This window comes from Vespa crabro, chromosome 16 (genome assembly GCF_910589235.1).
Source record: "Vespa crabro chromosome 16, iyVesCrab1.2, whole genome shotgun sequence".
In the NCBI taxonomy this organism is placed as follows: domain Eukaryota; kingdom Metazoa; phylum Arthropoda; class Insecta; order Hymenoptera; family Vespidae; genus Vespa; species Vespa crabro.
The window spans coordinates 1,938,427-2,010,515 of NC_060970.1; the positions used below are offsets into that span (position 1 = coordinate 1,938,427).

The 72,089-nt window shown below is 32.3% G+C and overlaps 1 protein-coding gene, 2 long non-coding RNA genes and 2 pseudogenes across 14 annotated transcripts; 2 read left to right on the forward strand and 3 right to left on the reverse strand.

The window, feature by feature from the left end:
* The first annotated feature begins 4,916 nt into the window (after positions 1-4,916).
* Positions 4,917-5,734, forward strand: LOC124429788 (annotated as a pseudogene).
* Positions 5,735-5,798: 64 nt separating this feature from the next.
* Positions 5,799-6,567, forward strand: LOC124429916 (annotated as a pseudogene).
* An 11,380-nt stretch (positions 6,568-17,947) lies between these two features.
* On the reverse strand, positions 17,948-21,676 carry LOC124429917. 12 transcript variants are annotated; one of them, XR_006943595.1, is made up of 7 exons: positions 21,326-21,538; positions 20,125-21,221; positions 19,816-19,994; positions 19,650-19,742; positions 19,342-19,543; positions 19,062-19,173; positions 17,948-18,975 (listed from the first exon to the last, which is right to left on the reverse strand). It is a non-coding gene; the product is annotated as an uncharacterized LOC124429917 (long non-coding RNA). The 12 variants fall into 12 exon arrangements; XR_006943596.1 differs by lacking the exon at positions 19,062-19,173 and adding an exon at positions 21,573-21,676 and having other exon boundaries at positions 17,949-18,975; positions 21,326-21,486; XR_006943603.1 differs by lacking the exon at positions 19,062-19,173 and having other exon boundaries at positions 17,949-18,975; positions 20,125-20,578; positions 20,918-21,221.
* A 4,428-nt stretch (positions 21,677-26,104) lies between these two features.
* LOC124429922 lies at positions 26,105-26,534 on the reverse strand. The gene is made up of 2 exons (XR_006943609.1): positions 26,284-26,534; positions 26,105-26,175 (listed from the first exon to the last, which is right to left on the reverse strand). It is a non-coding gene; the product is annotated as an uncharacterized LOC124429922 (long non-coding RNA).
* Positions 26,535-70,596: 44,062 nt separating this feature from the next.
* On the reverse strand, positions 70,597-71,436 carry LOC124429789 (piggyBac transposable element-derived protein 5-like). The gene is made up of 2 exons (XM_046975445.1): positions 70,993-71,436; positions 70,597-70,914 (listed from the first exon to the last, which is right to left on the reverse strand). The coding sequence occupies exons 1-2, from the start codon at positions 71,434-71,436 to the stop codon at positions 70,597-70,599; spliced, it is 762 nt and encodes a 253-aa protein (XP_046831401.1).
* Between the last annotated feature and the right edge of the window lie 653 nt (positions 71,437-72,089).

The window sequence follows — 72,089 nt, forward strand, 5'->3', positions numbered from 1 at the left end:
CAGCAGCCAAAGAATTGTTCAATTTCATTCACTGAAACAGCAATGGGTTTTGCTGGATCACATTGCAGTGCATACATGTTGGTATAGTCAACTATATTGTTTATAATTTCCTTGTCAAATAGTTGTCGAAAATAGATCATAGGAGCATGAGGTGCTTCAGGGACGTTAGGGGAATTTCCTTTCCAAAGGCGATAACAACTATTATTATTCGTCTGGGTTGCCAAACAATTTTTTGTGATCCTGCATCTTCCTCATCTGACGAGAATTGAGTACTAAATTCTTCATCACTATTAATAACATTTATTCGTCGTCGGGGAAATACTATTACATCCTCATCGGACTCGGAATCTAATAAGGAATCATCGGACCTATTACCGCTACTGCGTCTAATTATAAATCCTCTGTTATTTCTATGTGATTTTGTATTCATATTTTGGCTGTATAATGTATAAATCTGAAAACAGGATAAAGCACAAGCTTTATTCTAAATGTACCGAAATCTGCCATAATAGCCCACTGTGACCTCAAAGTTATAAAACTGTATCATAAAGAAACAGTAACAAATTGAAAATTGAAATGCAAACAAATAGGTTGTTATTGATATACGAACCCAGAGCTATTATGTGCACTAATTTTAGTTTCGTAATCACTGACTGAAGCACAAATAATATCAATTCGATCAAATGGTTTCGCTTATATTTACTGCGGACCGTTTGCACAGCATTTACTTTGTTATTTCAGGTTGATGAGCTTAGCAACGGTCATAAATATTATATTGGTTGTCATGAAAACGTTATAGAATTAAGATTTATGCGCCATCTCATGAAAAATGCTATAATTATTTGGTAAAATCTTGATAAATTAAAATGTGACTTGAAAGATACACGGGTTCTTAGAGGGTTAATTTGTTAAATTTTATCTCGTGTTCTTGATGTGATTTGCATACAATATTATATCGTCTAGATAAACGAACATTTCCTCACCTTGGAGTCCTGTCAAAACGAGTTCTATAAGACGCTAAAATGTGTCCGGAACATTCTTGAAGCCGAGTGACATTCGTGCAAATTCGAAGTGGCCATGCAACTTCGAGAATGCTGTCTTGTGCCAGATACATTTCGATTTAATGAAAACCCGATTTTAAGTCGAAAATTGAAAAATATTTTGCGTAGCCTAGCTATACGGAGTGCATTGGCCACGAGTATTTAGCACTTAAAGGATTAATTCTATAGCGATTGAACTTGATTCGATATTTTTCGGACCCATTTGTTTTGCTTTATGACGATTTTCGCGTACGCGGTTGTGCATCAAAATATGAAAAGTTGAAATCTTGTCCTATTCTACCGAAACCAAATTCTATAAATGAGATTTATCGATAGTAACAGAATATAACATTCTTATGAAAATATTTTTTGAATTACAACGGAAAGTTGGAGTCATTTTGGAAATATGTGCGATTTTTAATTCAGCAATTAAGAATCGAAAAAACTTTAACAGAAATTGTGTCACAGTTCTGAAAATGTTACCAATCGTTTCAGCGGAGTGAATTACAGAAGAAACAAGTTTTGTTCGAAACGGATATAAGATTTCGAAGAAAACGGGACTGTCTGCCAAAACATCCAAAGTTTAAAACGTACTCTTCGACACATTATCCATTCGGATCCTTTTAATGAAACAGCCAATTTCCTTCTAAAGTCGTTTCTTATAATTTTTAAATTCAATAAAAATATCTGAACATTTCTTAAGCATAACGGCTTGCGTATATCTGATGTAATTGTCAATGAACGTCGCAAAATATTTTGCACCACTAATAAATCTGACATTAAATGGACCGCATATGTCAGAATGCACTAATTCGGCCCCGGCGTGAAAGTGTTAAACAATTGATAGTACAGCTAAAGTATTAAGCGGGTGGGACATCCACGCCACGACGGTGTTAGGTGGTGGTAGGGCAGGCTACTAGCCATCGTCAACCAGCAACTGCCAGGAGCTCGGGGTAGGCAATCTGATAATGCGGATAAGCTCCGGATAATGCGTCAGGAAGGGCACCACAGATAAGCGACCTGGCCTGCGGTGTATCTAATGCGCCAGGAAGGTTAGGAAGAGAAGAAAGCCACTTGGAGGAGTGGCAAAGGGCTGCCAGAGCCGTGGAGAGGATGCAGCGCTCCGGCTGGAAGTCTCCAATTTTGGTGAGAACACTCAAACGTGCGAGGCCCCATATTTACTCGTCAGAGGAAGAGGAGTTAGGAGTAGACATGGCCAGGTGGAACAAGGAAGTACCGGCAGAGACCCCTTTATCCCAGATGGAGACTTGTAGGTTACTGGAACTCGCCACGAAGCATACCCTAATATGCGGTAATGAGAGGAGAAAATGCACCAACATTAAGAGCTCTGTTTCGGGGAAGATGAAATGCTCCCATAATTATGCGATAGAAATACATAAAACCTTAATGAAGAGGTTTTAAGCAAGAGCAGGGGATCCTCCCTCAACCAAAGAGGCCATGGTGCAGTTAAAGACAGAGCTCAGGGCCTTGGAACTGCGCAATAGTGAGTTGACGGATGAAGTTGCCCGATCTTAAAAAAGATCAGAAGAAAAGATCGGTAAACCCCTTGGCTGAGAGGAGCCAACAACGACTCCGAAAATGCAGCAGTTAATCGATTCGATCAGGTTGATGAGCAGCAGCAGCTACAGCAGTTGCAATTTCCCTATCCTGTACCGAGGAGACGACGTACAGAGACGCACTCCTCCGGGTCAGTGAGAGGGTCAATCTCAAAGACCTGGGAATCGGCAGCATGTCATGTAGAAGAGGCCTCACGGGTACTTATATAGCTGGTATGAGGCAAAGGGGCAAACAAGAAGGCCGACCGGGTGGTGGAGGCCTTAAGGAGTGCCGTCCCAGGAGCGAAAGTTACTCGTCCCCTGCACACGAGCACTATAAGGTTGGTAGAACTGGATGCGTTCGCTAACGGGACCGTTATAAGGAACGCGCTTCTGGAGGTGCAATCTGGAACAGACCCCAACCTCATTAAGGTAGGAGAGATAAGGATTGTCAAGTGTAAATTAGGCGAGGCCACTGTCTTGGCTCCGGTGTCCGTCATCCGAGCGACCCTGGAGAGGGGAAAAATAAACGTGGTGTGGACATCAGTGAGGGTGCATGGACTCAGGCAGCTGCCCCTCAGATGCAACCGGTGCCTTGCGCGAGGACATGTCGCGGCAATGTGCCTGGCTACAAAGCCTAGGAAAGACCTATGCTACGTCTGTGGAAAACTGGGTCACTTGGTCAAAACATGTACGGATATAACAGCGTGTCCGGATTGTATAGATGCCGGCCGGAATCTCACTAACCACCGTGCCGGTGCTTGAGAGTGCCCGGTAGTGCCTCCCAGAAAATGGGTAGACAAGGTATTCGGGAGAGCACCAAATGTTTGCCCAGAAACAATCCAGAAACAATCCAAATCCGCATAAGGTCGCGAAAAAAATTACTCGCGGGACAGCGGAAGTGACCGAGAAGGAAAGGGTGCATGAAGACATGGAGGTGGAACACAGTGAACCGGGTACCTCAATAGGTGTAGAAGCAGCAGAGGAACTATAGACAATGTCCTATGCTGTTCTACAAATAAATATAAACCACGCGCGCCGTTCACAGGACTTGCTGGCACAGCGCATGCGCGAGGATAGAGTGGAGCTTGCGGTCATTGCAGAACCATGGTGGGGTTCCTCCGGGGGATGAGAGGTGGTTTTCATCCCTAGGAGGGAACTCATTATCCGCGGTGCTTGTGGGCAAGAGTAGAAGACCCTGTAGCCCGGTGCGTCGGGATCTTTTTTATGTAGCCGTCAAATGGGGGGACTCGCTGGTAGTTTCAGTCTACTTTCCTCCCAGCGAGAACATTAACATGTTTAGTAGACTACTTGATGAGCTCGAAGAGCTTTTAGGAACATTCCCCGCTCTCCCAGCATTGGTGGCTGGCGATTTTAATGCCCGGTTCAGCAGATGGGACCCGGAAGGCAGGAGTAACCGAAGGGGTGAGTTGCTCTGCGTCTGGGCCAATAGAATGAACCTAGGTTCGCTGAACCAGGTTGGCTGTCCCACGTGCGTTCGACCACAGGAATCGAGCATTATCGATCTAACGTGGAGCACGCTGGCAGCTGGCGTCCGCCTCTCGGACTGGAGGGTGGATGAGGCTGAGTCTCTGTCGGATCACCTGTATGTTAGTTATAGCTATAGGCACAAGGCTGCAGGGGTCCGAAATTCTCGGCCACAAGATAAAAAGCCCCCTCGTTGGATGAGGACTACTTGGTTGCGGCCCTCATTTCAGGGAAGTGGACGGGTAGAACTATGTGCGGGGGGAGAGCGGCCGGTGCGGACTGTGTGGACAAGCTGGTCAAGTGGGCACAGTCTACACTGAAACAAGCGTGCGACATGGCCATGTCTCGGGTGAGGGGACAAACCCGCGGTAGAAAAAGTGCTTACTATTGGTAGGACGAATTAACGAACCTTAGGGCTCTTGCGACAGCCACAGTAAATGAATGTAGATGGGTGAATGAAAGCAAGGCGAATACCGGCCTGGCTTACCGAGGAGGCGTACTGGGCGAATTTGTAATACGTTTATGCGCGATATCGCCCACCCCCTCTCTCCTCAGCGAGTTAGTATTAACACGTTCACACCGGGGCCGATTTTTATGTTCTTCGCCGTGAGGCGGCGCTCGAATTTTTGCCGCGTTTCATCTGGCGGCACGCGATTATTACTTGTTCAGCCCTGTATACAAGTTGTACGTTTGTTAATAGTATAGTGGTAATTTTGCTAGTTGTGTTACTCGTGCGGTTTTTTCATCCTAACCTCAGATTTCTGTCAGTAAGTATAACTCGAAAGGCAGTTAGAATGTTTTTTAATTTTGGCTCTTATAAATAATAGATAACATGGATATGGAAATAAGTGATTCGTCTGATGAATCTATCAATAGAAGAAGCAGGAGAAATGCATCAAGATTATGGAAACTTTCTTTCTCTTCAGATGAGGATTTTGTTAATATAAACAGAGAAGTGGACGAATGTTCTACAGAGGAAGAAGATTTGATTTCTAAATCAGAGAACGATAATCATGGTGAAGAATGGCAGGAAGTAAAAGAAAGAAATTCAGCAATAAATGAGTATTCGGAAAAAGAGGAATTTTTATATGAAAACACTGACTGTAATGATCCTTTTACTTTATACAAACTATTCTTCACAGATTGCATACTATAGAAGATAGTTGAAGAAATAAATAAATATGCTACGCAATGCATAAATAATTCTTCATCTAGCAATAGAATGCACCAACAGGCCTGGGAATCTGTTACAAGAGATGAAGTGAATACTTTTATTGGCATATTGCTTATTATGAGTGTAGTGCAATTACCAGAAATTAGATTATATTGGTCTAACAATGACATGTATGCGAACTCACGCATAAAAAATGCAATGAAACGTGACCGTTTTTTATCCATTCTTAAATTTTTACATTTTTCGGACAATATTACAGTCAGAACTGGAGATCGGTTGCACAAAATTCGAAACATTGTTGAAGCAATTATGGATACCTTTAAGAGTTCTATCAAACCTGGCAAAAATATCGTTATCGATGAAAGTATGGTCCCATGGAGAGGACATCTAGGGTTTCGTCAATATATCCTAGGCAAGCGACATAAGTATAGCGTAAAATTATACAAATTGTGTTTGCCTGAAGGTTACACTTATAATATTGAAATTTATACCGGGAAAAATGAAATGATCATTGAAAAATCACATTCTCATGATGTAGTAATGAGATTACTAAATGGCTTATTATTTGAGGGCCGCATACTATTTATTGATAATTATTATACAAGTGTCCCTTTGGGTGAAGAGTTTTTAGAGAACAATACATTTATTTGTGGTATTGTAAAAGTGAACAAAAAATTTCTACCACCGCAGGTAAAACAAAAACAAAAACGTGGTGGAATGATAAGTTTCGAAAATCGTAGCGATGTAAAATTTCTGAAATGGATTGACAAAAGACCAGTTTGTATGTTAACTATCTCAAAGAATCATCGATGTAAATTTGTGCAAGGAACAAATGGTAAAGTAAAGCCTGATGCTGTTTTTGATTATAATATTGCAAAAAAAAGACGTTGATTTATCAGATCAACTATTGGGGTATTATAGTTGTTTACGAAAAACTATTAAATGGTACCGAAAAATAATAATACAATTAATATGTCGAACCTCTCTTGTGAATGCCTGGTATATTCATAAAAAATGGGGCACTAGAAATATCAATTTGTTACAATTTAGGGAAGTTATTATTGATCACCTTTTGGCCAATGAACAAATATACCGTCATATAACATCACGTAAACATGTTCTTCAATCATATGAGGGATCTACAAGAGAATTCCGTAAACGCTGCAAGGAATGCTATAAAAATTTGTCCAAGAAAAAAGCCAGAAATTATGCCACTAACAAATCTACAAGAGTTAAAACGTATTGTGGTCATTGCAAGGGTCACCCAGCACTTTGCTTGAAATGTTTTAATAGATTACACAAAAAATAATAAATAATGATGATATAAATAAAGCAATGTTGAATTATTATGTTAATTTTGTAGAATTTGAGTTACATTTACAATCTGAACCATTATGTTTATGTTATTGAACAAAAGTTATGTTATTAAGTTATTAAGTATAATTGTAATTAAAAAAGAGTTTATAATAAATAAACGTTAATTTTTCAGCGTTTAATAACACAATCGAATGCGGGCCACCGGTGATACGCGCCGCCCGTTGAGACAGACTAGTGCGGGCCACCGGTGGCCCGCGCTGGCGTGAGCGTGTTAAAGAATTCTTATTATAGAGAGGCGAGCTCCCCAAAGAAAAGGAAAGGAACGGAAGGAAGCTAGAGAGAAAGAAAGAATAGTAAATGATATGTCAGAAGAACAAAGAAAAGAATAGCCACACACGACATTCACACACCATTCACACAATCCCTTTTAGTCGCCTCTTACGACAAGCAGGGAGTACTGTGGGAGTATTCTACTACCCCCTACCCACAGGAGGGACCCTTTTTTTTTGTTTCGTCAAGAGGAAAAACCTTCCTAGGTCCCCCGAGTCCGGTACTCAGGGTAGTGTCGGATTCAACCCGCCTGAGAATACTCCCAAGTTCGGATCGCCTACCGACTAAAAAACCTCCTGATCCTTATTACTAACACGCTGAGGAGAGAGGGGGTGGGCGGGATCACGTATATGGGTATTACAAATTCACCCAGTACCCCTCCTCGGTGAGCCAGGACGGTATTCGCCTTGCTCTCATTCATTCATCCATATTCATCCATATCACTACGGCGCACTCGACAGGGACGCACGAGCCCCCGGAGACGAAATTACTCACTCACTATATACATATTGGCCTGATCTCCACCCCATGGTGCTCTGACCAGGTCCATTCACGTTCGTATATGCACACTCACATCTAGAGAGAAGCGACGCTTGAGCTAGGCGCCGCCAAGTGCTGTGCAGAGCATGAGGTTTTCCAGCTTGAAGTCACCAATCCACGTAAGAAAGAATAAACGTTCGAGGCCCGTGATCTACTCCTCAGAGGAGGAGTCGGGGGTAGACTGGCTCGTTCTAGGTGATGGAGGACCGGCGTAGACCCCCGCCTTGTCTCAGGTGGAGACTGGTAGGGTACTCGATACCTTGAGGGAAGTTTCCATAGCGGCCGAAAGCGCTAGATTGAGTTGCCGCAATCTTAACCCAGTAACCATAAAGTAACTAAGGAAGGACTTAATAAGACTCTAAGGATGAGACCCAAATCTGAGCTGATGATCCTCCGTCAGCCAAGGAAACCATTGAGCAGCTGAAAGCGGAACTCAGGGTCATAGATCTGCGCAATAGGGAGAAGATGGAGGAGATAATTTGCCTCAAGAGGGTAATTAGAAGATGGAAAAAATTCTGGAAAACGCCTTGGCTGAGAAAAGCCAAGCAAGGACTCCGGATATAAACCACTCAGACGAGTCGGTAAGGGTACTGGTGGAGGCTGTCCGCAGGATCCAGCAACAGCTGCAGCAAGTACAGCAGCGGCAGCAAGTACAGCAGCGGCAGCAGCAGCTGCAGAGGCAGCAACAGCAGCAGCAACAGCGACAGCAGACATCGAGTGGAGCAGCGACTGGAGCTGGTGGGCCACACAAAGGCCCCACGCTCCGTGCTGAGTCCACTCGACCCCCTGCGAAACAGGTACGCCGTAGGATGATTTTGTACAAGTGCTTGGCTGAAAGAGGAGACGGGTCCAGAGGAGAGAAACAAATGCACTCTCTCTACTTACATCAAAGGATAAAGTCAGCGACTCTCAACCCTTGCGGGGACAGGCGGCCCCTAGGAAAAGAAGGAAGAGGACGAGTGGCGCGCAGCGAAGAAGGAAGGGGAGGCAAAGGGAAAGAGGAGACGACGTACAGAGACGCACTCGTTCGGGCCACAGAGGGGGTCAATCTCAAAGACCTGGGGATCGACGGTATGTCCTATAGGAGAGGCCTCACGGGTGCCTTTGTACGAGGCAAAGGGGCAAACGAGAAGGCCGACCGGGTGGCAGAGGTCTTAAATAGTGTCGTCCCAAGAGCGAAGATAACTCGCCCCTTGCGCACGAGCACCATAAGGTTGGTAGGACTGGATGCGTTCGCTAACGGGACCGTCATAAGGAACGCACTTCTGGAGGTGCAATCCGGAACAGACCTCAACCTCATTAAGGTAGAAGAGATCAGGATTGGCAGGGGTAGATTAGACGAGGCCATTGTCTCGGCGCCGGTTCCTGTCATCCGGGCGGCCCTGGAGAGGGGCAAACGACAGTGAAAGTGCACGAACTTAGACAGCGCCCCCTCAGATGCCAGCGGTGCCTTGCGCGCGGACATGTAGCGGCAATGTGCCCGGCTGCAAAGCCTAGGACAGACCCTTGCTACGTCTGTGGAAAACCGGGCCACTTGGCCAAAACGTGTACGGATAAGACAGCGTGTCCGGACTGTACAGATGCCGGCCGGAAGCCGACCAACCACCGTGCCGGTTCTTGGGAGTGCCCGGTAATGCCTCCCAGAAAATGGTGGACAAAGTGTTTGGGAGGGCACCAAATGTTTGCCCGGGACCCTGACGCAACCCTGATAGTTCCTGACTTAATTAATATGCTCTATTTTGGTGTTAAAAATAGACTGGCGTTCTGTTGATAGACCGGGAGTTCCTTATAGCACTCTTTTGATGGTCTTATCTTTACTGGTACCAGAATGCACCTGACGATATAAATCACTTTTCCCGTTGCCACGGCCATGTAACCGGCTCATTTCATTACATACGCGAACTCATCCAGGCACAATGTAGCCAGTGCCAAAGCGTTGTTTTTCCAATTTGCACTTTTGTTTTATGACATCATTTTATAATGCGGTCATCTGGTTCTTCATTGTCTATTCTAGGAAAACAAATTTTGAGTTCATGTAAACAAAAGATCAAGTTCCTCTACTAAAAGTTTTCTTTTTGATGCAAATCTTCAGCCTTTACGTGTTTCCAGTATAAACAATTTTGGATGTTCACTTTTTAATAATTTGTAACCGCATAAATAATTTCTAGTGCGAGCGTGACGTCATGCGTAGTCAACATATAGAATTCTTCTGCCTTTCTTAAAACTGTCAATTTTGTCGCTAAGCCCTTATATAGCACATTGTAATGCTCGAAGTTGCAGGCTGAATCAGTTGTCCAGAATGCATTACCCTCCTCGTCTGTGATACAAGTGCCTTCTGCGAAAGCGCATTTAGTTCCCTGTCGGAGAAATATGTCATTATCCTTGATTTTTACCGTACAAAGTATTCTTCTAGGTTGATCTTCACCGATTCTTGCACTACTATGTCGTTCCAAGTGCTATATGGGACGGCGTATTGAGTTCCAGTGCAAATAAATCCAGCCAACCGTGAATATAAATTCGGTCAACGTAACATTTCGATGTTCTGTAGTGTGGACTTTTAACCCAGATATTTGAAGTGTGGGAGTTATGCCTAAGATTGCTGTGTTGTACGCGGCTTTACACGATTCCGAGGACGTGTCCAACATATATACTTTTTTCCCGTTGTGGACTACGGACACGTGTGATGCCATTCTGAAACGTTATATCGTACGGTCCGCTTCCACATGACATTGATGCACATGCGTACGTTCGTTAGTCGGAATAGTTGTATATAAACCTACGTAGAATTCGGCATTTCGGTAGGGGCGTCACAATCCTTAGTGTCCAACAATGATAATGTTATAATATTGGTGATCGCTCCACCGCAGTCTCACCCCAGGAAGGCGGTTCAGATTTTTACCATAAGTAGCATCGATACCGCTACTGCTAATATTTTTCCCACGTCTCTGAAACAGTTTAAATTCCAATATTTGTTTGACTTAGTTTCGATTTCCTTAATTTGTTACAATTAAATATCTTTGTTTTTCCATTAATTTGTAATTTAATATTCTTGTGGAGAAGCATTTCTAGAATTTTGTGAGAGTCAATGTTCTGATTTCCAAATTTTAAGATGGATTCCTTTAAAAGAAATACTTCGTCTTCCATCTGTAATACTTGAGGATTTATTTTTTGTTCGTAATACCTTTTTGATCGTTTCTTGGCCTTCACAAGATTATGTCATGCTACCTATTGTGTATGATTAATTTTGTTTATTAATTTAGTGTAGTATTGAAAATACGTCTATTCCAAATTCTCATCTAATGGTTGGTCTAACGCTGGTATTTTAGCTGACTTTTCGAGAACTAGTTCATAAGGTACGAAACGAGTTCCCTCATGAGTACTGGTGTTATACGAGAACATCGTAAAACCTAATCATTTGTCCCAATCCTTTCCCTTCTTGACAAACGTTTTTATATATTCCATCAGTACATGGTGAGACCTTCCTATCAACTTGTTAGACTGCGGATAAGACGCTTTATTCTTATATTATTTTATTTTGAATTTTCGCGCAATTGCTTTTGTAAAAGAACTTAGAAAATTCGTACCTTTATCTGTAAAGATAGCGCGCGGTGCTCCGAATTTACAAATTAAGTCATTGATCATTATATTTGCTATGTCAATGGACGTGGTGATACAGAGGGTTGCTGCGATGGAGAACCTTTTAAGTTGATCTTGGATGATCAGTATAAATCTATTTCCCTTTGGAGTTTGAAGGAGAGGACCGACAATACTCATTGCTACTATATCGAATGTAGCACCTGGTTTGTCTGTTATTATCATCGGGTATTTATTATTTATTCTAACCAATTTTTGATAGTTGGCATTCTAAAGAATTTTGAATAAAAAGTTGTATTTGTTCCTTCATATTTTTCCAATAATAATGTTGTCTTATTCTGTTGTAAGTTTTTGTTACCTCTTTATGTATACTCCTAATGCGTGATATTTTCGTATTAGATCCTCCTTCTTATGTTTCTCAGGTGTTTTTGTCAAATTTTTACAAATGCAAATCGTACAAGATTCTCCATTAAACATGTCTCCTAGTCCTTTTTTGATGTATTGCCATGGTACATTATCAACTTTGATTGTCTTTGAAATAGATATCGTACAAAGATCCAGCTCTCGTGGTACCAATAATAGCGATACGAGTGCGGAATCTTGTATTTCATCACTTAACATTATCTTGTCCGTTTCCTTAAGGAGTAGAGATATTAATTTGTTCTTTCAGAAATTTGTTACTCTTGCAGGTCCCAGCATTAGATTTTTATATTGAAGAAGCTTTCCGAGTTTGGCCAATTGTTTAGCTCCTTCATCATAAAGAATTCAGCGCATAGTTGATGAAGATCGCTAAAGTGTCTTTTTTGATCGAAATTTGATCGTGTGATTCTACCATATTCCACGAATCCCTATATGTTTCCTCTGAATGAGGCGATATAATGTACGGACACGAGGCAGGATCAAACATACCTTCTGAGCTAGTATACGAATCGTCGTCTCTTTGATTGGGGCGGAGAGAGATATTGGAACAACCACCTGACGCCTCATGCAACACTTATCTTATTTCTGATTTATCACCATTTACCTGGTTTATACAGATGTTTAATGGCGTCGAAATTCCTACTGGTGGTTCTTCTTTCAATTTTAATGTTTGTTCATTTATCTTTGGTCTGATTGAATACAAAGATTTGTCATATGATGCTTCGTTTGATGGACGAATAGTTAAGATCTACATAGTTTCTGGAGGATTCCGAGATAGAGCATTCGCGTTTGTCTTAACAGTTCCCGATTACTAGATGATATTGAAATTATATTCAGCTAATTTAAGAGCCCATTTAGTTAGTCGAGAAGTTGGATCTTTAATTAACTTTAGCCCTACTAATCTCTCTCTCTCTCTCTCTCTCTCTCACTCTCTCTCTCCCTCTCTGCCTCCCTCGTTTTTGACGATCAAATGATTCCGTTATAAGTAATTCTTTCTGTTCTAACCTCGATGATTTCGATTGTTACTAATCATTTTACACAACTATCACACCAAGTATCCATATAAGACTAGTTTAGTTCCTCCTGTTTCCAAATGTTCTTTTTAGAAAATAATAAAATTTCCAAGCTAACCCAAAACTATGATAGAAGTAAACCAGTAAGGAACCAACTAACTATACAACAAAGTATCCATACAACTAAGCAAACGAATAACCAAAAGCACAAACAAACAAGCAAGCAAACAAGTGAGCGAACAAGCAAGCAGCAGAAAGCAGTCGCGAGATCGAACCGATAATATATCTCCATTGTTCCAGCGTAGTAGCGGTAGTGATAATAAACCCAACTTACGAGTGACCATGCTAAGATGAACGAGGAAACACAGTGTACGTGAGTCTAAAGAAAAAGAAAGAAAGAAAGAAAATGAGAAAGAGAGAGACAGAGAATGAAATTGGAGTTAAAGAGCTGCAAGGATTGTTTTGGCTGGTGCACAACGACAGAGACAAAAAAACAGAGCCAGAGAGGATGCGGGAGATAATGCATGCCGCTAGTAGAAACTTAGACATAACTTGTTTTCGAATGATTGTACGTCGGCGCCGCATGCATAGAAAGAAAAGAAATAATGAAAATAGTAAAAATAAGAATTGCAAAAAAAATTGCACCAAAGAATAGGAGGGCAATATTTTTATTTCAAACAAGGAACAATCTCACTCAGTAAATAACTACGTAAGATTTCATCAAAATTATAGATCAGGAAGAAGAAAAAGAAGAAGAGAAAGGGAAGTGGTAATTGACAGTGACAATGACGATGGCGGTAGCAATGGTGGTGGCTTTGCTCGAAAAAATAGAATAATTCTGTTAGAAAAAGAAGTTATGCTATTGGAGATTAACAATGCCACGTTTTGTAAACGTATGTAACCGTAACAATGGCATCTTTCGCATTACTCACATTGCGACCCATTCTACCGGCAAACAGTTGTTTCTCGTCCCATTGCGTGCACCGTAGCCAGGACAGTAGATAAGGGTGGAAAGGGTCGATGAGTCGCAGGAGGAGAGAGAGATAGATAGATAAATACCAGTAATACAAAGATTTTAGGCTTAAATACATTCTTCCAATATTTGTTTACGCAGTGCGTTTATTAACTTATTCTGTGAAATTACCCACTACTTCTAGAGACTACAGCAGTATAAATATCTATATGGAAAAATGTTATCATTTTCGTTTTATTTGTTCTGAATTTTTTTTATCAAAGTATAGGATAAAACGATAAGGAGATAATAATTAAATCGTTAAGGGTAAATCTTAATCAAAATTAAAAAAAAAATCAGTCGAGTTATCGATATATATATATAATATATATATATTTTTTTTTATATCCGATCATCAACGGAGAACGTAAGGGTACAAGAGTCCCTTCTCTGCACGAAATTGCGAGTACGCACCAATTAAAGCCTTAACCATGCCGAGCCTCGAGTTGAGCGCCGCGCTTTTACTCGTACGATTGCACAAAGTAGTGCAAAAGGCGTTGCCAATCATGCACATTGCAAAAAGTATCTTCTGGACGGACTCGATTATCTGTCTGTCCTGGATTGACACTTCTCCTCATGTGCTTAAAACCTTTGTGACAAACAGATTTGCAGAAATTAGATGCATAGAAGTGGCGCTAAGTGGGTCTATATAGCGCAGACAACAAGGACGAGACGAGGGATATTTTTCCGTGCAAATCGACTGCCATCGCCGGTCCGGTGCGAAACGTGCATCTAAAATCGGTTTCGTAGTAGCGCCCATACGACGCAATACAAAACAAATAGTATTATTTCGTTGTCTGGACATTATAAGGAATGATAAGATAAAAAAAGAATTACCGCTTTCTATCAGGAAGAATAGAAGACAGCTTACGATTTTTTATTACGAGTACCTTCTGCCTGAAATCGTTTATTCCTGTAAAGCTTGTATTCTTCCAACGAGTATTTTAAAAATACAATGTACTTATAAAAGTTTATCATAGATATCCAAATAGTAACATGTCACCATTGATTTTTTTATTAAAAAGTAGAATGTATATATTATACATAATATTCAAATATGTTTTTATTACTATTATTATGTTACATTGTCATTTGATGTAATAATAATAGTAATACTTGTAGTACAGAATGGATTAGTCCTATCGGGGTAAACCATTTAAAAAAAGCGCTAAGAGTTTTACCTCATAATAATATTTTGATTTCTGTAATAATATTTAATATTTAAATATTCACTAATTATTATTTTTTACAAAATGTTAGATAAAATCTTGTTTTTGTATCGTATATTTATATACTACTTATTATAAGTATTATTCTAAATATATTTATTATTATTTATGTATTTATCGTAAAATTTATGTGAGTCGTTTCTAGTACAACCCTATCAAAGAAGGATATTTATATATATCAAACCAATCGTCGAAATACTTCGAATGAAAGATAAGGAACAGCTTTAAAAAAATTCTCTCCCTGTGTGTTTGCAAAAATTTACACTATGAATTCTTAAGACCTCATTCAAAAGATAAAGTTTTTTTAGATGAGATTTTCATGTACGATTTTGGAAAAATTTCATCTTCTGTGCAAAAATCATCTAGAAAAAAATAATTTGCAAAAGTAATTTTCACGCATATAGAAACTTGTTTCGAAAATCGGAACCGAGAATATCGTGTAGAAAATCTTCATTTTTCGAATGAGTTGTTAATCATTACAATCAAACATAAATTGCGATCAGGAGAATTTATGGTGTAAACCATTGCAACATGGAGCATAGATTTCATGCAGATATGCTTGTTTCGACATCCTATATCGAGAAAATAAGGTATATGAATCACATCTAATTTTAACTCATCACGTTACTTCGAAAAATCAAGCAATAGAGTTTTAAAAAATTATATTTTTTAAACAAATATATAATATCACTAATTAATTACAATCAATGAAAATTATTATTTTATATAATGAAATGTTTATATAAAGATTACGTTTCTGTAGTCCTCTCGCGTGTTGCTTCTTTTAGACCATTTTGGGTACAGTCTGCTATTTTTGATTTGACCATACATATTCTGTTGTTATTCCAAAATATTTTATTTAAGTATATATATATATATATATATATATATATATATATATATATATATATATTTATTATATATATATATATATATATATATATATATATATATATATACACAATAAGTATTTAATTATAATATATATTTAGAAATTCATTATTATTTCTATCGAATCCGCATAATGATATTTACAATAAATAATATTATCACCAATTTATTATTATAACGCATTGTTTTAAACAGCAAGAACAATATGGAAAAATCAACGAAAGAAGAAGATTTACAATCCTTTTTGAAATATAATGTAAATATATCTAGTATATTTAGTATCTCTTCTAAATAATATAATCTAAATAATAATATCACCAATTTATTATTATAATGAATTGTTTCAGGCACATGCAAAAAAAGCTGCACGTAACCTTTGTTAAAGATGAAAAGAGTCCGAACGTCTATTTACAACGTCTATCGCACGTTTCGTTTCTTTTACGAAATACGTATTCCGTAATCTTTTATACTAGTTGTTCTGTAAAAATTATGAAACATACATTGATGTTTCATTATCAGTTTTGCGCGCCGTACTTATTACACAAACGTACATAACGATTCGATGATTCGGGAGAAATGTCAATTTTCTTAATGTGCATTTTATTCTTTTTTTCGCATTATCACTGAAGTCATACATCTTGAACGATATTGGACAAACAACTTTGTGTTCAATCATTTCTTGCCATTATCTGGTAATTTTGAAGAATAATTTTCACGCCACTACATGAAAGTCTGTTCTCTTTATTTCGTGATACAGTATGTGAATTGTTTGCAAATGCTTTTGAGAAGTAAGAAGAATTGCTTGTACCAAATAGATCACAATGACATATAGGGCTCATAAGATGTGGTACTATATCGTGGAAAGATTGTGAAGAAATATTGTTAACGCACCGTATCATGTTTATGGCAATCATGCCACTTGCGTGATTAGAGATTATTTTTGCAATGGAAATTAATTTACATTACGTGACTCATTAGTATTATAAATTCGAAAGGAACACATAACTTATCAAATAAAGATCTGAACATATATTAACACATAACGTACGAATATTTGTAAATATCTTTTTATAAGTAAATTTTTAAACATCTGTTTATATATCTTGCAATAATATTGTTAATATTTTTGTATTTATTGTATATAATTAAACTAACGTAGGTTGTACATCTACATAGATTTGATTCTATAGTCTTAAAACTAACAGATAATTCGTCGTTTCGGCAGGAAAACTCATATTTTCCAATATATATTAAATACAGCTATTAATTTCTTCAAAATAATGTAGTGCAATAACTAATTTTAAATTTTTCAGCCAGTAAGTCTTGATGATTGACGATGGATGAGAGGCCAATATCACTCGTGTCATTTATGAAATTTAATCCTATTTGTACGAGAATGTAATCGAAAGTTAGACGAAGAGAATGCACGTGATCATATAAAGCTAAGGTGGTCACTTGCCGTTATTATTTTTCATCCATAATGGTATCAGTTGAATTTATTTTAAAATGAAGTAAAAAATATTACAATATCACAAATATAATTTGCTTTATTATAATTTAACCCTTATCACTCCAAATGTATTTTTCAGGTATTACATTGACTATTTTATTCCTTATTAAGTTTACTTTTCGATCGCTCAATTGTATCTCTAAATTCCGTATACTCCTTATTCACATCTTAGTTAATCTTTTTTTTTTATTTTATTCTAAACGCATCCATTTCACTTTAATGACAAAAAAGAAAAAAATTATTTGCTGCTAATTTGGGAAGATAAGCGAATTATAATCATAGAAAAAGTTTCAAAATCGAATATGATAATTGATTATTATCGAAATTATATATTTCTTGAAAATGTATAAAGATTGTTCTAAAATGATTTGAAGATTATTACTTGCATGTTATGGTCGCATTTAAAGTAAGATATTCCAAACCTAATAAGCAAGCATATATTAAAGATAGTTGCCGATCATTAGTTGTACTAAATAATCCCAGTGATAATAGTTAAAGTTTGTTGTAAGTTCTTAATGGAAAATACTATTTTAAATTACTACCTTTCTAATAGCCTCTGAATACTTTGCATAAAATAATGCTATCTTTAATTAAATTCCCTATTTTATAATATAAATATATATATTGTAAAATTTCGTAATATTTGCAGTATAATATATTGTAAAACCTCTGTATTACGACTTTTAAATATAAGTTATTGGAAGTGATAATACAGGACTTTCAATATAAAGATTTTAAATATAAATTATAGAAAATTGTTTATTATTAATAAAATATAAACTGTATTTACACAAAAAAAAAAACTATCAAAGCATAATTTTATACCTTTTACACTTTATAAATAAGTCAAGATAAATATAAAATTCTCCACAATACTTATATTGCCTATTTACACAATATAAATATAATAATAATACAAAAGATATAAATTATTTTTAATTGTCCGATTCTAATTGTTAATTTTCATTTTGAGCAGTTTCATTAGAAATTTTTTGCTTTATCCACGCTTTCGCTAATGCCAAGAAGTTAAGATTTGCTCTTGGATATTCCTCTTCTGAGAATATGAAGTCGAATTCTTTTTCTCGAAGCCAAATATCTTCTATTTAATACAGATTAGTTTTAATATAAATTAAGAATACTTCTTTTCAATTTAAATTCGTCCAAAACTATTTAATGTTATTCTACTATTTAACATTATCAACATCATCTTCCGATGGAGAATTAACTAATTCAAATTTAGCATAAGCTATCCAAACGCGTGTATTATAATGTAAGAAGATTTATAAATTAAGTTTTATATATATATATATAATCATACCATGAAATCACGCTTACTTTGACATGAACATTTCGTTCTAATAATCTCTCAAATAGTTGTCTGGTATTTCCTATTTCATCCTGTATATTTCAAAATCTATATATGACTTCCATAAAAGTTCAGGCATATTCAAACTAATAATACAAATAATAAAAATATTAAACATGTTTTTGATAAAAAATAAAAATAAATGTAAAAGACAGGTTTAATTACATTTAGTAGTAATTTATAAAAATATAACTTAATTCGCCTAAGACACAGCTAATTCATAAATAGCACTAGTACGGTCAAAGTCTCCTAATAAAGTTTCTAATTATTTTAGAAACTTTATAGACATTATAACAATTAAATAAATATAAATACAATAAAACATAAGATAAATGTAACTATAGTTTTCTTTCATTTACATTGTGCAGTTTTGAAGTGCAAATTCAAATAATTTTTCATACAGAATCCTGCATCTGTCAAATTTTCTACATTGTACCTCTAAATCATTGTAACCACGGAACAATTTGTCTTTGGGATACACATCCAATACCATACCTTGAAATAAATGAAATTAAATAGTTAAAAATACAATAATTCAATACTTATAAATAATAAAAAAAATTATTATAATAATAGCATACTAATGTTTTTCTCGCTACAATAAAATTTTTTTGTTGTATTTCGAAATATGCATAACATAGCCATATCTTAGAAAATGTGAAATCTTTATGTAGAATAAGATCTAAACTGATTCTAAAAAATAAAAAAATATTATAAAATTTTATCTTTATGTAATATCTTATTTTTATACTAACTCTAGTAACTTTAATTTGGGTGAAGTGATACGAAAATATGTTTCTTTGTGAACAAAGAAATGAATCTTTATTTATTAATCGCTACTTAACTGCTAATTAATCTTACCTGTGAACAAAGAAACGACAATTCACGTTTATTGTTCACTCTGTTAAATTTTATTTACTAATTATTACTCTCGTCTACGATCTATTTCTTACTGTTCGTTTCTCTCCCCAAATCTTAACGGCTTGATTTGTAGGTAACAAAAGAATTTATAGATAACGAAAGACAAAGGAAGGGCGGGCCATGAGACGCGCGGCAAATCTACCTGAAGAAAGTATACTTTCTTTACATTTATATGCAACAATAAAGTATTATAAAGCTCTATAAAACTCTTTATATATAACAATAATTTTATATAAGATAAACTGTACCTGAAACTTGACGACATTTACCTATAACTTCCAGGTCAATTTCTTCATACAAAGCATAATTTATGTACAGATAGATATATCGTTTCCATGCTCCTATAAAAAATTTATTTAATGGAAAGGAACTTCAATTTGACTTCAGAATTGTTAAAATGTAAATATTCATTACCTTAGTAGAAGGGCAATTTGCTATAGCTCGTTCATACGCTCTTAATACATTATGATTTTCTTTAGATTTTACTAATCTCAGATAGTCAAACCAAGCATCATAGTTGGAAGAATTTTCAAGAACCTTGACTTCTGGTTCATATTGATATTTTCTTTTACTAATTATTACATCTTCAATACCTATTTAAAAATGTTATGAAATTTGTGTTATTTTTTTATAAATTTATACAAATTAATATTAATACTTATAACTTTTTAATTCATATTTCGTATTAAATAAATATTAATCTTTATAGTATGAATTACTTACAAAATCACCATATTTCTTTTCATGTATGACATATGCATTAAATATTTTTTTTGTTCTTATTTTTGAAATATTGTCTAAAGCATACTTAGAGATTATTTTTGCTCTATCATGCTATCAAAGAAATATTAAAATTATACTTAATATAACAGAGATACTAAATATATTGTTATTTTAAAATAATACTTCTTTCTGTCCTTCTTCAAATCTTGCAAATGCTATAAATAGCTTTTCATCTAAGTTCTCATCTCCGAAAAAGTTTATAACACCTTCATAAACTTTGCGTTCTAAATTTTTTACAGAACTATATATCTCTCTATACAAATATATATCTCTACCTAGCTTATTGTATTTCTTTATATAGTAATTCATATTTAATATATGTTTACTATGCCTGTTAGTCAGGTCCCCATTCCATCCATCGCTCAAAAACTTGACGTGCTTCTATAATAAATCTCTATAAAATCAAGTTACATAATAAAAAATAATCCCTAATTTTATATCAAACCTTACCAGTAATATTTTCTAACATTTCTTCCATATATGTATATTTGTATCAAAATTGATTTGTTGTATGTAAAACTATGACTGCACGATCTAATAAATTTCTAGCATAATATATTTACTTATTGTGCATTTCTGTTTCAATATAATATAGCCATAATTTAATGTTTCTATGATCAACATCTAGCGCACGTTCATATACAGATTTAAAATAAATTGGACATATAAAACCTTGAAATATTTCTAATACAACAAAGACTATAAAATGTACTATTTTTTGTATTTAAAGTACCTTTCTCTCTGCATTGTTTCTGACTTTCTTCCCATCGGGCATATTTCATCCGATTCGTTATAACCATATGATTCTTACACATATTGTCGTCATAGATATTTCATTTTCCATGTTGATAATCAGCCAATTTATGGGGATCTTATATTTTCTGCTTAGGCGGCTAAAAGGGAATACTTACAAGTGAATTGTTCTCTACGTAAAATTATAGATAGGTTTAACATTATTGCATAAAGATTTTTTTCTTTGCTTCTCTTAATAGCTGTTTTGCTATTATTTAAATTTTCTCGAGTGCTTTGTTTTTCTCCTAAAAAAAATTTTAATTGTGAATAAATATTACAATTATAAGTTGTGTATGCTATAATTTATAATTACAAAATAAAATATACTAATGTATAATAATCATTTTACCTTAGCCACTTTGGGCATTTTTTGTGATTTTTCCGTTACAATGGTTAATCGTTATTCTAACCAAATAAACACAACTTTGTCTACGCTCACGTGAAAACAGTCTGGCAACTGATTTGTTCTACGTCGTACATATCGCATATGATCTTTTAACCTTTTAGTTACTAAATGCCATCGTGAAGAAATAATATGGAAACAAATACATAACGACCATAAGGTAATAAGACAATGATAGCGGATGAAAACCTACTTTTCATGATATGTTGTTTTCTTTTCCACTGCGTTGTCGTCGCTGCAGCGGCAACTTTAAACAACTTTGTATTTTTATACATATAGGGAGATATTTCGATATCTGCTTATTCTAATCGATCTGGTGAAATACTCCTGAAGTAGCTGGTAGCTTATTGTAAAAACAACTTAGAATTGCTAAAAGCTCTTATTAAAAATTGCTTAGAGTGCAAAGGATTAGTCTTATCTATCGTTGGGTAGTAGTCATGGGTTGAAATTATCAAGGACAGGATTTGTTGAGAGTTTGCGCATAAAATCATCACATAAAATGACGCTTTTTACTCTTTTTGTTACCATAAATCACCGTCAACATATGTATCATGATGTATATAATATAAGTATATTTTTCCATTTTTTCTTATTACTATTCTTATTATTATATTATTATATTACATATTATTATTACAGTAATAGTAATAGTAATAGTAATAATATGAAGTGAAGTCCTACAGAGGGAACCATAACAAAATAGCACTGGGAGAAAAATCTCGTAATGTGGAAATGAACTCGTGTTTTGATCTTTTTTAAAAATAATATATAATATATATGTTTACTATAATATATATTCTTCATACGCATGTCATCGAACAAAATTATACTGCTGTGTGCTATTCGACAGAGATCACCATCAGAAATTCAACCATCATTGGAGAAAATATAAGAGATTGAACAGCAACACCGTACTAAATTATAAAATTATCAATCTAGATGCTTGTCAATGTGCGATACATTGCTCATAGAATCTCTATCTTTTTAATCTATAAAATTTATAAGGAATTATAAATTTTTCCAAAATTTAACAATATTTTAGAAATTCGAATACTACTTCGAAAGCTTATTAAAATAACCGATTGCATTACCGTAGCTTCTCTGTGAAACGCATTTCTTTGCGTTTAAAAATATTTAGAAAATTTGACCATCGGCTATTTATGTACACAGACGAACTATTTCACAGATAAAAACATACTATAATCGATCGTGTATATAATGATCAGTAGAGAGGATACAAGCTTCTCTTCCGTCGCAAATGTCTAGTATTAAACTTTTTCATCGCGAATAATGTCGAAAACATCATTTACTTCAGCAACGAGAACAGGAGTAATTTTTTACCAATTTTAATGAAGGAGGTCTTATTTTAAACATGAATCTACTGAAAGCTTTTTTAAAAATTCGGAAAAATTAAGTCCTAGATTAATCCTTCGTCTTTAAAATGCGACCTTATTCATCGGTCAAGAATTACGCCTATTCTCATGGATTACGTAGGTCATTATAAAACCATGTTTAATGAACATCCTTAAAAAAAATGTATATCTATTTTATTAAAAATGCTTTTTTATCAAAAGAAAAATATTTTTATACAAAATATCTATTAATAATTGTAAAAATTTGTAAGTTATATTCAAGTACATATCAATAGTAAATGTAGATCATGTTTATGTATTTGGCAAACGAAAATAGGCATTGCTACTTATAGCATATGTAAAATCACATTAGGATAGATTAACTTGCAATTGAAATGTTCTCTCTCAATCTAGTCCTTTTCTAGTCAAAAGCAATATGTATATTTATTTGTTAAATAGTACTGTTGAAACAAAATAAAGAGTTGCAAATTGTATATTATTATATGTTTTATATTATTGGTTACATTTGTTGTAAATGATGGTCATACCGTAATAAACAATAAACGCAGATTTATGAGTGCTTTAAATGAAACTGAAAAATTTGAATACAAATATCAGTAATTCTGAAGACAATAAAAGTATTACATACATTTCATTACAAAAAACAAAATATTACTTCTCTTTGTTTTTATATCACTATCATCATATATTATCATAAACAAAGTTGTTAAGTTAAGCTGTTATGGAAAATCTCAGTTGCATGAAAGTCATAAATAATTGGTTTTTATTGATCATCTACAAAGTAGAGTTTTATCTGAGCTAGAAAGATTAGGTTTTGAACCTCAAAGTTTACATATCATATGTTCCGTTTCATATGTGTGTTCTATGATTGTAGATCATTATTATCATTACTATAATTTTTATTTATTATAAATAAAAACATGATAAAATGTAAATACAATACATAAGTTACAAATTTCTGTTCATTATCATGAAAAAACGTAAGTTTTCTCAATAGACGAATGTGTCTTTGGACCAGATACCCTTTGATTCTAATGTAAATATGTAAATATTTAAAACATATTCCATTGCATAGGGTAATCTAATTAATACATTTATATAAATAATTAATATTGTTTTGAAATATCATCATGAATTTCACTTGAAAATAAATTAGATTTTTTTATTTTGCGACTTATGCTATTGCTGTCTGTATAGTTTCAAATTGTCTATAAGGAAATGTTAAAAGATATGAAATTGCAAGGCCAATACTTTGGCCCTTATATAAAAACTAGAAAAGTCGTTTCATTGATAAGAAAAGAAAAACAATTTTTTTCATAGCCACATATTTTCTTATTAATCTAAATCCTTCCTTTTTTAAATACAACATTTTAAATTTTAAACAATTTAAATTTTAAAACAATTTTAAATACAATTTTTCCATTTTTAATTTAATGCCACGTTCAGAATCATTAATTTTTCCATATTAATGATAAATATTTTATAAAATTATACATCAATTTCATACATTAATGCGTTGCGAATTCTTATACAGTCGTATATCTATACTTTGAAAATTACCTTTTTGAAGATGTTTTGACAATATATAATCATAGGATAACTTTTTAACAATTTGTTACATAAAATGACAAATTAACTTTGTGTTCTTTAACATAAAAATATATATAAGTAAATAATCTTGTAAAAATGCAGAATGTTTGAAGATGTATGTATATAGAGTGATTGATGAGTAAAAACTTCATAATTTGACAATAATAATATCTCATCTATGAAATCATATAAGGAAACTATAAAATAAGAATGATTGAAATAACACCAAATGTAATTATAAAATATTAAAATGTTTTTGGTGTGTCAATTGTTAAGACAATATGGACAAATGACAAAATATCTCTCATTTTCTATGTATTAATCAAGAGTGGAATTACGAGTTAATAGACTAGTAATAAGATTTAATAGTTAAAAATTCTACCCGATTAATCGTAATTTTTTAAATTTATGTAGGATATTTCAAATGCGTGATACTGAAAATAAAATAAGATATAAAATTTTTCCTTAAGAAGTTTCAAATATTGCTATATGTACAGATCACTTACATTAGCAAAAGTAGTGAAATGCGCTATATTTGCAAGCCATTTGGAGTTTCGTTTATTTATTAAATATCATACTTTAAAAAGATTTTAGTATGCACAATTTATATTAAAAACGCATGTAATTTTAAAATATTTGTTGAAAACAAATATTGATATAACGATGTTAGAGATTTAAAAATATTTTATGCGAAAAAAACGGTTAGTAATAAGATGTCTGGTCCGTAATATGTTAAAATAGTTTAATATTATGACATATTGTGTTTTCAATTTCTGATAAACAGATTATAGTATAAAGTATAATTGAAAATTTTAAACATTTTATTGTTAAAAATATTTCTATAATATCATTTCGAATAGAATATAATAGTTAACTAGTGTATAATATTAATTCTTTACTCATTCATATAATTAATGTTTTATAGTATTAGATAGCATTACGTAAAACTTATATGAGAATATGTATCTTATTTTCTCCTTCGATTGCTGATAAATGATGCTTTACCGATTTTTTTCTCCTTTAGGTTTATCTTTCACCTTCACCGTAGATTGTAAATAACACTTTTAATTTTCTTAGAACGTTCAAAAAAAATGTCCTATTCAATCTTGAGTTGCTATTGTATTATTTTTTGTTGACAAGGCGAATTTTTTTTACATTCGTGTACACGCGCACATGTAAATGTGTGTGTGTGTGTGTGTGTATATATATATATAAAATATATCTTTCTATTATATATATCTATGTACATGTGTATCATATATTGTGACGTACACGTGTATCCCTTAGTTATTCACAGTACTTTCTTCTAAGGGTCCTATATATATTACTATTTGAAATATCTGCTTTTGGGAACTCCTTGAATACTCGCTAAGAATGAACATAGATAAAAAACATATTACCACTTTTGTTCAAGTTTTGACGTTTTTAGTCAAGTACCTAGTCTTCAATAATATGTCGAAATGGGCAATAAATAAACTGTGAAAGTAGACTCTTAGGTGCGACAAGCCAAGAGTTTGTCCTTCAAATATCAATGCAACTCTCATGAGTCCACACGGTCACCAGGACAAAGGATCACACATGAGACTGTTTAAACATTTCAAATAAACTATCTTGACACGCACACGATTAATAAGGATATTGTTTTCCCTTTCCTAACACTTTTTACTTAAACTCCTTTCTTTCCATTTTCCTTTCCTAATTCATTAATGCGTTCGTGGATAGTTCGGGAGAAATCTACAGGCAATCGCATCAAAGCATTTTCACTCAGCAGTAAAATAATCGAGTCTTATCAATATCACTGGCTATGCCTCAATCGGGGCTATCCAGCACAATCTAAATAGCAGCAATATAAATACACGTTATTATATAAGAGCAACAATTGTATTTTATTTCAACAAATATACTGTGATAACTATAATTCATACTATATTTGTTATCTACCTCACAAGCTCCACGGGATCCTACAAAAGAATGCGCGATCTCCTATTAATTTGCATTAATAAACTCCGACGGTATCCTAGCCTTGTGCTGACTCTTATACATAGCGACCAGTTAATCTATAACTCTGACTATTACGAAGGACGGGGAAAGATTCTCCGTACAAATCAATTATTATCGCTGATCTAATCTATGTTAGAGACGCGTATTTAGAAAAGCTCTCGTAGTTGCTCTTCCACGACGCAATATATACATATATGATGATACATTTCTATGTGTATATATATATACATAGAATGATACACACGCACTTACATATATATATAATAAAGAGCATACAAGTGACTGAATAGAACACGCGCGCGTGCGTGTACGTGCGGGTATGTGTGCGATACGTGATTTTAGTGCGCATGTGCGGTCGATCAGTTGGGCTCTTTGTTCTTCTCATAATCTGTTATACTTATTTCAGTTCTGAAGGTCCACGAGAAGTGTCGTCAGTACTGCCGTCAGTTACTATCAGTTGTAAGGACGAAGAAGATGGTAGAAGAAAGAGGAAATAATTTCATGATGTAACCTTGAACAAAGAACAGGTATTTTATTTTTTGTTTCTTTTCATATATAGTAAAAGCAAGTAAGTATATATGTATAAAAATTCTGGTCTAACAACGTAGGTTAGTTATTTTTTTTTTGGTAGGACATTAATTTATTAAAACTTTCTTTTTGCATATTTTTTGTCATTAATTCTCTACAACGTTATATAACTTTAAAATTATATTTAACGCTCATCTGTATTTTGAAAATTTCATTTTATTTCATCAGTAAAAAAGAAATTCTTACTTTATATGTAAAGCTTTTCATATGTTTAATAAATATGTGTTATACTTAGTATATATATATAATAATATAATTGTTTGCATATAATATTAATTGTGTATATATAATAGTATAGTTATAGAAGTAATATTATAATTTTCACATTATATAATTCTGTTTGTATATACAAAAAAGAAATTGATTTGTAAGGGATGAAATTAAAGAAAAAGGGTCACAGTAAAAAAATTAAATATCGAACAAATGCATTGTATATAATAAAGGTTTTGGGTAAGTCTTTATTCTTTTAGATTATTCTTTTAGAGAGACACAGTTATTTATTGAAAATTATTAGTTCTTTACGAAAAGCCTCACTTTCTTTCAGAAACCGATTAAACATTTTTGATGATACCGAATTCTAATATTTTATTTCAATTATATAATATTTTAACTATATTATATAATTTAACTATAATATACTATTATAACTATATTATTAAACTCTTATAGATAAAAATGAATAGATAGAGATAAATATTGTTTCTTTAGAATATTTACAAGAGATATTCAAATTTATTACATAGATAATTTTACTTATTATTCGATTTATTATTTGCTTGTATATTAGTATAAAATGTTTAAAAGGTGATGCTCCATAGATAGTTCTTTGTCATTCTTGTTGCCGGGATCGTTGAGAGCAGTTTGAATTCGTATGTGATGACGAAGTTTTATCATCTCGTAATTACAGGTAATTAAGATTTTTTTTTCTAAGTTACTTATTCGTCCAATATACATAATCGATCACCAAACGTGAGATTTCTACGACATAGTGTTTGCAAGTCAAGAAAATATTGCGTTTCTGAAATGTTGGCGAAAATAAAATTACCGTTTATATGTTTTCATCGCCGTGCTATTGCGTCATATTTTTCTCGAATTTCTTTATTTTTGTGGTATGTTTGCTTCTCTTGTTTTAAAATAACTTAGTCCGTGTCCTTTTCAAAAAGTCGAATAAAAATAAACAAAACATTCGCTTGCTAGGCACGTGATAGATGCGATGGACAACAGCTATTGGCTGTTAAACTACTATTGATAGTCAACTGTAAAATTTAGGATTGAAAATCGGTTTTTATTAGCTAGTTTCGATTTCTCGCGTTTACTAAACGGATGACGGATTACTGGCAGATTGTTGAAGAAGGGTCTGAAAGTTGTAAATACGGTTTTATTCTGATCACGCATGTTTATTTCTACTGATGACTCGTTGAACGGAATATAATAATTTATCAATTATTAATCTTGACTGATCTTATTATGTGTTATATTCGATTTTTATCTAAATCGTATATATTTGTGTACATACATATACGTACTTAATATATCATACATATAATATATATATACATGTGTGTATATTCCTGATAGATACTATATATGAATACTAATACTATATATGTGTATACATATATCATACGTACACGTTGTGTATATAACTCGTCGTGAATAAATATATGTATGTTCATACATTTATTACAGATACGCACATGTACATATGTAAAATTCTCAAAATTAAGACATTTTTTTGACATATCAGCGAACGAGTGACCTGTTTCGTTCAGAATTGTTATTGTCAAGCTAATGATATAATACATAAGACAGCGAATGCTATCTTATTTATAATATAAATTAAGGATAAATATATGTAAATAGGTTGGAAGAAAAAGGTAGGATTTGAAAGACAAGAAAGAACATTTTGTAAGAACTTGTGTTGTTGTCAAAAGAATATTATCTTACCTTTTATAAGTTACAATACATACTACGTATATTGGGTACTATATATTATATGTAACATATGTACACATTTTGTATATATACAATAATACATAAAATTCTATGAATCGACAAAGTTGGAAACACAGTGAAGGTCGTGTATTATATTTTGCTGTTTTTCTTACGTAGTCGAAGTAAGTTAAGTGTCCTGTTAAAAAAAAAGGTCAAGTATGTTTTGATGTATGAGGGTACGTTAAATATGAATAAATCTTCTATTACGTCCTAGGAAATGATTTCAGTAATTGTTCTCGGAAATTTGTTTTCATGTACGAACTTACGAGAGATTTGTAGCAGGGATGGGTATAGGTGACCTCTCTTTCTCAGAATGATACGATACCTACTTGCAATAACATTCTCGGCTATTCTTCTATTGTATAAGTATTTGCGTGTTAATTATTCTAGTGAAAATTTAACTATATTTTATTTTAGAATAATTAATAATTATCATAATTATTAATAATTATGCTATGTATTTTTATTATAAAATAATTAGCATCGTGAACATTATTAATATTTTTTAGACAATACTGTGATTTGTAGATGATGTTATTTTCTAATTCTTTTTATTACCATTATAATGTTCTTGTTTATTTCATTATTACTTTTTATTAGTAAGAATTCAAATATTTCCTTTTTTGACTGTATACTTATAACGATTTTTTTGTACTGTACAATGATACTGATATTGTTTTTTTTTAGATTATGATTGCAGTTGTTCGTGCAGTCATAGATGAATCGATCTTTGTTTCGATAAAATAAAAAAGTAATTGTGAAGTAAATTTGTTGTTAATGCTTTTCAGTTAATTTAAATTTGTTTGTGTTTCATGATGTAAAAAACTTTTAGAAATATGTCTGTATGAATAATTTGGGTGCAAATCAGTCATATTTGTTCGTATAGAATTTTATTTTTCTTTTTCTCTACAATCAGATATACTGTAGATACTTATATATAAAACAAGCAATAGATATTCGCGAATTAAATTCATTGTTTGTCTTTTAATTATTAAATAATTATTACATATTTGAGTCAGTGCATCATGGAAAATGATCAAGGACCTAGTACACTTCTGTTGAAGAATATTGGTAAATAAATGTTTAAATTTAATAGCCAATACAATTCTACAATCTTTTTTATTACGAAAAATTTAATAAAAATGGTGTTTAATCTTTTTTCAGATTTGCATTGTCATTAAGTCAATGTATTACAAATTCAATCGAATTAATTTTCCATCTACGTCGATTTATTTCATTTTGGACCTATTACGGAACAGCTTACATAAATTTCGAGCTGCAACTGGGCTAGTGTTTTGGAGCTATTGTGGATCTTCTTAAGCAGTGAGTGAACAAATTTAAGTCCCTCCTGTATATATTATGTCGAGGATGAAAGATTCGACTTAACATGAGTTACTGGTTGTAATTTTTTCTATTAATTGTTGACGAACATAGCCATTAATAATTAATTTTTTAGGTTTACTCTTGAATGATACAATTTTAATTGTTTTATTATTGGGCATAGTCTAGTTTCATTAGCTTAGGATAGTATTTTCTTGGTTTATTATTGAGTTATTTAATTAATACGAGTCATGCAACAACTCTTTGCAGTGAGATTTAAGTGCGATTGGTTGTCACAGTTGGTGACAAAATCGCTCACTCGTTGGCTTCTGCAATGTTTTGACTATGCGTGCTTTAATGTGTGCCGATTACGTGGATGTTAACGACATTAATTATTACAAAAACAATAAAATCTGATTAATTTGAATAAATATTTTTGCTTATGCATTTAAACGTTATAATATAATCAAACAGATCATAAGATAAAAAGTAAGCCTTTCGAGATCTTATTTAGATGCAATAATCAAGAACAATTCATCCAGTAAAATGAAATAATTTTTGGCCTTAAGATACTAGTAACATTTTATTTCAATTTGTGAAGATATGCTTATTTTAAATTTCTAATATTTAGAAAAAATTAATAATTAATTAATAATCGTTAATCGTATGATATCTTTCAATGCATAGTGCAGCTAACACAATTGTGTTCCCATTTTATATCAATGCATTTTTTATATTTTTCACGAACTTTATAAGCTCTTATTTATTTTTTGATATAGTTAAATTGTTTTTTAATTTCTTGTTTTTTTTTTATATTTTCTTTGAAAAATGAGGCCAATGTTGCATATAGTATTCGTGATGTTTATTGCTATTGAATAAGTTATTCTGAATCGTTTTTCGTAATCCACTAATTGTGCAGATTTTAATAATAATTCTATAATATTTATTCTATATTCAGTATAACTTTGTTTTTTTTTTTCTTTATTTATTGTTTTGTATAGTATATATCTATTAAAAAGTGCCTTGTCGAATATATATATATGAAAAATTTTCTATATATTTTCATATATTATCTCATAATACGAAAAGAAATTAGCGATTAATTTCAATCATGTTTTTATTATATTCAGTGACATATTTTGGTTTCAAAATACGATAGACTTGAATTTATTCTTGACTATAATCAGTTATTTCTGCTGTTTTGTACTATGTATAAATGGCATAAACGTTTCATTTATTTTCTTATTTCAGTTATACTTTTCCATTTTTAATTTTGTACCGACAAAATCTCGGTATATTGGTTTTATTAGAACGCATAATTCCAGTGGCATTGTTTTATTTTTAATTATTGTTAAAAACAGTTTAGGCAACGCATATTAATTTTCAACATATAAAATAATTTATTGAAAATTGATTGTGACATTTCCATAATTTTTAGGTGCGCTATTATTAGAATTTATTTTGTCATTACCTATATATATCTTAAAGTGATAGCAATAATTTGACGCTGATTCATATCATTTATAAATTATTATGCCAAATCTTTGTAGGTTGGATTATATTGTTTATATGGATTAAGTCTCTTAAATTGCATTAATGATTTATTAATGGTGACATCCATGTGTATACATTTTTGAATTTATGAATAAACAAATTTATAATAACTTTTATTTTATGTACAGTCTGTATTGTCAACTGTATCATTATTTGTGCAAAAATCTAGTAATTTGTAAAAATCTTATGAATGGTATAATCTTTCCGAATATTGGATATTTTGTAATGACTCTTTCTGAGCAGTCATTTGAATTTTTATTTTTACTTTTTTTTTTATCTTAATTATTATTATACATAATATAATTTTATGTCATCACAATTTACAGAAACTTCAGTCGCGTTACAATTTTGCTTATTTTGCTTAAAATCAAATAGAAAAATTAATTTTTATCAAATCTTCTATCTATCGATATATTGCATTAAAGCATTTCAAATATAAATGTAGCTGATCAATACAATCTGTAAAGTATATGGCTTTTTGTCTGAATTTTAGCACTCTTTGTTCTAAAATTTGCAAAATTTTTTTGCTAACATTGTAAAATTTTCGCACCGGGTATGCTAGTCCTACCTTCTTTTGCATTTCATCGTTTACTCTTCTTCGGATAGATATATTTGATGGCCCTAGTGTTTCGACATCACGGTACTGTGTGAGATGCATTGACAGTTCTAGTCTAAAGTCAGAGATCTTTATTTTTCCTTTTTCGCTGTCAGTTTATGTATTCGTAGCCGATGTATTTAATATCAATTCGATAGCTAATTTTATATACCGCATGAGGGTTTTTTTGTGTGGTGTAGAATATCCTATCATCTGATTGGACAAATCTACAGCACATTTTCCTATATTGTAATCCAAAACTGCTGTTAATTTTTCACGTGTGTAATTATTTTTGCGTACAATTACTATTTCCGCCAAATGTTTTGTGGAAATTATTAAAATATCTCGTCTGTCTTTCCATTTAAGAACCATAATCCCTTTCCTACTTTGCATTGCAATCAATTTGTCTTGTTTTAATTTTTTTAGTTTAACTTCTACGAATATTCTTTTTCAGTTATAATTTCTTATAAATATATAAGATTATAATTTCTTATATTTTCCTTATAATTTCTTATATAATATTATTATAATTTCTTATATATTTCTTATAATTTCTACCAAATGATTGTTACAAGCAATTAATTTTTCGGCTAAATTGATATTGGTATACCAATTATCTGCGTAAATTGTGTGGCCTTTATAGGGTATATTGTTACACATGCTCATTACAAGACTTGTTAGTGTTAAACATGGTGCGTTTAATTTTTTTCTAAAATATATTTGAAATTGGAATATATATCCTGGGCTATAAAATAATTTAAATAGTTTAATATCGTTTTATTGACGCTTCTGTTTTAAAAATTATTTAAGAATTATGCAATTCTCTTCAATGGTACTAATGATTCATTAATACATACATGAACTACTTCATCAAGATTGTAATATTTACAAAAATTTTGATTTAGTACATCCCCAAGTCTGCTTATCTTATATACCATTCTGATTATGTTTAATTTTGTTTGCTATCTGGTTATCATTAATTTTATGCCAACAATCTCAATATAATTCGAGATCTTTGATTTATTACTTTTTCCTTGACTCAAATCCACTGATCTGATGATTGATGACTAGTATATTCTTTATTATCAGTAGACTCTGCATGTTTATGCACGATAAATATGTAAGTAGCATATGATATTTATCCACGAAAATATGCAAAATGTACGAAAAATATGCAAATATACACGAAATATTTGATATGTTAAGTATTAACAACATATTTTACAATTATTGTGATATATTATATTTCAAATTATAATATATTACAAGGACCTTTCCCATATTCGATGATGTTAATTGGGGATGTTCATCTATAAAAATTAACTTATATGCGAAGAATGACCATTCCACATCACAGGATGTAATAAGTGCATATTTATTCCAGCAACATTCTGGTACTTTTTTCGGACCTACAACGAAATTATTCTTCAAAATTTTTGAGACTTCTATTAATATAGACATTCCCACATTTTTTAATGATTTCCTTTGCTTTTTTTTTATTTTTTCTCCACAATTACCAGGTATATTGTACAGACGATTAATACAATTTAAATATACTTCTGTTGAATTGGTTGGCGGTAAACTTATTGTTTCTAACTTTTCCATTGTGGTCGGTAAAAAGCTAAAATAAGTTTTCATAAAGATTAAATCTTGTGCGAGTTTTTCTTATTAGACCATATCCTTTGCAATCTTAATTACTGTAACATTTATTATATTAAAATGTTCAACTACTATTAACATAAAAAATAGAATAAATACGTATGTATATACAAAAAAGTTTTTCTTACCAAATGATTGCATATTACTTATATTTCTTATTTTATCAAAATGTTCGATATAAAATATTCCAGTTTCAATTTACGTTTTCAATCTAATTAAAATAGGTTCTAATAGCAAAAGAATATTTTGTAATCTTTTCTTATATACTTCAATATGAAGTGATGCTTTCAAAAATATTTTCTTCACAGATTTTTACCAAAAGTTTTTAAATTTTGATACATTACGTCACGGATCATGTTTCAATAGTTATTTTTATTCGCTTGTAGCGCGCACAATATTCGTATGTCTCTTTACCTTCGATTCGAGGTTTGGATTCGATTGTAAGACAATTTGATGTCGTATGTAGACTGACTTTATATATGACTATATAATAATAGTAAATTAACTATTATTATAAATTCAATTCGGATTTAAATTGTATTAATTGTATTACAAGTACTAAGACTGTGTGTCTTATTACAAAAATTATTAACTTTTCAGAATATTAATGTATTAATATTCTGGAAAACAGAGTCGCAATTCTTCATCTATGCTGCGTAGACTATGCACTACACATGTAACATGTATCATATTAGCATGAAATAATTTCAATTTCTTCCCTGTTTTGATTATGTATAGTGTGCTGCATTCGTTGTAAGTAGAAGAACTTTTTCTTCAGTACCATGTGATAACAAAATTCTTAAGGTTGAATTTACAAAGTGAGATATATTTTCATAATTTATTTCTCCCATTATTTTATTTTAGTACAAAATAAGTGCAGTTTTGTCGTTTTATTCTCACAAAGCTATCCTACTATTAAATTTATATTGCCCTGCTGCATTGTTCGTTTTGTCTATAGAAATTCATATGTAATATTCTTCTATATCTTCTATAATGATTTGAATGCTTGAATTATAGCAATCATCTAAGTAATTTTTGCGTAATGTAAATTCGTTCGGAACCGAATGATCTATATACTTTGCAAGAAAATTTCTCCGAATATGGTTATTTAAAGAACTTCACGATATATTACCATTACTATACAGTAGCCATTACTTGCATTAAATATTTATAAAATTCATTTTTTCTTTAATTTAATGGTTCGTACCCACTTTCTCCTTTATATAGTAACAAGTAAAGCCTTGATTACGTCAGGGAAAAAGAAAAGAGATGCAGTATTTAAGTTGTAATATCTTGATTATAATGTTTGTATTAATAAACTACATATTAACCAAGAGTAAGTGATCCTAATTATCTTATAGGTAGGATTATAAAAAGTATCCTATACATATATTGTATGAATCTGATTTTAGTTGAAAATAATTGTTTATTAACGGAAAGATTCATGGCCAGCTTGTAACAATTTTAGCTATTTTCAATAAATTTATTCCATACTTCAGAAATCAAAGAATATTTGTCAGTTTATAGACGTTGGCTTCGAATACTTTTTTCATCGAATAAATTAAAAAATTTTTATAAAACAATTCTTGGTTATAGTGTTTGAAAAAATGTAGTTTCCCGTTTCTTATTCCACAAATATGAAATGTTCAAATTTTTTTCTTCATATGCTCTACATGCGTACAAAATAACAAATGTATTTAATTTTGCTGGAGATAGATTCCTTATAAAGCTTAATCGATTTGTTTCTAGTACATTTTCGCTTAAGTTCAATAATAATTATCAAGACGAATATAGTTCTTCTTACTTGATCCTTTATAATGTTTTCTTTCATGTATACCATTGGATTTGGTAAATCTTGAATCCTTTTGTATTCCTTCCCAAATAGTTCCATCAATAGTAACTTCAATTTTCTGGTCATTTTCTTCATATTCGTTTTCAGAACTTGATGGAAATCGTCTTTTCTTTTATCTTCTGTTTGTTCAATATGTTCCTTTCTTCATCCTCATTATTTAAGAATTTATTATCAGTTTTGAATAAATTATATCCTATTTGAATTTGGTTATTTCCAATTTTAGAAAATTTCCCTTTATCGTCTTCTAAAGACCCCTCGCTTATATTGTTTATCTTTTTCACTAGTATCTTCTTTACTGAACGTTATGTCATGTTTAGGGGTAAATATTAGAAATATTAGTAAATGTTAGAACAATACAGTAAAATAAAATGTAAATTAACTATTAGTTTGGGGAAAAAGAAATTCATTATTTTTGCGTGAACTTAAAAACTTTATTTAACATGTTTAGAATTGTCCAATTTGGGTCAAATATACACCGTTTTGTTCTATAATTTGTTGCCATTTTAAAAGTAGCTTCATAATGCCTCTCTCATAGAAGTCTTGGTCCTTATTGGCGAAGAACTTTAGTAATTGATTTTCACAATCTTCTCTTGATGCCGATATCTTATCACTCAGGAATTTTTGCAATACGAGAAAAAGATGGTAATCGCTTGGTGTCAGGTCCGGACTATATGGTGGATGCATTCAAACTTCCCAACCAAGCTCCCGGAGTTCCTAGCAAGTAACTACAGACGTGTGCGGTCTGGCGTTGTCCTTATGGAACACAACACCTCTTCTGTTGACCAATTCTAGCCGTTTTTGGTCAATCGCTAGCTTCAAACGGTCCAGTTGTTGACAGTAGAGATCCGAATTTAGTGTTTGGCCATATGGAAGCAACTCATAATAAATGATTTCTTTCCATTCCCACCAAATGCACAGCAGAACCTTCTTGGCCATTAGTTCTGGTGTGGCCCCCGTTTGAGCTGCTTCACCGCGCTTTGACCACGATCATTTTCTTACAATATTGTCGTATGTGACCCATTTCTCATTCCCAATCACCATCCGTTTAAGAAATGGGTTGATTTCATTTCGTTTGGCAAAGGTTTCTCAGATGGAAATTCGATCCTTCATGTTTTTTGATGTTAATTGGTGTGACACTCAAACATTGAGCTTCTTTTTGAATCCAGCTTTGTGCAAATGGTTTAAAACTGTTTTATGGTCAATCTTTAGCTCTTGGGCCATGCTACGACTACTAATATGCCGGTCAACTTAAATTATTTCTGTGATTTTTTCGACATTTTCGACGACGTGCAAGGTGCATCGTTAACATCAAAAATACCTGAACAGAATCGACGAAAGCAAAATTGCACGTAATTAGCTGTTACAGTATCGGGACTATAAACACCATTCACAATTTCAGCTGCCTGGATTACATTTTCGTCTTTATCAAAGAATAACTGTAAAATGTACTGAAATTTTTCTTTCTTGACAACTGAATGGACCAAACAAAAAACGGCAAAAGAATTTTTTTAGTGTGAAATGTCACCTTGATAACGAGCATAAATCTGAAATTGTATGATCGATACTTTACGAGATATCAATCACTACAGTCATCTACCAAAAAAATAATGGATTTCTTTTTCCCCAACCTAATATTAAGTTTTGTTCATTTTCTATTTCTTTATTATTTTAACACTTCGACGCTATGTTTGGAAGTTTCAAAATTAAACTATTTTTTGATGTGGCAATGTGTACGATAATAATATTCGAGGATAATTTGAATGATTTTATTCTGGTCAAGTCTCAAATACCTAGTTTATTATCGGTTTTTCAGGCGATCATTTGACCGGATGCGATAGACAAGATAAGTTACATATTTTTCTTAGAATAAACAAAACAAAAGCATAAATATTAACAAAATTATTAAACAGATATAGGAATTATTGTATATTAAATAGAGAAAATGAATAACAGTGAATGGAGGATTTGTATTCAAAATTCAAAACCGGTCATTTGACAAACTGTAGTACGGTTAGTGTTAAAAACATTTAGACGATCATTATCTGCTATACTAACTTTTACTATTTTACTATTTGAGATTATGTCATCACATTTTTCCTTAATCTTATCTCTTCTTTTACATCAAGCTATTTTTTTTTAATCTATTTAAACAATAATAGTAGAGAATAACAATACGATTAATATTTTGCGTTAGAAAATAATATCTGTGAAAATTAAAATATATATATATATATATATATATATATATATATATAAACTTTATAAATATATAATTAAAAACTTTAAGTTAATTATATCAAGCCTGGCAATGTTTCTACTGATTTATCAATATGTAATTTGATTATATAAATTTGTTTTAGGCCAATTTAATTAAAATAATGTATATTTACGGGCTCCAAATGGACTTATACCACTTTCAAAATTAGTCAATTGTAAAAATTGTTTAATTTGAATTTTAAAAAATAATATATCACTTAAAATATACTTCATATTAATCCAATTTTGTTTACAAATAATGACACGATAAAATAGAAGTAGTATTTTTAATTTTAGACGTTAATTACATTGTTAAAATTACAAGATATTGGTAATATTTACTTATGCTCTGCATGTGACAGTGTTTTTATTTTTACTTGACAAATGGAAATGCAACTTGAAATCTCGTTTAAAGATTTTTCTGTATGTCCATTAATTAACTGAACTCAAGTTATTTTCCTTGCATTTTTCTAAGTATAAATTATACATTTTTCTTATCTTTAATTCAAAATTTAAGAACATCCGTTCTGGATTTTGGGATCGAGTATAATGGGTTTCAAATGACGGAAAGCTTTTTCTATGTTCTATCACTGTATTTGTCATTAGTTCATTAGTTCTTCTGCAAGAGCCATCAGTTTTTCCATGCATGTCTTTCGAAATATTATCATGCGAATATTAGGATACTATCAATTCGTCCAATAGATATTTGAAAAGTATCAATGAAAAACTTCTTACATACTAAAATGTTTCCATCAGAAGTGACCCGGTAAAATTTATAAGCATATGCTCTCATAGTGCCCAAATAATTTCTTAGCCTTCTTCTATTTACAGTTTCACATTGAACATTACAATAGAGAAATATATTTTTGCTTATTAAAATCACCTATATTCCAGAACTTATTAAAAATTGCTTTACGTTGTGATTCATTAACACGTTCTATACATTTCTTCGAGTAATTACAATTTTTGGATTTAAATTTTTTTGCCGGAACGGATTTCCCTCTTTTTGTATAGTACTTTTGTCCGGTATTTCGCTTTATTTTGCTTATTCATTGCATATATTTTCCATTATTTTGTTCTACAGAATTTAAGTTCTCAGTAACAATATCCTCATCTGATGAAGATTCTATCTCTATAATTCTTTTTCTTTTTTTACGATTCGTTAATTTGTTTTTCATAGTGGAATTATTTTCATCCTCCGATTCTAAGATTATTCTTTTGTTTATATTCATGGGCTTTATTTCTGTGTGAAATTATATAAAATTAAATAAAATAAATATTTTCAATCGTCATAAAATAATATTGATTTACCATTTTTTATTCTTACCTATATCACTATCTGATGTTAATATGAAGTTATCCATTTTAGGAAATAAATAAAATAAGTAACGTCAACTAGTAACTCTTAACACGAAATATGACACGTAATAATATAAAACAAATATAAAACAACAGACTACTGCCCGGCAACCATCTGTTAAGCCACCTACCTCTAGAAGTTGGACTTACACCACTTTCATAATCAATGATTACGCAATTTCTTTTACCGACCAATTTTAAATTGTACAAAACATGAGAATTTTTTAAGAAATTAAACCCTAACTAGTTATACACTAAAGAATTTACATTAAATTAAGCATAAATTACGTGATATCTCATTTTTAAAAAAAAATGGACTTACACCACTTTCAAAATAAACGGTCCATATATATTAATTCCATTCCATAGTCTTAGTATATTTCAATTCCAAAGTCTTAATTCCATTTCAGTTCCGTTTTCGTTCTATTATTTTAGTCAGGGTTCAGTTTCAATATAAAAAAATAAGGATGGACGCAGTCATAGAAAATTTTGTCTATAATATATAAATATATAAATTTATTCATTCTGTTTTCTCCACACGTTGACGGAAAATAATTTTTAAAACCATTATCAACTTCACGTATATAAATATTATTTTTCATTTTATAAAAGTGACATTTCTGATATTATTTTAATAAGATTTTGCTGTGATCAGTTAGTCATAGTATTTTTTGTGAAATATTGTTAGATTTTGTCAGAAAATATGTCAGAAAATAAAGAACATTTTTGTAAGATTTTATTTTTTATTACCGGAAAGGCAAAAACCCGTCACAAACTCGTGAGAAAATTTGTTCTTTACATGGAACTATAGAATGTTATAGATGATTCAACATCATAAAATAGTTTTGAATATTTAGAGAAGGAAATTTTGATGGTAAAGAAATATTTCACAAAATACATTAGGACTAAGTGATCGCAACAAAATTTTATTAAAATGACTTCTAAATGAAAGATAATATTTACGTATGTTAAGTTGATAACGGTATAAAACTGATATTTCCTAAGATTCTACTTTGTGGATTTCGAGAGCGTTAAAGATGAGATGCATGGAAAAATCGAAAATCTCTTTTGTCCATAGACAAAAGACGTTAATAGAATTCAATCCAAAAACATCATTGACAACGATGTTGGACGATCTTAAATAGTGTAGATATAACAGATTGGTGGCTAAATTAATACTACTCGGAAATTTGTGAATTTGTATTGGGTTGTTCGGAAAGTAATTTCGTTTTTTTTTTTTTTTTTTGTGAAAATGAAAGACAATTTTCGTATAATGAACAAATATTTTATTAAATTATATATTGGGCATTCTGGTTCAATACCTTTTGTCATCTTTCTGATAGTAGCATGATTCCATGTTCATAAAATTTTTGATTTTTGCTGGCAAAAAACTGATCGAGGAGGGGTACTAGGCGAATTTGTAATATGTTTATGCGCGATACCGCCCACTCCGTCTCTTCTCAGCAAGTTAGTATTAAGCATCGAGAGGTTTTTTAGTCTGTAGGCGATTCTTACCTGAGAGTATATTCAGGCGGTATTGAATCCAACACTTCCCTGAGTACCGGATTCTATGAAGGGTCTATGAAGGTTTTCCCTCCTGACGAAACAAAAAAAAGGGTTGCGTCAGGGTTACGAAAATAAAAAGTGACCAATAATTTTATACTTTTGCTTGCTAGCGTAAACATTAAGAATCGTGACTATATCGTCCAACGTAATGATATGAACTGAACTATAATTTTAAAAAATTCTTTCTCGGCTACCTTAAGAAAGCAGCATAAAATGTTCTTTTCTAAACTCAAGATATTTAATAAATGATAGGCTATGGACACAGAATTACTCCAAAATTACGCTGAAAATTATGCTCAGAATTATGCCATGGTTTACATCCAAATTGCAAATAATCAGGTGAATATTTCAACAAAAAAATCTCGATTTTCATAATTACGGCAAAGATAAATGTAAATGCGCAGCACATCGAAAAATTTATCGAAACGAACTTTGAATCATGAAAGTCAATGATAAAGACTAATTTGCTACAAATTGTTGACCTATGTAAATAGAGTAACTGTAAGAACCAAGCAAAATCAAACCGAATGGATGCTAAAGAATGAAAAATTTTGACTTTGATCACATTGAGTGTAAAAGCAATCAGTTGAATCACATAAAAAGAGTCCAGTCATCGAAAGAAGTATGAGAAACGTTAATACAAATGTATGAGTCGAAAGGTCCATTAAGAAAAGCTAGTTTACATAAAAAATTGTATCGCATGAAAAAGGAATTTTCGCAAATTATGTTATCGTATATTAGTTCGTTGTGTAACATCGCTAAAATATTAGAAGAAGTGGGAATAAAAATACCGACTGAATTACTATCAATTATGATTCTAAGCTTTTTATATTACGAATACGAAAACTTTTGTATAGCAATACAATAGAATCTAAAGATGTAATATCATGGATTGAATTATTAAAAGCAAAATTAATAGAGGAAGAAGAGAGACAAATAGAATGTGATAGTAAGCATTTTGTCCATGAAGATGAAAACGACGCTTTAGTGACCAAAAACAAATTTAAATCAAATAGAAATACACAATGGAACCAGCGCGATACAAAAACAAGATTGAAGTTCGCGGGTAGATACAACCAGGACATAAATCTTTGAATTGCAGAAGAGTGAAAAAGCAGACTATGAGGACATATACGGAGAATCCAATGTCTGCAACGGTCTTAATAGCAGGATCATACTAAATGAATAGTATCTAGATAGAAGCGCTATGCGGCACAAATGCAGTAACCCAAAGAAATTTTCAGAGTTAGACGACACAGAAATATGTTACATCCACATAGCTATGGAAAAACGTACAAAATCAACTGGTGCAAGAACTATGAAATTAAATGTCAAATTAAAAGTCGGAAATGTAAACCAAATTAAGTTGCAGAATACTATATTAGTACTAGGAATCCGTAATAATTTATTGTCAATGCCATGTATGACAGATAATGGATAGATATATAGTAATGAGTTGTTCGGAAAGTAATTTCGTTTTTTTTTTTTTTTTTGTGAAAATGAAAGACAAGTTTCGTATAATGAACGAATATTTTATTAAATTATATATTGGCCATTCTGGTCTAATACCTTTTCCCATCTTTCTGGTAGTAGCATGATTCCACGCTCATAAAATTTTTGGTCTTTACTGGCAAAAAACTAATAAAACTAAAAAACTAAGATCTGGAGAATAAGGTGGGTGTGGCATTGTATCCCATTCAAACTGTAAAAGCTTTTGGCGAGTGACCAAACTTGTATGAAGTCTCGCATTATCTTAGAAGAACACTACACCTTTTCAGTTGAAGTGCATCATTCAGTTTGTCCAGCTGGTGACCGTAGACTTCCGAATTAATTGTTGTGTTATCTGGTAAAATCTATAAAAAAAAACGATTCCTTTAAAATCCCACCAAACAGACATCACCATTTTTTGATGGATATTGGCTTTGGAAATGCTTTGAGCCGGTTCATTTTTTTTGCTCCATGATCTTTTGCCTTTGAAATTGTTATATACAACCCATTTTTCGTCCCCAGTAATGATGCGCTTCAAAAATAGATCATTTTCGTGACGTTTGAGAAGCGAATCACAGACGTTAACGCGACGACACAAATTTCTCTCCGTGAGAACATGGAGAATCCATATATCGAGGTTCGAGATTAAATCCAGGTCTTTCGAGTGGTCATAAACAGTTGAATTTGATAAATTTAATCTCACACCAATCTCACATGTTGTCATTCGCCGGGTTGCATCAACTAATGTTCTTATCGTGTCTTTATCAGCTTCAACCGGCCTTCCAGAACGTGGTGCATCTTCGACATCAAAATTGCCAGATCGAAATTTTGCAAAGCAGTTCTGGCACTGGCGTACTGTCAACGCTTAAAAAAATAAAATATGACGAAAATATTGCTTATTGCTCTCCATATTTAAAAGGGCACCAACCAAAAACTACTGCGTAGAATCAATTAGACTTTTTCACACACAAGCCTTGCTATATAAGCTCTCAAAACATATAATGATTATGCGGTTTAAGTGTGAAGTTGGGTACAAAAAAATACAAAAATATGTTTTTTCCTCTGTCGGGGAAAACGAAATCACTTTCCAACAACCTAATACATTTTAATTACTTACGATAATATTAAATTTATTGTGGCTGAATAATCGGATCGAAGATGATTCGGAGACGGATCGGAGACTGAATTTATGTGAATCGATCTTAACACATTATTGACCGGTAGTTTTTCTCAGAGTTTATCTCATGTCGCCGGCTATTATTTCAGAATTGAATGTGAAAGTGAAACAATGAAAATAAGTTTTTTGTAATGGTTTATTATAAATATTATACATATTATACTGATGTATACATGAATCATATTTAGTACTTAATATTTTCAATATTTATTTTTCGTATGATAAACCGTATGGCAATCACCTACGTGTAAGTAAGTGTACACAGCAGATTTTGCAAATATACTTCGTTTCGTTAAGTTTTCCGTTCGAGGTGCATATTCTACACATTCTAGTAGGATTTTTTTTCTCCTAGTCACTATTTTTTCTAAAACGTGATCTCTTATGTGTCCGGAAAGTCTGTTGGGTGGATCAAAGTGAGAAACCGTTGCAGAAATGTATGAAGAAACGTCATGTAATGTATTGAATTCATTGGAATTTGTAGTTATCCAGTCCCTAGCTATTTCCAATAGAAATTTTTTATATCTTAGTTTATTTGGACCTGGTAGCTACAGTAAACTTTGAATGCATTAAATAATGCGCAGTTTATACAAAAAAATGCTAATTTTTTTGACCATTTTATACTTTTGAGCAGGATATTATTATTTACTAAATACTGATCCGTACGATCGACTCCTTTCATATATTTATTGTATTGTAAAATGCAGGTAGGTTTAACTGTATCTTCATTCCCGGAATTTCTTTTGCGCGTACCACTTGACTTTAGGTAGGCATCATGAATAGATGTTATCATGAACACTAATCTTTTGTCCTTCCATGTAATGAGAATAATACATCTTTTCCATAAAAAAAGTAATTTCTTCTTTACGTAGACTCTTGGACTTCTCTCATTCATGGGAAATTCATGGGGAAAAAATTATATATTTACATTGAACTGCATCATCACCGTATTCCTATTCTAATCCTGTTGTGTACCTAAAATATCTTTGTAAATAGTTGTAAAATTAATATCTCTAGTTAGCTGGTTCAACTCATGTATCCTCACATATAATTTATGTTCCCGACATTTCTGCTATTTTCTTTCCTTTATGTTTTCATATTAATTTTTTAATATTTTAAGATCTGTAAATTCTGTAAAAAGATCATGTCGAAATCTTAAGTAAGTTTTATCCATGCATCAGTTTTTGGTTATTTTCACTTATTCAAACAAAGGAAAGTATGTTGTGCTTTTCGGCAGCGAAAAGTATGTTTTTTAGTCCGTCGTAAAAAGAAGTACGGTTTACTTTTAATCGCGAAAAGTAGCATGCTTCACTTTTAGCTGCGGAAACTATCACATTAAATAGGTAGTATTCTACTGCAAAAATGAAAAGGTTTACATTTTTTTTTTTTTAACTAAAATAAACTTCTTTAATGAAATAAGAAAAACTTAATCAATTAATGTCGTCGCGCGCGTAGAATATTCATCTATGAAGGTACGAGTAATAAAAGCCAATACATCGTTAAGAGTAGCATATGGCAATCATTTATCTCTAAATATTTATCATACTAGAATTATATCTTTTATTCTTATTATTATTTTTCTTAATAAATAATTATTACAATAAAGAATGGTGTTTATTGTCAATCACAGATTACAAATGTAAATAAACGTAAATTGATTTATTTAATTAATAATATTACTAAATTATACAATTGAATAAATTTTCTCGCGATAAGATTTTTGAACATCATTAGTGATAAATTTTTTGTTTTTAATGATAGTTGATTTTTAGTATCTATATTTCATAATATTTTCCTTTTAAAATGTACAGTTTCAAGACTTCATTTTTATACTGTCTCCATTGAAATTATATTTGACGTTAAGTGAATTCCTATTTGATCGCATACTTATCTCTCTGAAATAATTGAAATGAAAGAAATGATTTTAACAAAAGGTCAGTTAAAGGTTTTCGAGAAATCTTTAAAGTTAAATATGTTTCCCTACAACTTTTCTTTAAAAGTGTATGAATTATGAACTTTCCATTTTCTCATGAGTATGCACTTTTCATCTTGTGTATATATTGATGTTTTTACAATGATATTCAATACGGACATGGAATCATCATCATTCTATGTATGGCTCATCTCTGATACTCTAAAAAAATATTGTTAAAATAATTAAAAAATATACTTTTTTTTATGCGTTTTTGATTGCAGCAATTCCAACAAGAATTAAAATCAATTATTTAACATAAGAAATTAAAATGTATCTATGAGTTATATAATGTTGGACTCTACAAGTAGCTTTAATAAACATAATAAAGTCTATTTTGTTATTCTGTTTTCCTGTAACTGTCGGTATATAATATTAATTCTTCAATTGCAATTTTAAAGTTCTCATTAATAAATTGCCATAAAAATTTCCTGTTAGCCTCTGCTAATTCCTGTTAAACTCTTTCGTTTCTGGAAAGAAAAGTAAGAATTGATTTAACTCTCTATGGTCGTATTAAGTTTATACATGGGTGTCATGCAGGACGGAATTAATTTTCATTGAACGAACAGTAATACATAATGTGTAAGATTATGAAGGAAAAATAAAATTTATTAATTTTATTTTTAAATTTTAGATATATGTAATACAATAATGTTTTATTTTAAATAAAAATTATATTTTGTAATTGTTCTTCGTGTCATATCTTTCAAAGCAGTCTTCAATATGAAGCCTTTGTTTTCGAGAACATGTGTCGCAGAAATAATTAGTTTGGCGTCTTCTGCCCTTATTTTTTCTGTTTGAACATACAGAAAAATTTTTACTCTTTACATCTTTACAGTGCCACAATATACGTAATTTGCCATTAAGCCTTTCCTCTTTATCTAAGGACGATGGTCTTCCTTTTTTGGAGATGCTCCATCAAAAAAATCATTTACAAATTGTTCCACCAATCTCCGGACAAACATAAATTATTTTCTCATGGACGTTTTCATAAAAACTTTCATCCTTCCTTCATATGCGACCCTCAATTTCTTCCGTCTGCTTTCACGATGCTGAAACATTGCTTTTAATTTACCAATGAGTTCCTCAAGCAGCATACTCAAATATTCTGATCTCGAATGAAATGACTCCAGTGCTCTCTTTTTCAACTTCAATCCGATCAGGACTTCGACATAATCGTCCTTTCAAGAATTTTAAGCTTTCAGGAATCTTATCAACTATTTTATCGTCGCAAGGCTCATTTGCGTCCACATATGAGGCATCCTATTTGTAGGATTCCCTTTAGATTATATAATCACTCTAAGTCTTTGTAGCATCGATCTTATTAAATTTTTGGTTTTAATACTGGAAATTTTGTTCCACTCTTCTAAGAGATCATTTTTTATATCTTTCTTTGAAGAAATGTAATGATCAGGAATTGTTTCTTTGAGATAATCCCATAAGTGTTCTATAATGTTTAAGTCTATAGACCATGATGGAATATTTAATTAATTTGGTATTCTATTCAAGATCTATTCGTACGTATTGTAAGCATTATGCTTTGGATTATTATATAACACATAATTGTCCTGTAATCCAATTTTATTTACACTAGCTTGAAGATGTTGATATGAAATGTCCATATATAATTTATGGTCCATGATAACATCGACAAAATGAAAATATACAACTCAGTTTGCATTCATGTACCTTCAAACCGTGACCGAATCTACTCTATACTTTACGTATGTCTGCAAATTTTTTTTCTCATATTTAGTATCTTTTTTCTCCGTACAATACAACAGTACATAGACCGAGCCAAACTTTCATCAATAAATATAACACAATTCCAATACTCCACAAAAATATTGAGATATTCTTTCGCAAATTCTAATTGTTTCTTTCTATTAATTTCATTTACAAAATATTTTCTACTCTCTCATGATTTGCTACAGCTCGTAAAAAATTAGGCAGTGTATTCATGCAAACATTAATATTAATCCTTTCGCGACGGCGCACCTGTACCATACTTCGCCACTTTTCGCAACAGCTCGACTGACCACATTTCGCCATTTTTCGCAACAGCGCGACTGACCCCACTTTGCCACTTTTTGTAACAGCACACCTGACCATACTTTGTCGTCTTTCGCGAAAGCACAAGGAACCATACTTCACCACCAATGTATTTATAGTTTTATTTTGAGTTCGCTATTGAAATAAAATAATAATATAATTATGATTTTAATGGTATTTATTCCATATTATTTTTTAATAATCTTTTATAGTATGATAAATTCAAAAACAGGAACAAACACCGGTCTTCAATTTGTATAAGCAATAAATGTTCCATATACACATATCTATCATGTGCATGAAATATTTTTTTGTACCATTTTGTACTTTTACGTGTTGAAGTAATTGTGCTTAGTACCATATCGGTATTATCAACTGTTCCCATGAAATTATTATAATCATGTATACAAGCTGGTTTTCGTACTATTTCTTCTTTTATAGAACGTTTTGGTACACTTACGAACTCATCCGAATGTATAGTGGATAACATAAAAACCACCTTTTTACCGATCCAACAATGAAATCTGCGCCGTATGTTGTTGGCGACAGCCTCTTATTACGTCTCGTTCGGTACGGGTCTCAAAAAAAAAAAATATTACAAAGAAATTTTTCGAGAAGCTTCTACCTGTCGCGAGATTAGTACCTTTTTGGCCCTTATTTGCTATGTGCAGTTCTTGGCTCGGGATTGGTACACAAGCACACAGAATGACTCGAGACACGACACTTCAGAAATTATAGGATGCACTTACCTTGTTTCGCGATCTCCATAAATTCCGCTTCGATTTTCAAATACCTGGGTGTTCGTGGGTCATGGGGTGGTAAATGAATTATTGATACAAGCTTCCTGTTGAACGTAATCGAAATGAGGTGGTAAGGTCCCTCGTTCTCCTTGCTCGCTTCCTTGTTGCCATAGATCCCGAAGTGAAGTACATATGGGTATCATGTAACGTCGCGAGAAGCCTGCATAAATGATACTACCTATCGACATGACGCGTTCTCGGCATACGTGAGGATTTCAGGAGAAAGGATGAAAATTCACTCGCGCGAGCCGTATGCACCTCTAATGGGATTCGATAGGACGCTATCTTTCCCTCGTGTGAGTCGTACGCACCTCTAACGAAAGTATAACTTTCAGGTTTTAAGGCTGAATAGTAAGATTTTGTAGGAAGTTATCTTCCGCTCGTGCGAGTCGTACGTACCTCTAACGAAAGTATAACTTTGAGGTTTTAGGGCTAAATAGTAAGGAGTGGAAGGATACCACGTGAGAGAATTTGTTGTATACGCGGTAAAAAGGTCACTTGATTAATTGATTCTTGAATTGTAGAGATGAGTAACCTTACAGGTTTTAATGAAGATAATAAGATGTATCTTGAATGAACTTCGACACGCGCAACCGGAGTTATTCAAGTGAATATACAAAGTTGACTGCACTTTATAATATTCAAAATATCGGAGTAACCGACAAGGCAACCTCTGAGAAGTGAAAGGCAGAATAACCATTTTGCACGACTTATATACTCTATTGAACTGCGGTAGGCGACTCGGGATGCCGCCGCTGCCGAGAGTGGTGGGGGTGCCGCCGCCGTGAACCATGGTGGGGATGATGCCGTTGTGAGTCATGGTGGGGAGCGCAGCATCCGTGTATAATGGGAAAAGAATTTCCCGCTGTGCGGAGTGTTCCATCCCGTATCTTCTGTTTCTCGCTCCTTTCCACTTTCTCTTTCCCTCTTTGGAACAAACTGTATCACGCTGCTTTTCTACATCTGAAAAACATTTGTGTCTCACTGCCTTTTCATTTTCTCTTTCTGTCCTTTCCATTGTGTTCGTATTATATTCTTTATAGAATATAATATAAGAATATATTCTTTATAAGACTACGAGTGTCTTAAGCGCTAAGGTATCTCTATTACTTACTATCGTGTGTTTTGTAAGAGAATATGTTTGTTTTATTTATGACTCCTTTTACGTCGGGCTCGAATGTGTCATATAATGATTTTAGTGATTGATGAAAATAAGTTTCTTAAAACTTGTATTGTCCTTTAGAATAATAAAGAGATTGAAAAGTATATAAAGGTGTATCCCCATCTTATATCTAATGCGTATTACATTGATATGATGACTCCCTATATGGTGAACATGAAGAAAAAAAAATTATGCGTCTTTTGCTAAGTGTAAGAGTGGCATCAGACATAATACTGTGTAAACCAACAACTGATTGCCGTATCTAGAGGGCGTCAGCCGCTGTAAACTAATAAATGATTGCCGTTTATAATTGGCGTCAGTCTCCATGAGCCGAAAAATTACTATCGTATGTAGACGGCGTCAGCCGCTATGATGCACCAAGTAACTGCCGTATTTAGACGGCACTCCTCGCGGAAGGGTTAAAATTATTTTTAAGTTCAGCAGCGATGTTTACTGCACTTATCTTTAGATTTTGTTTTATTTTTCGAATTATGCATCGTTTAGTGTACTAATTTATTTTGATTTTACATTTGTTTCATAAATTATCCATGTCTATCAATGATTCCTGGAATCGTGGACCATGGTGGTCTATCCACAATTTTAGAAATTTCACTCAGTGTTTTGTACTTATTATATAAATATATAATAATTTTATTTTCTTCTTCACTAGTTTCCTTTTCGTCCCATTTTATAATTATCATTTGTGAATATAACTAAATTTTCTTCTTCACTAGTTTCCTTTTCGTCCCATTTTATAATTATCATTTGTGAATATAACTAAATTTATAATATTGTCTGTATTTAGAATGCCTCCAGATATACTGATCCTAAATATATTGATATAAGATGTATTATTTTGTATTTATCCCATGTACAATATCACGAATCAAGGACTCTACGAATACTTATTACACGTATATTTTCTGCTTATTTTTGAAGAATTGTTAATATTGTAAACACAAAAGAAAACTAACTTAATTTTAAATCTTAGAATCTTCAATCGTAAAATCGAATCACATGTGATTTTAAGTCCATCTTGATTCCTTTGCTTCTTACAATCAACTCTGTATTCCCTTCTCGATATTTGTTTTTTCTTTTGTTTGTTGCATTATCCATTATCCTCATATATTTCGAAAACATTCGATTGAAGTTCGTTTGACAAATGAAAATCTGTACCGTTAGAAAATCTAGATCGTTCCTTTGTCTTTCTATTGCTAGCCACGCATGCATATGCTCACTCACACACACCATGGATACACTAGGCATAATTCCTTGTCATAAGAAAAACAACGTACGGTCGATCCTAGAGGCTTACAATATTTTAATAACAAATATAAGTAAATAATTATTTTTTAATAACATTCTTTTTAAAGATTTCTAAAATATGTGTATATATTTTCTATTAATATTTTTTTGTAATAAACTAAATTCTACAAAGTTTTTGGTCGAATTGACTGCTGTACAAATATTTTTTACACTCACTATGTGTTTGTCTATGTATATTAACTCTTTGTACTCCGTGCGTTTCTCTACTACTGCCTACCAGTAACTCCGACATATTTTTATAGCGAAGCGTCAGAGAAAAAGTTTTACTTTGAATGGAAAAGATTACACGGCTTGTGAATATATTTGATATTATTTATTATATAAATATCAATTTGTAATAGGATATTTATAAAATAACAATAAACAAAAGGATATTTATTATATAAATATTCTCTTGTAAATAAAACAAATTAAAAATTTTATAATTTACTTTAATGTGGTATCTTTGGAAACATTCTCCCATGTGCATTTTGGATTTACTTGAACAAGTGTCACAGTTGTTTGATGTCTGCCACCTTTTGCTTTCCATTTGGAGCAAAGAACGCAGTTTTTCTTTTCATCTTTCTTCGTTATGTGAAGTTTTCCATTTAATCTGGATTCAGAAATTAAAGTAGAAGCTCTCGTTCTCTGTTGACGAAAATTTCCTACTGATTTCCTAATTGATCGACTAAAATTTTCCGATATTGTAAACGGGTCAGTTCTTTCTCATTTTTGTTGTATTGTACAGATTTATTGAAGATATATAATTTCATGATCCCATCCAGTAGAAAAGCGGTTTGTACCACCACCTCAAAAAGTAATAATTGGAGGGATTTTGATCAACTCGATCAACACCACCCATCGACTTTTGTATAATTGATAACTACACTTGACTTTTCAATTACTTCTTCTATGTCTCCTATATAAATCTTTTAGTGGTTATTGTTCAAGCATTATGCGAGTTGCTCAATAATTATACTATTCTCTTATCCTTCCAAGCTAAGAACATTGTATTTCTCTTTTTGTATGCGACAATCCTGCTTTGATGAAATTTTGCTTTCTTCAGAGTTGATGAAACACTTTTTTTATTTGTTCTTATGATACCAGTCAAGTGGCACTTCATTTTCTTTAATTCTTCAACTAAGGATACACTAGTATAATAACTGTCGATATGAATATGATATCCTTTTGCGGTAGGTACTTGATTTAATAACTGTTAATGTTAATTAGATGTAGGACAATTCTAATGCTGACCGTTAAATCTGGCCTCGAAAGATTTTCGGAAGTGATACTTCCGTAATATAGAAGGATGCTATATACATATCTGAATCTGCTAAAACGTATATTCGAATGCTCCACTTGGTAGGTTTATTGGGATTGTATGTAAAAATAAAATTTATTTTCTACTTAAATTTTACTACGAATTCATCAACGTAAATATTTTCTTCAGTTATGAAATGTTCGGAAAATTTCGTATTTATATATTCTAAAAAATTAGTTACTCGTTGAATAGTTCTAATATCATTTCTCGTAAGATTAGTTGTTTTTAAATGCATCATCTAAAATATTTGGACTAATGCTAAAATTCAATACATTAGTTGTATATTCAAGAAAAATGTATATTGTTACGTATTGTGCAAGTTGCATGATATATTTGCACCTTTCATAACCTTTCATTCTGTTATAGTAACTCCTCTATTTGGACTAAATGAAACTATCAAATTAAAAGTAATTAATGTTATTATTATCAAAACTATTAGCAGATAAAATGTTTGTTAGTTACACAGAAGATAAGTATCGAAATCTTTTGTTAATATATAATAAATTTTACCAACGAAAAGAATTATTTATTAATAATAAATTTTGAGTATTCTCTGAATGGGCAGTTAACTGGTTATGAGCATAGAAGACATTACAAAGCAAATAAGACATTAAAAAGTAAAAACTAGAATCCTTTGTTGTATATAATTATTGAATAGCTTGCAGTGCTAAAAATATATAAGTATATAATTTTAAAAAAATTTTAAACAATTTGAAAAATCTTTTAAATGACATCGTTTCTCTAAATATTGGTGTTTCTGTAACGGCCCTCTTAAATCAATTAATTTAAATTGCTAGTTCTTTTTTCTGAACCATTGTTATACATAATGTAAAATTAATTTTTATTTCTTTAGAATCTACAGAAAACCAAGTTTCGTCGGTTTTTCGTCTTTTATTTTTATTGTTTATTATTTGTTATGCATATCGATTCATCTCCGTTACAATATTTTCCCAAAACATATCAATTATTATATAATGTCTATAATAATGTCTAATTCATTTTGTTTGCACCTAACTTGTGTAAAATTGCAGCATTTAGGCAGGAGTTTCTATGCAGTATTTTCAGTTCATTATTTTTTGCTTTCCAAATCCATTTTTTGATAGCTGATAATTAATACGTAGTCGATAATTGATGGTCTTTATTATCGATATCATCTTCAAAAACCAGAAGCTTACAACATTTTCGTACAAAAAATAAGATATTAATACTACCAATATCACTACTAAAAATATCTATTAATCATTATTCGCAAAATTAACATAATATTCACTTTCCTCATCAACATTAAATTTTTTTTTTGAAAATATTTTCAAAAAAATATATTTGAACGTGCGAATGTGATCAAGAATTACACATAATTGAGAAAAAAGACATCGGGAAAATTGGAAAATTAACAATGAGTCTAACCCGGCTAAGACAAAAAGACATCGGGAAAATCCGAGTCAGAACTGTGCTGTTCACGTTGGACCCAATCATGATACTGGCAAGTGTTCACATTTAGCCCGGTCGACTTATCAAGGCTTTTACATGTTTGGTCCGATTTCCTTACCAGACATTTCATACGATATTGTAAACGAAGGGTTAATCTGGTCTGGACACGTTCTAGACTATTGGCTATTATCTTCATTCTAAATGAAGAAATATTTGATTTTAAGATCGGTCATTTGAGCGATCGTGGTAGGAATAGGTATACATAAAGTGTCAGTAGGTTTAGTGATAAGTTATTGCAATGCTATTGCTGCTGATAATATGGGAAGATAATTTTATATGAAAACGTGCAAGCTAAAAGTACATATTCAAATTAGATTTTTTGAAAAAAAGACGTACACGTTATATAGGAAGGATTTGCAGATTTTCAACCATCTCAAGTACACAAACAGGTACAAAACATTACTTTTTTTACTATTGTAAACTTTATATTTTCTTCTATTACTATATAATTTATTATAATTAGACAGCAATTGAGTTTTGAACTTCTAATTATTGTACACAAGAAATAGAACAACCGGTACAAATTTATATCCAATTCAAAAGGCCATCAGACGGTATGACAATTGACCTATTATCATTTAAGATATTATCATTAGATATAGGTATGCTTGCTTTCTTGATTTATTGATCTTTCTGAAATTTTATTTCTTTGATTATAGTACATATGATAAAATGTTAACAACCGAGACTACTGTTTCCCAATGTAGTACCAAAGGTGCCTTGTAATATAGATGAATATAATAATAATGATTTTGACATAAAAAAATAAATAATAAAATTTCCGCACTGAATAACTTGTATAATATAAAAATATTACAAATTCTTGGAATGGAAATACTAATATCGATAAAAACAATGTAAAGAATGTTAAGAGTTTTATGAAAAATACTATTCATTACGAAAATAATGAAATATCAGTAGAGTCTAATAACACGATGAAAGGAAATATAAAAATAAATAAATGTATTACTGGTAATGATACCAGTAGAGAAAATAATATATTTTCCAACAATTATACAGAAATAGTTGATAATCAGTCAGAAATTATTTCTCAAGCAAGGTTACAATTAACATATAATATGTAAATTTATAAAATATTTAAATAAAATTTTTAAATAAACAATTTAAAAAAAAAACATAAGCATAAAAAAAAACTTTAAACATAAATCTGATTGTTTTGATTATATGAAAGTAGGTAAGTTGGTACTTTCAAAGAAAAAAAAAATATAACAGATTAAAAGCGAGATGAAAGATAATAATAAATGATTAAACGATTTGATATCGCAAGTAGAAGAATTAGATCAAATTTACGCAGATACACATACAAAATTGTTACAAGCTGCACTTGATCAAATTTTGTTTAAAAATGTTTAGACGTAGTATTTCAAGTATAAATAGTATAAATTTCATACATTAAAATGTAATGAAATACCACCTTATGGGGCTGACTTGACTGAAATCAAGCACTATGTTCTTTATATTACTATGATACTACATATAAGAGCATCAGAATTCAATGAAATGTCCTTTTATAATAGTCCTGTGAAGGGAGAAAAAATATTAACAGAAAGAAAAAGATCTTAATATTCGATAGAAAAATATTAACTGTCTATATTGTTTCTTTTTCTTTTTTTTTTCGAAGTGTACTGCAACTGAAAGTGTTATATACCTTCTTCCTTATGTTATAATCGTATTAAAAATATTTAAACCATGGCAAAGATTATATTATATTATTGCGACATTATCGAATTTTATAACATGAAATACTTTTACGAAACATTTCTGCTTCAATGACGCATTTTCATGCTACAATATAACTTTATAATCAAGCAGAACTTTTTGGTAAATCAGATTTAAAACTTTTTTTGAACCTGCACGTTACTAATTTGATGTCATTTGCCGCATTTGTTTATGCAGTTTAAATACTTGCATATTCTTATTTTTATAAATAAAAGAAGTCGTTTTATATATAACGTTTTAGACGCGGTTAGGTAATGGCATAAATCGTTAATGCCTCCAATGAAAATTGTTATTTGTTATGAAAGAAAGTAAAAACCATATCTAATCGAGTTTTTTAGTCTGGTTAAAAATATTAAATTTGTCAAATTATTACTATTTAATATTTATAACATGTTATGTTTAATATACTATTGGAATGTTTTTGTTACTTATATAACTTAATGTCATAATTATTTTATTGCCTATTATTTAAGATTTTATAAAATTTTTTATATAATATTTGTAGATTATTTATAGATTTTATAGAATATGGTTTTCGTTTGTTAATAGAAAAAATTTTAATGAACAATTAACAGGACATTAAAATATATGGGGTCTTTGTAAAAAAAACTAAATTTTCTTATTAGTATAACCGAACATTAATATACAAAACTTTCTAGATGATTGTGATTCGTTCAGGCGAAATAGATAAATATTTAAAAATGTGATAGTCTTGAAACATATACATACTGAACATAGAGATGAATACAAGCTGAATATAAGCTCAAAATAGAGATTATTTTTTTAAGATCTATTACAATTTTAGAGCTTGTCTGGAGATGCATCGAATAAAATCATTGATTTCATTCATTTAAACATGTCTGAATATCCATAGAATAACGCAATGTTGTATATTTATGTAAAACTTTGTCTTCTTTCCTTTTACTATAATGTATTATTTATTGCTTAATTTTTCACCTAAAAAAATATTAAATGTTTCTATGTACGCGTGTGTACACAGAAAAGAAAAACAAATTCTATGATAAAATGACCAAAGAAGCCTATTTTTATGCTATTTACTATATTATACGTCTATTAATTGTTATAAGAAATAAAAAAAATTATCAAAATTGATCGCTTCTGGTAGATGAGACAGACTGTACATTTTTTGTAGAAAACAAATAATAAAAAAACAAGTGAATATTGAAAAATTTATTCTACGTATATTATAGAAAAATGAAGTTTAAAGACGATGCAATTATAAGTTGTATGTATACAGGAAATTCTAATCGAAATTTTAAGTAATGCCGATATTTACACTTCTTTCTCTAATTTCTTTCATGTACAAGTTATGAACTTGCAATTTTATGTGGATATATGAAGATATATATGTGGATATATCTAATACATAGAGTATGTAAAATGTACATATTATTATGTTATATGAATTATATAAATACATCAAATGTCCTATCATTTTATCTGGCACTGTATCTATTTATATTTCAAGAATATTACGAAAATTTTTAAATATGCTATCTTATTGTCCAATCTTAGTTATACTTTACCGAAAATTTTTCTTCAGAAGGTCCAAATATTTGTTCTTTTCTAAAATATGGTCGATGAATACCAATTCATCAACTCCAGCACTTGAAATACATCCCCATACAATCACAGAATCACTCACATGTTTAAAAATAAATTTTAAATGTGTTAGTTTCAAAGCTTGACTTACTTTTCGTCACACTATACTTTATCTGTCTGAATCAAAAATACAATATTTATTTTCATCAGCAAAAATAACATCTTTCCAGCAATTTTGCAGTTTCTAAACGTATTCTTTAGAATAAGTTAATCTTTTTTTCCTATTTATTTCATTAATGTACAGTATTCTTCTTGATATTCGACCATTATACTCATTGTTTCTCATTATTCTACGCATTATTTCAGCAATGATTGTATTTCATTATAAATTTCTAAAACATATATATATATTTCTAATTTAAGAATATTACTAAAATTGTTAACTATCTTTTTGTCCAAGAGTGTAACTCGATCGTGACTTCGTTGATTCACTCAGGATCGAACTTGCTACTATTTACTCTGATATCTCTCTTCTCATAGGTTTGACTCAAAACTGCACCTCCGTTCTTTTTTTTACCTCATAGCATTTACATTCCCGCTCGCATCCGTACATACGTACTTACAATTTCTACAGCCTTATTGTCCAGATTATATTGAGTTAGTTCACGTTCTTTATTTTGACATAAACTATTTTTGACACTTAATGAATGAAAGTTCTATTCACGATAGAGTTATATTGTCAACCTGAAAAAAATTTCAAAAAATATACCATATTGATTATATAAAATTCCATTTTGATACATCATAAAGAATAACGAAATTGTGATGTAAGAGTACAAATCCGGCACGTTGAATAACATGTTACCCAGATTTGAATTACGGCTATGCTTTTATATTCCCATTATCCGTAAATGACTGATGATCTTCTTCGTTCAATTAAATAGGATTTTACTAGGAATTTAAACAATTCCATTTGTAACAAGTATTTAATGGAATTGGCACAAATAAATATAAAATATATCAAATAATAAATATATATTAAATAAAATAAAAAATATACATATACATATACAAATTATATATACATATAATATCTCGGATTGATTAAGTGAGGTGATAAACGAAAATATGTTTTTCTGTGAACAAAGAAACGACAATTTACGTTTATTATTCATACTACTTAAATTTTATTTAATATATTATTTTTTATGAATTTCTTTATACACTCTCGTGCTACTTCTATCGCCTAAGTTTTATTTCCTACTGCCCGTTTCTCTTCCAAATCTTAACGGCTCGATTTGTAGATAACAAAAGAATTTGTAGATAACAAAAGACAATGGAAGGGCGGGACATGAGAAGCGCGGCAAATCTACCTGAAGAAAGTATACTTTTTTTACATACATATATAAATTTATATTTAAAATGATAAATAATATTATATCACTTAGCATGATATTCGCTAAAACAGTTCAAACACAATTAATTTGAGACAATTAGGACATTATGTTGCAGTCATTTTTACTGTTTTTTCGCTTCCTGGCGTTCGAGAATTTGTCTCTTTTTTTGGCAACATAGAACGCACAACTTTCTTTATAGTCTTGATCTGCGGATGAACTTGTAAAGGTGAAATGCCTTTTTTGTTCTCTTTTTCTAATCCAAAAATTCAAAAATCGTTAGGCGTAAGATCTTTGGAGAACGAGGCGGCCACAAATGGGATGCAAGTTTATATCCTATCCAACAAGTTCGAAATACCTATAAATATCTAATAAAATGTGGTGGTGCACCATAGCGCATAAAATAAATTTGAAGGTGTCTATGATATAGTATTATTTTCCTTAATTGACCGAAAAAAATTAAAATAATCTGATATTTCCTGATATCTCGTCCTGAATGTATTGTATCGGACTATATATATCCTTCGATGGAACATAGTTTGAATAATTTTTATCTATATTCAAATCGATTACGAGACATTATGCTACGCAAAAACGAAAAATAATAAATAGCGTCCGTTGACCAACATTTAATTAGCAGCTTCCTGTTACGTCCCACGTAATATGGGCCTCAAAAAAAATACCTAAGTTATTGAACTTACCTGAGGTGCTTCTACTCTTGTGGGATTTGTGTCCTTTTTGACCGTTACCTGCTACGTGTAGTTCTTGGCACGGGACGGACACCAATACGAGCTGTCTTCCGTTCAAACAATCTCTTTCGTAATGTCGGTCGGTATTAGACGATATGGAATTGCTTGGGTGTTTCGCTCGAAGACGGCGATAGTCGACTAGGGTAGTAAATCTTCTTCTGGACCATGATGAGATATGAGGCAGTAAGGTACGGTCTCGTATTGGTCAGTAGTTTCCGATGGAACAATTCCCAAGTCTTTGTGATAACGAATCGAATCGTAAAGCGACGCGAGTAGTCGGCGTAAATGGTACTTTCTACCATCGCGTCGTGTTCTCGCCATAAATAAAGCTAGGATTCGAGGATAGGATATATTCATTCGTGCGATTCGTACGCACCACCTAGTTATTGGATGTGATGGACATTATCAATTTTACTCGTGCGATTCGTACGCTCCACATAGTAAAAGAATAACTTAAGGTTAAGGATTCACGTCTTATGGAAAGATAGCTTTTATTAGCTTTGAACTTGTCGACTGCGCGGCAGAAAGTCCTTGAGACTCACGAGATTAATTAATGTAACCTGAAAATAGTTTAGAACGTCGCGAGATTTTGTTGGAAACGCAGCCAGGGTTATTTAAGACACATTGACTTTAACTTAACAATATTAATTCATTAATACTTTACAATTATCGTCGAATAACCTTCAGGAATGACTTTCGAAAATAATCGAGAATAATCGTCGAAAAAAATATCACCCCAAAAATATACATGTGTTTGTTTTATAATAGAATTAGTTTGTATTATTCATGACTCCCTTTACGTCGGGGTCGAATATGTCGTATAATAGTGTTAGTAACTTATAGAAATAAGTCTCTTAAAACTTATCCTTTAGAAAAACATATTCTGTACATTTGTTATTTGTGTGAACTATATATATATATTTATATATATATATATAATATCTTAATTTTTTTTATTTTAACTCGTTTTAATTAGGGTGAAGTGACAAACGGAAATATGTTTCTCTGTGAACAAAGAAACGACAATTCACGTTTATTATTAAATTTTATATTTTACTCTCGTACTACTTCTCTCGTCTACGTTCTATTTCTTACTGCCAGTTTCTCTCCCCAAATCTTAACGGTTCGATTTGTAGGTAACAAAAGAATTTGTAGATAACAAGAACAAAGGAAGGGCGGGCCATGAGACGCATGACAAATCTACCTGGAGAAAGTATACTTTCTTTACATATATATATATAATATCTCGGATTTATTAGGTGAGGTAATAAATGAAAATGTTTCTCTGTGAACAAAGGATTATAAATCTTTATATATTTCTATATAAAATTTCTTAGTAATCTCTCGTCCTATTTTTCTCGTCTAAGTTCTATTTCTTAATGCCCGCTTCTCTTCCAAATCTTAACGGCTCAACTTGTAGATAACAAAAAACAATCGAAGGACGGCAAATCTAACTTAAGAAAGTATACTTTCTTTACATCCCCCCCTTCCCCCAGGATAAAATTCCTACAATTTTTAGTCCTCGTTCCCATCTTCTGATATTGGAAATAATTTTGTTATGTAGAAGAATCTAGTTTCTTGTTTTCGTTTTTCTGTTTTTATTTTGTATATTGATTCTAATATTTTTTTTACTATTTGGAAAGGACCAATTCTCAATTCGTCTAATTTCTTTCTATTCAACCTATTGCCATCTTCTATATACAACAGATTTCCTGTTTTAAACCGGTGATTCTTTCTATTCTTGTTAAATATCTTTTTGTTATATTCGTGTAATTCTTTTGTTCTTTCTAGAGCTAGTTCTTTATCTATTATCCAATTTTCTTGACTGTTTTTCCTTTTTATTTCTTCGAGTAAAATGCTGGTGTTTGTGCCATCTAACAAATACTTAGGCGTAAAGCCGGTTACTGTATGCTCTGTTTCATTATATTTATCCAAACATTCTTTAGCGATCGTTGTCCAAGCTCTTTTTTTTCCTTTCTCATTTATCCTGCATCTTATTTTGTTTACTAGGGTTTGATTTAGTCTCTCGTTCAGACCGTTGGAGAAGGGCGTGTTGACAGCCATAAAAATTAATTTAGTGTCATTTTCTATTAGGAATTCCTTAAATTCTCTTGAGTTTATTCCCGGGTATTGATCTGCGAGTATTACTCCTATTTTGTCTGTATCTAGCACTTTATTTATCAGCTTGATGAAATCCGTTGCACTCTGGGTTTTTGATGTTACCATAAATGCTTATCTTATAAAATGGTCCACCAGCAGGTGGAGGTATTTTTTTGTCGATCTTTGTCCTCCGAAGCCTTCAATGGTATCTATTGACATTATTTCAAATGGTTTTTCATTTTCCGGCAATATATATTTTTCTTTGTCCTCAGTTGTGATAGAGGTTATAGCAATCACGTTTGTTTTTCTGTCCCTCAGTTATGCCACACATTTAAATGCGAATTGTAGTTTTCTTACCATTACAAACCAAAAATTGTCGTTTTATAATAAGTTTTATTATTTTGGATGAGGTGATAAATGAAAATATGTTTCTCTGTGAACAAATAAATAAATCTTTATTTGTTAATTAACAATTATTTGCTATTTAAAGTCTTACCTGTGAACAAAGAAACGACAATTTACGTTTATTATTCACACTACTTAAATTTTATTTAATATATTATCATTATAAAATTTCTCTGTAATTTCTCGTGCATAAGGCAAGACGTGCTATTTCCTAATGCCCGTTTTTCTTCAAAATCTTAACGGCTGAACTTAGTCAATCAATATCAATAACAAAGTCAATCGAAGTGCGGGACATGAGAAGAAAATGGCTAAGACTTCGGCGCTTGCTGATCCGAAGGTTTCCCAGAGTCATTGTGCCGTACTCGATGCAATTTTACTTAATGATTCCTCATCAATTAGATTATATAAAGAGATTTTTGCCTGAAGGTATGTCTCACACTAACTCCTCTACTAAGAGTGTCGATAATGGTGGATTTTTTAACTGGTTCCATGATATTTAACCAGAATTTATTTAGATCCTTGTTTGAGTAATCAAAGATTGGCCCCAAGTGTTCAGGGTCGATGTACCTCCACTGTGGCTTCATTAGAAGTTGAATTACTGGTCGAGGTATTGATTCGACCAAGTTCGGAGTCACTCTATACCAGATTCCATGTAGATTATATATATTGGGTAATAATTCGTTACCATTTTTTGGAGAAACTTCTTTTAGGATAATACGTGTTTTAGGTGCTAGGAAATATGAGTCGTTCCGATAAGTGATTGGTAATTCTTTATAGCATTCCTCAATCTGCTTGACCTTTACTTCCACAGGAATACATTTTATAATATATATTACTTCTGCCGCGATGACTGGCATGTATCCTGGCTGCTTCATCAAGCCATAAGCCATTTCGTCGGGTGCCATTGTTGCTAAAGATAGAGCATTCCTGAGAATTTGTTATGACACACTTTTGTCGCGTAATGTTGACATATAACGAGATTAGTTGTATCTTAATATGTCTTTCTACATATATAAATTTCGAATTCATATAAGCGAAGATATCTAAGTTTTCTACGGAAGTTTTAGTTTCTCCTTTAAATGATCTTCCAGATGATGTTTTTATAAAGAATAGCTTAGGGTATTCTGTTTTGATGATAGAGTATTCGCATAAAACAAACTCAATGGTTCTTATTAGAGCAAACGTGACGTTTTTCGTTGTCACTGTGTAAAGTTTGGGTTCTTGAAATGATTCGGCAGGTGTTAGTTTCATTACTGGCCCCCCATAAAGGACGTCATATTCATAGAAACCACAGTTGTCTGTAGCAATGTCCGACCATTAACTTTTGTTTTCATCTGAGTCGAGGCAAGCTTCTTCGTCCAATGCGCATGCGGTTCCAGATTTTAGAAGAATTTGATTAGCCTTTGTCTTGACAGTGACAAAGTAGTCTCGAAGCGTGATCGTAATGGAGGCTTGTACTACTACGTCGTCCCATGTTCCATAGAGGTCGCTATATTGAGAGCCTTTGCAAGTACTATCTGTCGTGGCGATGCCGCTCAAGATAAGTCTTTTTGTGTTGATGCTGTTTTTTTTTTAGGCCTAATATGAATACGTTTGGGCCTAGAGAGAGAGAGAGAGAAAGAGAGTGCCCGTAGAGTGCAGCTGCTGGCACAAATGGTCGGTCAGTGTGAATAGGTATTTCCGTTGTCCATTGTGAACGATGGACGCGTGGAGTGCATGCCGCAATGAAATATCGTGTGATTTATTTTCACGCGACATTGTAAAACCTTTATGGAGTGGTAATCGGCAGTCTGTAATAGTACGTAGACTGTACTATTAATTGGCTGGAGGGACGGGATCTCACAGTCGGCTATATTTAAGAAGGAATACGAGGTAGGTGACGCAATCGTATCCTACTAGTGTTACTGCTACTTTTACTAAGGTTAATATTAAGTTAAAGATTGCCACTGTAAAGATTTTTTTATGTCGACTTCTTAGCTGTTCCGTCTTGCAAAGTATCGAAAGGCAACTAATACCGTTAGCTCGTTTAGCGTTTCTTATATTCTAACTTATCGACTGTGATAGAAAACCATCTTACCAACCGTCATCATCTAAGGGAGAGTGATCGTTGCGCCATGCTGCGCTAAAAGGAACCGTATATCACTATTACATGTTTCCATAATTGCGATTATTACTTGGATTTATCGACCCTGAGTCAGTTAGCGTGTACTATGCGATCGTCATTATCGGTACGTATTTTAATATTGTGCTTATTTAATACTTCTATTACATCGACTGGTATGGTATACTTGTCATCGAGTTTACCATTATGTGTTCCCTTTAAAAGGTAGACTCGGTTTCCTACTTTAAAATCGACAACTCTCTGCTTTTTATTATAATATATTTTGAATTTGTTTTTAGCGTTAATTAAATTTTATCTCGCAGCTTCTTGTGATCTATTAATCTGTTCATTTAACATTCCCAGGTAATGCGCATATCTTTCATTTTGTAAATCATTATAGGTAGATTCGTTCGGCATTCTGGCTAATTGACTAAACACTAGTTCGTGAGGTGTATACATCGTTCCTTCGCGTACGCTTGTATTATATGAAAACATTGTCACATCAATCCAATCGTCCGATTCGCTGTTTTCGGTAATGAAATGTTTAAGGAATTCTACGAAGACGTGATGTGATCGTTCGATTGAGCCATTTAATTTTGGATGACACGCGCTCGTCTGATATTGATGGATTTTAAATTTCTTAGCATTTCTTAGCATTCATTAATTCCAACAAGAAGTTAGTACCATGATCGGTCAAGATACCTTTTGGGGAGTTAAAACGGCATATTACATTTTTAATAAATACATCAGCGATTTCCTCCGAAGAAGCTTGTTGGAGGGGAATCGCGATAGAATATTTACTTAGAAGATCTTGCATTGTGAAGATATAGCAATATCCGGTTTTCATGATAGGCATTGGATCTACGATGTCCATAGATATTTTATCGAACGCCTTCCTGGGCGTGTCAGTGATAGTCATCGGTTGATGAGTTTTTAACAAGTTTTTTCGTTTGACAGCTTCTACATTTTTGTATGTAATTTTGAATATTTCTTTTACGATTTGATCAGTACTACTTTTGTCTGATTTTCGAGAAGGTCTTTGATATACCTTTGTGTCCACCTATTGGTGTTGAATGATTGTCGTGTATAATTCCGATTCCATTAGATATTATTATTTCGTGTTTTAATATGATGATTTTCGTTTCGCTTTCTGAGAAGATCGCTAATATAAATATTGCTGTAGTTTTTAGTTGTAACTCGATGGCCGCGTCAAGAAGAGAATGAAAGACTTCGTCTAAAGTTTCTAATTGGATAGAGAGCGAAATTCTCTCCTTGACGGCCAGAACGCCGAATGAATGCAATTAAATATTTTCCACCCTTTTTTTATAACTTTTACTCTTCCGAGAGTTGCATCAGTAATGGTGGGTAACTTATGATTCTCTGCAAGTTCTTTCGCGCCTATGTTTACCGGCGTTCCGTTTGTCGTAATAAAAAAGGTGATATTGCCTTTATATTATGTATTATTATTCTGTCTCTTATCTCTATTATACTGCCCTTGATGTGAGCGTATGTTTTATCGGTCGAGGTTTCGTCGTTCGTATCGTTTGTTTTGTTGTATACTGCTTTGTATACTATGTTATATTAATACTCGGCTAGTTTAAATCGCCAGCGTATTAATCTCGATGTGGGATCCTTTACCGAATTCAGCCATACTAGTGGCCTATGATCTGTTACTAATGAAAAGCTAGTACCGTAAAGGTAAGGTCTAAAATATTGTAGTTTACCGAATATATAATGGCTAATAATTCTTTCTTTTTGGTCGAGTAGTTCTGTTCCGCTTAGTTTTGTAATCTCCAGGTGTATACGATAGGCAGATCCTATTCGCCCAGATTTTCCTGTTTCGCCCTGGCTTAGTATTTCTTCAATAGTGTAATTGGATGCGTTTGTTGTAACGACGAATGGTTTTGAGAAGTCCGGGTAATAGTGGTTTTTGACATAATAAATTTACTAATGTTTTGAATGACGTCTCTTGGCTGTCCTTCCATTTAAATGGTATGTCTTTCTTCGTCATTAGTGAGTGGTTTACTAATAGCGGAGAAGTTTGGTATAAACCTTCTATAATATCCGACTAGTCCTAAAAATTGTTTTATGTTCTTTGTTAAGCGAGGTACCGAGAATTCTTGTACCGCCCTTATTTTTCCAAGGTCCGGTTTTACTCCATCTGAACTGATTACATGCTCCAAATAGGTCACCTCATTTTTTAGAAAATTACATTTCTCCGGTTGCAATTTTAATCCTGTTTTCTTCAGACGATCACATAATTTTCGATATTTGGTAACATGCTCTGAAAGAGAGATAGAATAGATTACTATGTCGTCTAAATTTACAAAGAGTTCGTTTCCTTATAGTCCAGTGAGGATTGAATTCATCAGCCTTTGGAACGTGGATGGAGCATTTTTTAAGCTAAAGGGCATACGTGTAAATTCATAGTACCCGTATGGTGTTAAGAATGCTGTCTTAGGTGCGTCTTCCTTGTTCTTGGCGATCTGGTGGAAACCAGAGGCCAAGTCGAATGTACTAAAGTATTTGGCGCTCCCTAGCTGATTTAATATCTCAGTGATATTAGGCAGAGGATAATTATCTTTTATAGTGTTCTCGTTCAGCATTCGATAATCTATTACAAGTCTCCATTTTTTATTCCCATCGGCACTTGCTTTCTTCGGGACGATTCAGAGAGGCGATGTTGAAGGTTGCGTCAGGGTCATAACTTCGTCTTCTAAGAACTCGCTTATTTGTTTGTTTATTTCCTCCTTATGTATAGGAGGGAACAATACTGACGTACGGAAACAAGTGTTGAATTTCTATCTTATAAGTTATGATATTTGTGAACGTGAGTTTATCTCCTGGTAGGTGAAATGGTTCCAGAATCTCTTATTTTTTTATCTTTTGCCGTTTTTATTTCATATACTTTTAGTGATTTTAGGTTTATGCTCTGGAGAACTCTCATGTAACGTTCGTTAGTGTTATCTGAAACCATCCTACAGGGATAAGTGGAATGGAGAGAGACGTGGGAAGGACTTGTGACGACCTTCGTCGATTGCTCAACCTCTTTTGTCTCGATTATATGCGCGAGGCATCCCAATTTCCGAGCATTATTGCCTTATCCTAGGGGAGATAAGACCCGCGTGTCGGTTTCACTAGCCTCGTTCGTAGAAATAATTTCGAGAAGAAGATAAGAAATCTTCAGTTTTTTGTTATATCTACTGGGATTGTTTGATAGAATTCGAAACAACTCGTCCGCGCTCTTAGACCCTAGGGTTGATAAGACGCACGTGTCAGCCGTTTCGAGTTCTTGAAGTTCGACCTTTAGTATAATTAAATTAACGTCCTCCTCGTTCGTATTGAAGATTCTCATGAATACCTCTCCGTTATTGCTAGTTACTAAAACCTCACCGGCAAAAATTCTTTCTCCAAGATCTAATGAGGGTACATATCCCGTTTAATTTTCTTTGCTTGAAGTGCGTATTTTGACTACATTGCTTGTTCGCGCCGAAATGGTTATCTTCCTCGGGTTGACGAAGGGCATAGTCATTCCATGCCATTCTACGTGTTCCTCAGTAAAGTTAATTTTTGCAGCATCCTTAAAAAAGTCCGATCCGATTATGCCGCCATGTGAAATGGGAAAGGAGTCAGGTACGATGTGGAATTCTACGGGATAACCATAAATGTCGAAATTGCAAGAATCGTATGTGATTGATTTTATCTGACTCATTGCACATTAAATAATCATCGGTCATACCGATTTGTAATGTTAGGTTCTGATCCCTATCAACTAAAAATTCTATTTCCTTCTTTAGGTCCTTCGAAGTTATGACGATGAAAGGAGTTCTCGGATCGCAATTTAATTTGACTGTGCGGATGTAGACGGTTCGTTCGCTTTTACTGCCATTATTGGACACGCTTATGCGTTCGTTCCCGAAGTTGCATCTTCTGACGGAGAGTAATTCGCGTTTCCCGCATGGCGTTCCTGCCATTTCTTCTTACGACACTCATCGATCGTATGTCCAAAGTTCTTGCAATTTCGGCATTCCTTCGAGTAGTTTGGGTTTGGCGTGGTAGGAGGACAGAATGATCCTACGATAGGAGGGACGTGTAGTAGTCATGGAGGGGGGAAATATGTTCTAAGAGTCGGAACTTGGGCCCGTTTTTGTTGATCGAGCGTATTTTTATAACACTTCTCGCGAGTGTGCCCTATCTTCTTACAGTATGTACAGACCTCGGGCGAAGCGTTGGTCTGTATTCTGCGCGTATTAGCCCCTTTTGTGTTTGATTTTCATGATTCGTGGTAATAGAAATCGGCCGGTCGTTCACGGTTATCCTTTAACTGCCATGTTTTCGCGGCCTTCATCCCATTCGTGCTGCACTGCGGACTGTAATTCTATAGCTTTGTCGTAAGCGTCTGTAAGGTTCCTACATTGATGAGCCGATAAATATGGACAGTACTCCATTGGTAGCAGAAACTATGGAGGGCGAGTTTGTCAATCTCGCGCCTTTTTGCATCGGAAGCTTCTTCCCAATATCCTTCATCCATGAGTGCCTCATGGAAATTTTTTACTCTACCAATGTATTCTATTATTGATTGATTTTCTCATTAGTATCTCATTAGTATATTTCGGAGCTCTAATTTGTAGTATTCTTGTGAATGACGCCTTTCTAAAGTCCACCTGAGTTTGTTACATAACGAACTCCATTGTCTTAACATTTAGCCGACCGCAAGCGCCACAGAGAACTGTTTGGTTTCCACCGCGCTTGGGAAAGCCAAACTGCGGTGTCCATCGCACATTTTTCGGAAGTAGCAGAAACTAAAATTCACTATTTGAACTCAAAAAAGTCCAAAAACTAGTCATGTGAGCAATTGTATTTCATGGCAACAATTTCGTTTAACGATTTCACATATTATTTATACAAAACAAAATTAAAAGTTTATAACAATTATTTTTTTTTTCGTTTTTCAAAAAGTATAGGCAACAAAATCATGAAATTAAGGACATTAAAGATGACTAAGGATAAATAAGAGGACTCAAACATAGAATAGAAAAACAGTTATATATTCTAATATTGTTTTTTTGTGTGATATCGTTCAAAACATTGTAGTTTATGTAATGGCACATTACAAAATTCGCAAATATATCGGGTAAGACCCGATTTTTTATTTGCAGAGCATACTCTGCATCTCCGGTGAGGATATTTTTTCTTTCTATTTGTTATAATTGGTACTAATCTGTGTTTTTTTAAATCTTGCGATAAACGTCTTGGTTGGTCATGTCTCGGTGCTCGTCTTGTTGGTTGAACTACGTTCGATGGTCTTGCCTGTTCGGTGTCAATATTTTGAATTCCTTCCACCTTTGTTTCCCCCAATGCAATTGCCACTTCGAGTAAAAATTTTTTATAGCTCGTCCTATTATGACTTGTTTTTTGTGAACCAAAAAGGAGTTAAAAAGAGCAGCGTTAAAAAAATAAAGTACTGCCTTTTTTGTCCACTTGGTGCTTTTCCGGAGAATATTATAATATGACATGTACTGATCTGCACGATCAACTCCTTTCATATATTTATTGTATTCTACAACAGATTTGGGTTTTATTGTCATTTCTGACCGATGTAGAACGTTGACCATTTTTGCCGAATGCATTGTCGAAATGGTACCATTGTCCAATGGTATCTATTGACATTATTTCAAATGGTTTTGTGGTTTTGTTGCTGGTCCTAATTGTGACATCAGTCCATATTTTCCTTGCCCTCTGGATTTGTTCTTAATACATATTTCACAATTCTGGCAAATTTTTTTTTATATTTGCAGTTATACCTTTAGCTGTATAATAAGGAGATAACCTGTTTATCATTTGTTTGATCCTTATATGACACCATTCAGAGTGTATTTCTTTAAATAATTTTGAACTTAATTCTTCAGATAAAATTATTTTTTCTTTATTTCTAATTTTTTTATAGAACACTCCGTCTTTTTCTATTAATTTTGTTTTAGTTATCTGCAGTGTTCCATTTACTTTTTGACCTGTTTTTATCTCCTTTATTTTTATTAGATTAACTATTTTTAGCATTTCTTCTGTATTTTCGGATGGTTCCAGTACTGGATTTCTGCTTAGACTATCTGCTTCAGCGTTATCTTTTCCCGGAATATATAAAGAATATATATATTTAATTTGAAAATCATATTGTGATAAATAGTACGTTAACTTTCCAAGTTCTTCATCTATTCTAGCTTTTATGTTCTGATGGTTTATGATCTGTAAATATCGTGAACTTTCTTCCGATCAGTCATACTTTACCGCTTCCTTGATTGCCAGGCATTCTAAGTAAAATGCTTTTTTTCTTTTTTGCGAATCATTCCATTTTTTTGAAAAGTACGCTACTGGCTTTTCTTTACCATCACTTTGTATCTGTTTAAATATTGCACCAATGCCTTCTAGTGATGCATCCGTGTAAATTCTTATAGGTAAATTCTTATCGAATATTTGCGACACCGGTTTGAGAACATAATAATTTTTTTTAATTTGTGAAAGATTTTTCACACTCTTCAGACCATGTAAACTTCTCATTTTTTCTTGATAGTTTATATAATGGGTCTAGCAGTATTGAGCTTTTCGGTGTATATTCATGAAAGAAGTTTATTTTTCCGAGAAACTGTCTAATATTCTTTTGGGTTTTTGGAGTGGGACAATTTTGTTTTGATGATTCAGTTCTTCGTAGCCTGCCAGACGCGTAAAAGGACTTGCCTCTTTCTTGCAAATTTCGTTTCATGTTGCTTCAATGTAACGTTTCTTAAATTCTTTGGAAGTCCTCTATTTGCTCTAATTGTTCCGCAAACTCTTGTTTTCTTTTGAAGGAGCAATTCGGCTGTATGTACGCTATTGTAATAATTGTCCACATATACATGGTGATGGAATCCCACATAAGGATCTAAAATCGTTAGGATCGTATTTTCTAGCGTCGCTTCTGAGTCTGAATATACTTTGAAATTGCAAATATATCCAGATGCCGTTTCGTAGAGCATCTGCACCAGAATCCCATATTTTACGATTTTTACGAGATTATACGTGCGGAAAAATAATCAACCCCGCCAAAGTATTACGCATTCATCCAATGATAATTGCTGCTTTGGTGTATACACAGTCTCGAACTTCTGTTGTATATAATTGAGAACTTCCCTAATTTTGAATAGTCTGTCTGATTTATCATGCAATAGATCATTATTACAAAAATGCCACATTCTCCAGATCTGCATAAATCTATTCAGGCCCATTGTTTTGGGGAAGATTGGGGTTTCTATATATGATAGAGTGGACCAGTAATCATATATATCATCTTTGTGTACTTGTCCCATCAAGAGAATTGACCCCAAAAACTTTTTTATTTCTGTCACTGTGACGTCAACCCATTTTACTGCTTTATATTCTCTATACTTGTTTGTAACCTGAGAGCGATGTATGTTTGCTTCTATTACCAATAATTCGAAGAGATCATCGCCAAGAAACAACTGTACCGCTTCCCATTTGTTTTCATGATTTTGAGGCATCGTGTTAATGCTTCAAGTCCGACCATATGACGGACCAGACTCTAGTTGAACTATTGCATCATTCTCTATCCAATCATCGACATCACTGACAATAATATATCTAGTAACATATCATCGGAGGAATCATCTTTCGATTCGCTCAAAAGTATCCAACGATTATTTTGCCGTATGGGAATGATGGTGCTATCATTGTCGTCACTTTCACAATCACTTATCAGTGCAACGCTCTGTCTGAACAGTCTGATAGTGCATTCATAAACAACTCATCATTTATATCTTCACTTATGTTTCTGGACATTTTTAAGGGTATTATTCTAAACCTTGTACTTCACTTCACACCGCTTGTTGGGAATCACAGTGAAGAGCATGGCTTGTACATTACTATCCACAAGTTGAGCGGAGTCAAATATATTATACTTACAGATAAGAGTGGGGTGTGGACAGCATTTTCAGTTTCTAATGGATATGATGTTTTGGTAGTGCCGACTTATGGTGTCAGTTGGGGATGTGTTCGTTAGTAATGTCAATGTGGCGGTGCTAGCCGGACCTTTTTTAGACCAGGCAGTAAGTTGCGAAAATGACTGCGAGGGTTGACTATTTTCAAGGTGTCAGACACTGGGAGCATGTGATGGTCGTAAAGTAATTAACGAGTC

Excerpts from the sequence above, each read along its gene's own strand:
- LOC124429789 (XM_046975445.1), bottom strand. The coding sequence starts at position 71,436 with ATGCCTCAAAATCATGAAAACAAATGGGAAGCGGTACAGTTGTTTCTT. Across the intron at positions 70,915-70,992 it reads AATTATCATTGGATGAATGC|ATGCTCTACGAAACGGCATC; the intron begins GTAATACTTTGG and ends ATTCTGGTGCAG.